This window comes from Brachyhypopomus gauderio, chromosome 2, assembly GCF_052324685.1.
Source record: "Brachyhypopomus gauderio isolate BG-103 chromosome 2, BGAUD_0.2, whole genome shotgun sequence".
NCBI classification, from domain to species: domain Eukaryota; kingdom Metazoa; phylum Chordata; class Actinopteri; order Gymnotiformes; family Hypopomidae; genus Brachyhypopomus; species Brachyhypopomus gauderio.
Window position 1 is genome coordinate 15,967,114 of NC_135212.1, and position 67,274 is coordinate 16,034,387.

The window sequence follows — 67,274 nt, forward strand, 5'->3', positions numbered from 1 at the left end:
CTGAAGGCATTTTATGTGTTGATGTCTTTCTCTAAAAATTTAAAATGTCTTAAGAAGAATGAAGAAACCTCACTCATAAATTATATATATATTTATTTATTTATATTTGTTTTGGATACTTACTTTTGATGAAGAAGGCTTTGGAAGGTGACATGGCTCTTTCATTGGTGTCACGTCCAACTCCGCCCTCCTCCCTGGTCCCGCCTAGTTTCCCCGTTACCTTGGTTTCCCTTTTGTCTGTCATGCCCCTGTCTTTAGTGCCCGCACCTGAGTCTCGTTTCACTCCCCTGGTTCAGTGTATATCATCCCATCTATTTCAGTCCTCCGTGTCGGTCATTGGGTTTTGTGAATACTTACCTGCCCTTCCCTGCTCTGCTTTATTAAGTTCCATCGGCCCCGGTCTAGTTTGGTTTTCGTGTGTTTTCCGTGCCTGTATTATACCTGTCTCTGTTTCTCTGTCTGTGTGTGAGTTCTTCCCGTTTTCCCTGTGCTCCGGTTGACTCGCTTCCCTTAGTTATCCTTAGTTATTCATTGGTTATTTTGAGTTGTTCAGTAATGTTCTAGTCTGTATTTACCCCTGTCTCATACTTCCTAGTCTGAGTGTTTTAGTCCTTTGTGTTGCTTAGGTTTCATGTTCTCCCGTTGTTTAAAGTTAAGGTTTTGTTGATTATTCGTTTCCCGGTTTCCTAGTTCACCGTATTCCTTCGTGTGTTTCATTCCATGTTCTCTGTCTGCTGTTTTAGTGTTCCTGTTTAGTATATCAAGCAGTCCCCGAATTATGTTCCCCGAGTGTTTGTATTCCCTATGCCTGTTCAGTTCCTCCGTAGATTTTACGTTGTTGTTTAGGTTCTGTTCTTGTTGTGGTATGTGTTGTCTGATCGGTAGTAAGTAGTTCTGTTAGCTGTATTCTCATTTGCATGTTTTCCATTTTGTACATTCCCGTTGACTTGGTTGTCTTCCTTTGTTTTGTCCTGTCTTTGCTTTACTTAATAAATTATACAAAAAAAATGTGTATTTGCGTAACACCCGCCCCCTTGATACGTTACATAATGACCAATCCAAATAGCATGACGCAGTAGGTACAGCCAGCTTTCGCTAGCCTCGCAACATCACGTGTTAGCAAGCGTTTATACAAAAAAACTTGCATTTGCGTAACACCCGCCCCCTTGATACGTTACACCATAGGTGTATCTCAATTCAGGGGCTGCAGCCCACGAAGTGCGCATTTGTAGGCCGGTTACGTCACTGTGCCGCGCCGAGGCTGTCCCAATTCATGGACTCCTTCTTATGCGGCCGACGAATGTAGCCTTCAAAACCCCGAAAACGAAGGACGCATCTGAGTATCCTTCGCGTCCCACCATATCCCAGGATTCATTGCTCTATGAACAATAAACAGGCGGAGTCTAGTGTATGGGCTGAAGAATTCGTTTTTAAATGTCAGTATTTTTAAAATATGGACATTTATACTGCAATGAGATGCTAAACATCATGCCAGTTATTAATGATATTGCAGGTAAACCTGTGCTTTGAGTATTTACTAAAAGTAACGTTTATAAAAATACATTGAATTTTGTTATGAAGTTATACTTCCCGCCAAACATGTGAATACATGTTGAACGCATTTTCTTTTAGGCATTTGTGGGTGATGTGATATTTGTCGGACAGCGCGCTAACACGTATGTAACGGGGCAGAGCGTGGTCACGCAAACATACATCTTGCGAAGACTAGACTGTTTCATTTAACAGCCGTGAGATGCAGCCTACCGGGCCTTCGAAGTGTGTGGCCACCGTGGGCTGCGGTCTACGCGGTCTACGTAGGCCGCAGCCCTTGAATTGAGATGCAGCCCCTGTCAGGGTTGGACCAAGGCGCGTTCCTCCGGTCGCCACAAGGAGGAGCCCGCGAGCTAGACCTGGGGGCAATCAGACGCAATAGGCTACAGGTGTGTGCAGCCTACTTAGTGCGAGCAACTTCAGCAGACCATTGCTGAAGTTGTTTGTCATTACACTCACAGCCCAAGCCATTGGTCTCTCGCTGTTTTTTCTCTCTGCGTTTCATTCGCCTGCTCTCTATTTTTTCTCCCTGAGTGTTCTCAGTCTTTCTCTCTTTATCTGTCTTCTTCTCTGCTGTTTCTCTTTTCCTTTATTCTATGTTGGTTTGTCTGCCAGTGTTCTGGTTGACAGACCGACAGGTATCCCAGGTAGAAGTTCTAGGTCTTGTACCTAAGCTTCACGTCCCCTCCCTCGTCTCTTATTTACTTTTAGACACGTTGAGCTGTTCTCCGTGTGTTTTTGGTTCTCCTCCGTACCGACGCGTTGATTATTATGCGTGTGTGTTTTTCTTTTGTTGTTTACTTACCTGGTTTTGTTGTACGTCGAGATTCCTCCGTAGCGTTTAGCTATTTTTCCCTTTGGGGTTTTTGTTTTGGTTTTCCCACAATGGCGGAGGTTTCTGTTTGCCGTTTTTGGCATTTTCCTTTGAGGTCTTTTGGTTTTGGTTTTCCCGCATTCGCGGAGGTTTACGTTTGCCGGTTTTGGCATTTATTAGTTGTGGGTTTTGCACTTGAGTCCTTTTACAGAGTAAAATGTCAATATGCACATTTTAAAGGTTTAATTAATATCAATACAGACCTTTCTTGTGGATCTTTTGCAGTCCTCATATTCCCTAAGCGCTACATGGGCGGTTTGGTAGGTGCTGACAAAGTCATCCAGTCTAGTCAGTCGACGTCTTTGGATTCGAATTTGCTTTGGGTCCCTCTGACTTTTTTTTCCATAATTCCTTGTGTTCTATTGTCAGCAGTGTTGCGAATAACGCCGTTAAAAATAACGGCGTTAGGTAACGGCGTCATTTTGTCAGTAACGGGATAATATAATTAATAACTTTTCATGTCGTTACAACGCCGTTGACGTTACTGGTTATTAAAAGCGGTGCGTTACTATATATTGATATACTAACAGTAATGCGAGCGGACCTCTGCCCAGGCTAGTGAGGAGTAACAGATCTCGATAGGTCACAGTTCTCGGTGTAACACCTGTTTAACTTAACGCTGCCTTAGCCAATCGCTTACTGACTTGTTATGGTAGCCAATCAGAGCCAGTGTTTTTACACGCGCGCCGAAGCACACCAGTGACACACGACACAAACGGTGAAGAGGCAGAAATGGCGAGTCAGGAGCAAGCCGAAGAAAAATTATTTTTTTCAAGGTGGCGATATAAACATTATTTAAGAAAATACTGGGTATTTGATTTATTTAATTAAGAATAGAGGTTTTATTGTTAAGTTTATTGTTATTGTTAAGTTTACTTTTTTACTTTTTTTTATATACAAAGATTTAATATTTTAAAGGATTTTATCCTGCACTGGTCTATGGATGTGCAATAAATATCAAAAGTTAAACACCTTTCTGATTTCTACTCATTTCAACTGACTGTGAAAACTGCTTTTTCAAAAAAATCCTTATTCATTGGCATATAACTTTTTAAAAACTGTAACGCAAATAGTTACTTTCCCTGGTAATGAGTTACTTTTATTATAGAGTAATTCAGTTACTAACTCAGTTACTTTTTTAAACAGGTAGTGAGTAACTATAACTAATTACTTTTTTTAAGTAACGTTCCCAACACTGTTTATAAATAAAACTTTTATTATAACCAGTTAATAAATTATCACAAAATAGCACCACTTCCACAAAAATAACTTAAAATAAATTAAACAGTTATAAACACAATCACCCCCCACAATACGAAAAAGTATTAAAGCAGCTTCATAACAAAAAAGGTGCCACAATACAAATATCAAATACTGTGTTTTTAAATAAAAGTATAAAACTATAAAGGATAAAAAGACCATGTGAACAACACCAGTTTTTGAACTACTAGAGATGGAGGACTCACTGATTACAAATTGGCATTGAGAAACACCAGGTGTCTAAGCTTGGCGGGGCTGATCCTGTTCCTTCTCTCAGTTATGATCTGTCCAGTTTTAGAGAAGATCCTATCTGAGGGGATGGATGTTGCCACTATGCACAGTCTACGTACCATCACGTGGAGATGTGGATAGATCAGTGCCTTTGTCTCCCACCAGCTCAGTGGGTCAGCACTGCGCTGGAAAAGAGGCTCCTCAAGGTAGGACCTCACCTCCAGAATACCATCAGCTGTAGGATTCCTGGTTGCAGTGTCTCCGCTTACCCGCTCCTCAAAAAACTTCCAAACAGCCGATGCTTGAGGCTCCTCCAGCTCACGTGCTGCTGCTCCCTCCTCTCCTCCATGACCCCCTTGCAGGTGAGATGACTGCCCATACCTTGATGCTGCTGTAGTTATTCTTTGGAGAGCTTCGTCGACTGCTCGATTGTCATTAAAGGCCACCTTTTTGAAACGGGGGTCGAGGATGGTGGTTTCGGACAGAATTGTGTTGTACTCCATCCGGTGGAATTTTTTGTCCATGCTAGAACAGAGAGAATTCACCAACTCTTTCACGCTCTCTGTGGTTACTCTGCTCTGATGCTCTGCTGTCACTCTCTGAAGACCCCTGCACAGTATCAGCATTTTGGAGGCGGTAACATACCTGAAAAAAGAAGCATCAAAATACTATATTTTATAATATTTATTTATATAGTCTATTTAGCAATAGTATTTTAAGTTTCATTTCTAAACTGCTTTACATACTAATACTTTTATTTATTTATTAGTATTATTTTCAGCCATTTCTAAACCTGTTTGTCAAATAAATAATTTAACAAATAAAAAAATATTAGAATGGTAATAACATCATAATAAAGTTTAATAGGTATCATAGTAAAGTTCAATGAGATGATGTTTGAACACTGTACCTCTCTGCACTGATCTCCACTGTGACCTGGTCGAAGGGCTCCAGGACACTGCAGGCCTCTTGCAGAGCCTCCCAGTCCTCTTGGCTGAGAGGAACCACAGGTGCATTGATGACTGCCAATGTTGTGATAACCGCATCCTTTGATTCGAGTATTCGCTGGATCATATGGAATGTAGAATTCCAGCAGGTGACACACTCCTGTTTGAGCTTAAGCTCTGCCATAGACATCTGCCGCTGGGTGGATTTAAGCTTTTGGGTGGCTGCTGTGCTTCGGTGGAAAAATTCCACTATTACCTTCACTTTGTCCACAGTGGGCTTCATAGCCCTCAGAGCATTTCTCACAAATAGATTAATGGTGTGTGCCAGGCATGGATGGTGTGTCCATTTCAACAGCTGGATGGCTCTCGTAATGTTGGCTGCATTGTCTAGCAGAGATGACACCATACTGTAGTTTTCAATGAAGTGGCAGGTGACAGACGTAAAAGATGTGGTGGCGCGGGATGTCCAGCAGTCAGTGGTCAAGCATACAGCTGAGGCTCTCTTCACCCTTTCTTGCAAAGATGCCCGTGCTGCATCATATAGGCCTGGGATTATTTTATGTGACAGGTTTTTTTGGCTGGGGACAGCATACATGGGATTGAGGGCATGACTGTAACTCCTAAATCCGACATCCTCTACAATTGAAAAGGGCTGGAAATCACATGCCACCATCTTGGCAAGCTCCTCATCAATTGCATTCTGTCTTGCTGGAGTTAGAGACTTCTGCAGGAATTGCTTCATTGAGCTCTGGGTTGTAGATGCAGGAGGGTAGGATCCAGGCTGGGATGTAGGAATGGGCGCAGACGTTGTGGCAGCTGAAGAAGCAGTTAGAGTTGATGTTATTGCACCTGATTCTTCAGTAGTTGCAGTTGATGCACTTGCACTGTCAGAATGTTCCCTTTCTGGTCTCGACTCCTCCAGCAGTACTGATGAGTGTGATGTCCTCATGTGCCTGTGCAAGTTGTTTGTCGAGCCTGCTCTATATGAAATGCAGACTTTGCACAGTCTGCACTCTGCCCTGGAGCTCAACATTGCATTAAAATGTGTCCAAATCTTGCTACGTTTTCTGCCACTCATTTTCATACCTAGGACTATTGTGTTCTCACACAGACTCCCCTTCTTTTTGCCCTGCGCGCTTCTTGACCGTTGTATGTGAGTGAGTGTCTGTATTACCACCTGCCGACGAACGCAATATAGCTTGGCCAATTGCCTGCCGTTTCCACAAAAAAGTGGAGATAAACTTTTTTTTTTAGTGTTTTCCCACCACATTATTAATTGAAAGCTGCTTGTGATTGGTCAAGATGTGTGGAGCACACGCTTGACACGAGGACAGCAGAGGAAAAAAAAGTGGACAAACTTTTTTCAGTGATCCCCGTCACCTTATTAATTGAAAGCTGCGTGTGATTGGTCAGATGTGTGGAGCACACGCTTTACATGCGTGCAGTGGAGACATTAAGGCACCGACTGAGGAAAAGAAACTCTGCTCTGCAGCACTGGCAGAAGCAGAGCAAGACGCGCAAGGAGGGGGAGGGGAGAGACAGCGAGGCACGAAAAAACGACGTTGGAAAAAAACTGTCGGCTCTGGCACTTGCAGAGCACAAGCGCAACGACAAGGAGACGGAGAGACCTGAAGGAAAAAACGGCTCCCAAATAGGATCCTAACTAAAACGGCTCCCATTGCTCACTACAAAGAGCCGGCTCTTAGAGCCGGATCGTTCACGAACGATACATCACTAAGTGACACGACATGGACACAAACGGAGAAGAGGCAGAAATGGTGAGTCAGGAGCAAGCCAAAGAAAAATTAGCATTTTCAAGGTGGCGATATAAACATTATTCAAGAAAATACAAGTTCCTGAATGTCTACCAGACTGGGTATTTGATTTATTTAATTAAGAATAGAGGTTTTATTGTTAAGTTTACTTGTGTTGGGAACAAACCAGTTGTCTCAGGTTGAGAGAATTTTATTTAATTTGATAGATGTAAATGCACTTTATATAGTGTAACTGTTTACTTTTGCTTCTTTTTTTTTCTTTTTTACAAAGATTTGGGATTTGAAAGGATTTTATCCTGCACTGGTCTGTGGATGTGCAATAAATATCAAAAGTTAAACACCTTTCTGATCTACTCATTTCAACTGACTGTGAAAACTGCTTTTTCAAAAAAATCCTTATTCATTGGAATATAACTTTTTTTTTTTTTTTTTTACTGTAACGCAAATAGTTACTTTCCCTGGTAACGAGTTACTTTTATTATAGAGTAATTCAGTTACTAACTCAGTTACTTTTTTGAACATTTAGTGAATAACTATAACTAATTACTTTTTTAAAGTAACGTTCCCAACACTGATCATACTTGACTATTATAGACAATGACAGACGGTATCAAATGAATTATTTATTATGTTTGGTGTTGGAAAAACGTTTGTCGATGTCTATGACACGACCTAGCCTACCCAATTGGTATCATTGGACCTATCTTAGACCTACCGTTCGACAAGCAATACATTTAAATTAAATTTGTATGAAGTAATGAAATGCAGTTTGGTATCTAACCAAGTGCAACACGTGCAGATTGTATAGAATGCAGTACTTGGAGATAAAATGCAGTTATTTACAGCTAGTGTAAGTAAAGATGGTTAATAGATATGTGCAGAGTAGATAAATTATACCTAGGGAAATGCATGTGTGTGTAATGTATGGCAGTACAATGCACAAGGCAAAGAAAATGGTCTAAATAAATGTGATAAATACAGATGGAATCATACAGATAATATACAGATTATCCTATACCACTGTAGATAGGGCTATACAGATTTGAAGTGAAGAGGAACACTACATATGTTGTGTGGATGGTAAGGTATGGTTAGACGAGAAGGAAAGAATGGTCTTTTGGAAGAGTTCAATAAGGTGACTGCTGTGGGAAAGAAGTGGTTTCTGAACCTGCTTGTGTTAGTCTGCAAACTGTGAAAATGGTAGAGCCTGGGGGAGGAGCAGAAAAGAGTATGGCCTGGTGACAGGAGTCTTGAGAATCTTACATGCCTGGTGCAGGCATCTCTTCTTGTGGACCTCCTGTGATTGCCTTTCAGCAATTCCCTCTCAGCTTAGTACTCTTAAGGTTCACACTCAGTTCTCAAAACTCAGTTCTCTTACTTGAACCTTTCCTTATATTTTTTGCTGTTGTGTGGCATTTTTTAAATATTTTCAGGCAGGCATATTTTATTTAAAATATTTTAGACATTTTGCACAGTGCCTGTCTGACAGTTCGATATGCGCAATGCGCACTGACGGTTAATGTTCTCTAACGTTTCATTAAAAAATAAATAAGTAAATAAATATAAGCTGAATAAAGCCAACCTACCGTGTTTATTCATTTATCTGAGTGTTTTAGGTTTTTACTTTGAAGAGGAAAAAAGTCCTGAATGAGAACGGGATCCCATTTAAGGTGCTCTAGAAAATAAATAAATAAATAAACCCAATTCGACTATTAGTCGACTAAAGGGAAAAGCTGACGAATCAGATTCGACTATGAAAATCCTTAGTTAAATACAACCCTACTACAATTACATTTTAAACAAGGTAACTTGTAACTGTAACGAATTACATTTTTAAAGTAACTTACCCAACACTACCCATCACATATAGTAAATATTTAAATGTTGTTTAAATTGCAGTTGAAAAATGTCTGAGCTAGAGCTTGTAGAAGCACCACTGATCCATCACATACAATCATTTTGGGATGTATGGACTTTCCATATAGTTTTCTGTGATGAGTTAGAAATGAAGCCAGAAAATACTGAACAGATGCTGTAGTGTGGTCACAAGTAAGAAAGGTCCCAACTGGAAATGGATGAGATCCTATTCTGGGGTTCTGCACAACAAGCTCATACACATAAAAAGGAGCTTTCATTGTTTTTCCTCACTTCATTATGCTGCCAGTTGCATCAAGATACACAATGTCTTCTTGGCTTCGACTGTGGTAGATTTCCAGGCTCCGTTCTGACCAAAGCATAACACCCCTGGGAGGAAGAATAATTTTCTGCAGCACATCTATTGGAGAATATGACTTCTCTTCTACCATTATGTTGAGGCTGACAATTTCATCTGTCATGTCTTGCTTTTCTCTGGAAGCTCCATGATGCTGTTTTGAGAACAGAGGGTCTTGGACACGCGTCATGGTTTCCAGAATCAAAAACGTCACTGCTCAGTTTCTCAGGATTTTCCAAATACAAAGCCCTTGGCAGCTTGGTTTCTAAATTTTTACTTAAACGAGTTCTCTCATCTGCTCAAATGTATCGCTGCCTCAGTTCTTCCCTGCAGTGTCTAGCAACACCACCATAAAATTCAACTGTAGAGTTCAAATTTGATCCACTTTGAACAACCACTTTGCAAGTTACTGAACAGTCACTGAATGTACAGTAGCCTTCACACTTGAATAGTGTCTTCTGTTGTGAACCAATCCTTCTGACTGTAACGCAGCATGCGTTGCGGAGCGAGGGGACGGACACAAACGCTGAGAAGAGCGAGATTTATTACAGGGCATTCCATAATCGAAGTCGTAGTCATGGGCAGGGGTCATAACAGGTGAGCAGTCCAGGTTTGACAGGTACAGGGGCATGATCAAGACAGACACGAAACAGAGCAGGGTACACAGAACAAAGAGCTGATCACGGAGAATCAAAAGAACACAACCGAACATTGAACCACCAGATAACATCCACGGGAGAACGAATAACCGACAAGGGGCTTGGGAAACAGGGACTATAAGTACACAGAACCAACAAGACACAGCTGAGGACGATTACGACACGGGCATGGCAGACAGACAGAAACCAGGCAGACAGACAAGCAGGGCGGGGCTAACTGGCAAGGAACAACAGAACCACGAGGAACAGACACACTGGAGTGACAGCGAGGAGAGGGGGGCGTAGCCCTACGTGACACTGACATTGTGACGGATGAAGCCAAAACTGCATTGTGGGTAGACAGAACGTATGCCTTTAGCAATAACGTTGGTCCATTCCATGCCAACAAAGTGTCCTCGTTATTGCTGCCGTTTGTGGATTGGTGTTCTGTCTTCGCTGCCATCTGGTATTTACGTTCTCCGTTGTAAATGTAAATGTGCCATATTTTGTCAATTTTTTTTACACTGCAATCGAAATTTGTTCTCCGCTTTTAACCCATCTGTGCAGTTAGAACACACACACACACACACTAGTGATTACTAGGGGGTTGTGGTGCACACGTGTCCAGAGTGGTGGGCAGCCCTAGCCCGGGGAGCAGTTGGGGTTAGGTGCTTTGCTCAAGGGCACCTCAGTCATGGTCTCAGGTCTGGGAATCGAACCCATGACCCTCCAGTCACAAGACCAGTTCCCTACCACCAGGCCATGACTGCCTGTGTACATCTCATGTTCGGACTGCTTGCCTGATATGACCCCTGCTTGCTATTACGACTCTGCCTATGGAATTCCCATTAATAAATCTCGCTCTCCTCAGCGTTTGAGTCCACCTCCATGTTCTGTCACGCAGTTCGTTACATAATAACCGATCATACAAGAACACAGCGAGGGAGCGAGACTGGTGAGTTCAGTCGCTGTAACGAGTTGTTGGCTACCCCCGTGCAGTTTAACTCTCGTGTGTTACAGCGCGAACGAGCCAGAGACAGGAATTCCCCTGGCGCTGCGGGAACAAGGAAGTCTCGTCACACACAGAAGAAAGCGCAGTCGCTTTCGGTTTCAACTGGCTTTCGCGATGAGACTCCTATTGAGAGCTATGTGTCTGCCCGACTCGGTGAACACTACAGCAAGTAGCAACCTGTAGTACAAGTTGCGAGCAGATGGAATGAGTGCACAGACGAGCGTTGGCTTAACCCTCGGTTGTTTCTCAATGGCAACTGCGAGCTCCCGACACCTCGAGGGTGGCTGAGCCGTCGCAGAAAGAGCAACCGAGAGGCTTTTGTGTCGACCTCGACGCCTGCTCCTGCCTGCTGGCCACGCCTGCTAGCCACACCTGTTCCCGCTGTCCCTCTACCGGCCACGCCAGTTCCCGCTGCCCGTCTGCCAGCTCCGCCTGTTTCCCCGGAGACTGTGCTGCCCTCTAGTAGACATGGACTTAATGTGCTCTCTACTCCGCCCTATGATCCTGTCTCGTTGCCCATGTTCCCCTTGCTCCCCAGTCCTGTCCCTGGTTTTGTATTGGTTCCTGTCCTCGTGGTTGTGTCTACCCGAGTCTGTGTTCCTGTTCCAGTGTCTGTGTCCAGTAGTGTCATCTCGGTTCACTTTGTGCCCGTGCCTGTAGCTGTTGTCCAAAACGTCTTTGCCTCCATGTTTGCCTCTGCCCTGTCCCCTGGCTCCACTCCCGTGTCTGTTCCCGGTCCTGTCCTGTCCCGCCCTGCTCCTGTGCCTCGCCCTGGCCCTGTCCGGTCTCCTTGTGTCCCCAGTCATGCCCAGTCCCAGCCCAGCTCTTGGCCAGTCTCCGTGTCTCCTGTCTCTGCCCTGCCTCAGTCTCCCTGTCCTGCTTTGCCCGGTCCTGTCCCTCCAGTCTGTCCCATGGTGTCCTGTCCCGTGTCCGCTGTCCCTCGCTGTGCCCCGTGGTTCCCTGTCCTGTCCTATTCTGGTTCCCTGTCCTGTCTGCCTTTGCGTGCCCCGGAGTGGCACGCTTAGAGGGGGGTACTGTCACATAGGGCTATGCCCCCCTCTCCTAGCTGTCACTCCTAACATGCCTCATTGTTTCCCCCGCGATCTCCGTGTGTTCCTGCCTGGTCTGTGAGTTCTCCTTGTTCTTGTTCATCATGCCTTACTACCTGTTTAACTCTGACTGCCCTCCCGTTATGACCCTTGCCTGTACTTACGACCATGTCTCTGGAATGCCCTGTAATAAATCTCCCTCTCCTCAGCGTTTGTGTCTGTCTCCTCGCGCCGCAGCACGTGCTGCGTTACAGATATATAAAAATATTCTTCCTGCCAGTACATTAGCCCCTTTAATTTAATTTAATTTCACAGAATGCAGAAGACAGATTTGACTTTTTTATTCATTCTTTCTGGATGGTTTGTCCATTTTTTAAAGAAGTAAATTGGGGTTTTTAATATTTACATCATATTTAAGTAAATTTTGTGCATTGGATGGTAGCCCTCTTCACTCCATAATCTCAGTGCTCTCTGGAATTCCTCATAACTGTCGAAGGAGTCTACTTCACAAATGTTCTTTAGTTTTTCTTCCTTCTTGGGAGAAACACAAATATTAGCTTATATAAAATAGTCATTACATTAGAAGTCTGGCATATTGACTCTGTCATGCAAAAACTTTATTTCAAAAGGACAACTGTACAGAAAAACGGTCTGATTTTTTCTAAAACCAAAAGTTTAAAGCCAAAATGTATCCCCTAGAAAATGATTGCATTTACATCTTTTGCTATACATATTCATGTCCTTTGTGTGTATTGAAACAACACAAAAATAGAGAACAAAAAGACAAGATTATATAATTTTACACAAAACTCAAAAAAATTGACTGGACAAAATTGTTTTTGTAAGATAGCAATGCAACTGTCACGTAGGGCTAGGCCCCCCTCTCTACCTGTCACTTCGGGTTCCTGCTCCTCGTGTCTGTGTTGTTCCCTGCGTGTCTCCATGGTTTCCCCGCCTCCTCTAACCCCCCCCCCCCCTTGTTGTCACAAAGCAGCTTTACAAGTGCCGAGTCCTAGCCCCCAGTGAGCAAGCCAAGGGCGACAGTGGCCAGTGTTGGGAACGTTACTTTAAAAAAGTAATTAGTTATAGTTACTCACTACTTGTTCAAAAAAGTAACTGAGTTAGTAACTGAATTACTCTATAATAAAAGTAACTTGTTACCAGGGAAAGTAACTATTTGCGTTACAGTTTAAAAAAAGGTTATATGCCAATTAATTAAGTTTTTTTAAGCAGTTTTCACAGTCAGTTGAAATGAGTAGATCAGAAAATTGTTTAACTTTTGATATTTATTGCACATCCACAGACCAGTGCAGGATAAAATCCTTTAAAATCCCAAATCTTTGGGGGAAAAAAAGCAAAAGTAAACAGTTACACTATATAAAGTGCATTTACATCTATGAAATTAAATTAAATTCTCTCAACCTGAGACAACTGGTTTGTTTACAACAAAAGTAAATTTAACAATAAAACCTCTATTCTTAATTAAATAAATCAAATACCCATTCTGTTAGACATTCAGGAACTTCAAGTATTTTCTTAAATAATGTTTATATCGCCTTGAAAGTTCTAGTTTTCTTCGACTTGCACCTGACGCCATTTCGGCCTCTTCTCCATTTGTGTCATGTCACTCGCGTGCTTCGGCGCGCGTGTAAAAACACTGGCTCTGATTGGCTATCATAACGCTGCCTTAGCCAATCGCTTACTGACTTGTTAAGTTAAACAGGTGTTACACCGAGAACTGTGACCTATCGGGATCTGCTACTCCACACTATCCTGGGCAGAGGTCCGCTCGCATTACTGTTAGTATATCAATATATAGTAACGCACCGCTTTTAATGACCAGTAACGTAACGGCGTTGTAACAACAGGAAAAGTAACTAATTATATTATCCCGTTACTGACAAAATGACGACGTTACCTAATGCCGTTATTTTTAACGGCGTTATTCACAACACTGACAGTGGCAAGGAAAAACTCCCTAGTTTTTATTTTTTTGCATGAGGAAGAAACCCTGAGAGGAACCAAGACTCCGGGGGGGGACCCATCCTCCTCTGGCCAACACCGGTCACCATGACAACAACAATTTAGACAAAGAAACAAAGAAAAGGAAAATATGTAATAATGTCCATCATGGTGTAGGCTTATCTGGTCAGGCAGTAGGTTGCTGGCACAGGATGGAACGCTTGTCTCTCCTCATCTAATTTTTCCTCGAGCAGGCGGGCAACCATGTGGATAAAATAAAACAGGGAAAATTAGCTCTGTACGGGGACATATATAGGACAGATGAGATTATGAACATTTCTGGAGTGTGGCAGCAACTCCGGGATTAAGTTAAATTATTACAGCCTAGCTAAAAAAGGCAGAACCAGAAGGCAACATAGGCTTGGGGGCATTCTGAGACAATGGCATCCATCCACTGGACTGTCAACAAACTTGAGTGACCATGAGCAGTGACAGGATGACAGCACCAGTGCCCCAGTCTACCATAAAACCCTTCGTCTATGAACCCCTGGATCTGTACCTTTATCTAAGGGGGGATATTAATTATCAAACGCTAAACCAAATAGGTGGGTTTTCAACCTAGACTTAAAGATTGTGACTGTGTCAGAGTCCCGGACGCATTTTGGAAGGTTGTTCCAAAGCTGGGGGGCCTTACAAGAAAAGGCTCTTCCCCCTGCTGTTACCTTATTAATATTTGGAACTAATAAAAGACCAGCACCCTGTGATCTTAGTGGACGTGGGGGTTCATAGTAGGAAATAAGTTCCTGGAGGTATTCAGGAGCAAGCCCGTGTAGTGCTTTATATGTTAATAATAGAATTTTAAAATCAATACGGAATTTAACTGGGAGCCAATGCAGGGCTGATAGGACTGGTCTAATATGCTGAAATTTTCTAGTTCTGGTCAGAACTCTGGCTGCGGCATTTTGAACTATTTGAAGTTTATTTAGATTCCTATTTGAACATCCTGACAGTAGTGAGTTACAGTAGTCTAATCTAGAGCTAACAAAGGCGTGCACCAATTGTTCTGCATCATCCTGTGATAATGCATTTCTTAACTTGGTAATATTGCGGAGATGTAGAAAAGCTATCCTAGTAGTATTATCTATGTATTTATCAAATGATAGGTTGGAGTTGAGTATGATGCCTAGGTTTTTGGCTTTTGGTTTTTGTCTGCAAGATTAAGCATTAGATCTGGAATTTTCTGTCTTGAGGCCTTAGGGCCCAGGAAGAGAACTTCCGTTTTGTCCTCATTAAGTTGGAGGAAGTTTAGAGACATGCAGCATTTAATATCTCTTACACAGGCCTCAATTTTTCCTAAACTGAGTTTGTCATCAGGTTTGGCTGATATGTAAAGTTGGGTCTCATCTGCATAGCAGTGACAATTGACACCATGTTTGTTTATAACTATGCCCAATGGTAGCATATATAATGTAAATAATAGTGGTCCTAAAATGGAGCCTTGCGGGACCCCATATTTAACTTTTGTACGTTTGGATGGAATATTATTGAACTCTACAAACTGATGGTGATTTGTTAAGTAAGAGTAAAACCATGAAAGGGCTGTGTGTGACGGGCAGAGTGAGCGACAATAAATGGAAGCGATCACACCAAGTCTCAGGGAAATAGGATGGTTTAATATGTAAAGTGCGCAAACCAAAACCCGTGAACTGATCCGAATTAAGGATATAATAACCAGCGGTCAACTGGTACAAAGACAAGACATATATAGACGAACAAACGACCCTCAGGTGAGACGGATCGCGGGCTCCGCCCACCTGAGGGACGAACACAACACCACACCCACAGGACAAGCTGCTGCTGTAGACGGGGGGGACCAGTAGGGGGCGTGCCATACCGTGACACTGCCTGAGACTCCATCCCAGCGTTCTAACCGCTTTATGCCAGGTTCACACTACACGACTTTTCAGTCGTCAGGTTTTTGTGCCGTTCGCACTACACGACTGGTTGTGCTGTCTTTCGGTTGTTGTGGCTTTCACACTACGTGACTGATCGGCGACGCGGGCTCACGAATTACACGACTGGGGAATCGCCGACTCATCTGGCTGCCGTCCAAAAACACGAGAACACGAAAACGAAACTCACGCGAGAACCAGTAACACCACGTAGAAGAAAAAAACAATGTACATGTACTCCACATTTTCGTTATTATTATTTTTTTTTAACCGTTTAAACCAGGGGTGCTCATTACGTCGATCGCGATCGACCGGTCGATCGCGAAGGAACTGTCGGTCGATCGCGAAGGAATGTGCGTAGATCGCGTCACATAAAATAGTAGTAGATGAATCGCACATCTGCACTGACGGTTGTATTTTGATTGACATTCACGGCAGCCAATCTGCAATCCACTCAACAAATTACGTTCGCCACACCCCCCCCCCCCCCCCCCCCCCGCTCAACATATTACAGTTTCTGTCGCCGATCAGTCGGCGACTGAAAAAACCAGCCTAAAATCGTGTAGTGTGAACCGGGCATTAGCAAGATCCTATGATCAATTGTGTCAAAAGCTGCACTAAAATCAAGAAGCACTAACAGTGATACATAGCCTTGATCTGAAGCAAGGAGGAGATCATTTGTTACTTTGACTAATGCTGTTTCAGTACTGTGATGGGGCCTAAAGCCAGATTGGAACTTTTCAAATATGTGATTCCTATGCAGATATAGGCATAATTGCTGGGCAACAGCTTTTTCTATGATCGTAGATATAAATGATGTGTTTGAAATGGGTCTATAATTAGATAGCACGTTAGATAGATAGCAATTAGATAGTCAGATCAAGATTTGGTTTCTCGATCAGAGGTTTAATAACTGCTAATTTACATGATTTGGGCATGTGACCTATTGTAATGGATGAGTTAACTATAGTTAGAAGAGGTTCAGTTACAGCTGGTAATACCTCTTTTAATAACTTTGAGGGAACCGAGTCTAGTGTGCAGGTAGTACAATTTAAGGAAGAAATAATTTTCTCTAATCCTGATCATCAAGTTTTTCTCCCAGTATATAATTTAAATCAATATCAACCAAACCAAATGACATACCAGTTGCATTGCTAATAAAAGGTTTTATATTTTGTCTAATATTCTCTATTTTATTATCAAAGAAATCTATAAATACATTACTAGTGAGATTTACTGGAATCTGAGGTTCTGTGCCTGCTTGATTTTTTGTAAGTTTAGAAATAGTATTAAAAAGAAATCTAGGATTGTTTTTATTTTTCTCTATCAGTGAGGCTAAGTGTGCTGAGCGTGCCTTTGTGAGTGCCCGTTTGTACTCAATAATGCTATCCTTCCAGGCACAGTGGAATACTTCCAACTTAGTAGATCGCCATTTCCGCTCTAATTTACGTGCTATTTGTTTTAAGTTTCTAGTTTGGTCAGTGTACCATGGGGCGAGCTTTTTGGATCTAGCCTTTTTATATTTTAGTGGAGCTACGATATCTAGAGCTGATCTGCAGGTATTCTCTAAGTAGTCGGTTAGACTATCTAACTCTCCTGGAACGAGCGGGTATTTATTTTAAGATGAATCTCGAATTGGACTACACTGTAAACCCGGATTTTATATCTACTCAACTCTTTAATTTCGATGTACATAAATATTTAAGTTTTATTGCATTACTATCAAATCTAAGTATATTGTACTCATATTTGCACACACTGAACTTTACTAACAATTTTAAGTTTAATGAACTGAAAATTCAATGTTTTCAACTCATCAACTTAAATACTTTATTGTTGAACACTTTTCCGCCATTTTGTTAGCTTGCTGTTTGTCACGCCAGGCAGACACATATAGGCAAAACACAAGTCCGAGTTGCAGGTTGTTTTAACCAATCCGTCCGATTTTTTAACCTGCTGCATTTTATTCGGTAGCCTAGGCTGTTTACGAGCTGTGTTTTCTTTTAATATTAACCAAGGCCATGGTCATTTCTACCTCAGGCTAATGGTAGTATAACGATTTAGAGCTCGCGCGCAATTTGTGACGTTTTGTTTCAATTTGTGTGAATTTGTGATTTCGCGCTCAGTTGGATAGTAGTTCATCTGAGGTAGGTAGGTATTCCTTTGAGCTCAGCTTTATTTCTATATTAATCTTGAATACCGCTCAATATAGCGTTACATTATCAAAATATATGTATAATAATGTTAGGTAATTGTATTCACAGCATACCTGTCAAGTTTTGTATTTTAAAATACGGGACATTTCCCATATATGACGTCATCGCCTAATTTGCATAATTAGTTATTTGCATATAGCCGCAATCGAGGCTGTAGGAGAAACGAAAACATCTTTGGAGTGGCAAAAGTGAAGAAAAAACACCCCAAATATGTTTTGAACTACAAATGAATAAAAAAATTTAAAATTTCTAGTGGTATTTCTAGCTACAAATGGGGACATCTCCTGGGCATATTTTTGTGCCTTTAGCCCGCGTTTGTGCTTGGCAGATTGTTCGTGCTGACGGACATCGTTCCTTCCCCCATGAGAGACACTAAAATCACAACTACATATCTTACAGAATGAGTAGCTATGCCCCTTCATGCTCCTCTTTAGGAAAATAAATTCCCTGTCGCATTCGTCAAGGTACTTACACGTACGCTTAGCTTTTAGGCCTTCTCTCGTTAAATCCTGATTTGTTGTTCCACGTTTGCTCCCACTGTCGACACTAAACCCGTGAGTTTTAATTAATATATTTTTTAAAGCATTCATGTGCCGCGCCAAACAGAATTCTGTCACTAGCCTCGCGAGAACTGCTACCTGCAGTAGTCTGGGTGGCAGTTCTCGCGAGGCTAGTGACAGAATTCTGTTTGGAGCGGCACATGAATGCTTTAAAAAAATAAAAATTGAAAACTGAAAATACGGGACAAATACGGGAAAATAAAAATACGGGACGTCGCCGGGACAGAGCGGTAAAATACGGGACTGTCCCGGCCAAAACAGGACACTTGACAGGTATGATTCACAGACCTGATTAATATTACAGTTAAGAGCATTTTTATTGTCCTGGGAAAGTGGCTTGAGGTTAGCAGGCTACTAGCTTAACCGTTAATAAGCTAAACAATTTAGCAAGATTTGTCTCATCATTTTCTGTGTTGTTAACATGATTAATATTCTTTTTTTGTATTTATCCTTATTATTGCTATTAATGTTGATAGTTATCCCAGATAGCAAGGAGATATTGATACAATGTAGATTTTTGATCAGGACCATCATTTTAGTTGAGGTTGAAATTTTGACAATACTATGTTGCATCAACGGTAAAATTTCGACGAAAGTTTAAAGTTCCTAACGTCGGCAGCAATGATGTTGATTATACATTGAGATATAATTGACCGCGAGATCAATGATGCGCGAGCTCACGCCGGCAAAATTAACAGACAGCAACGGTCGTTTACGGACAGTTTTTCTCTGAGGTAAGTAAAAATGTTATCTAAATGTTCGAGTAGTTAATGTAGTGGCTATACGTTAATATTATTTATTTTGAAGCGTACATTATCTTTACATTATTGTGACAAAATTTTTTTAAAGGTTTTTATAGCTTATAAATTAGCTAGGTTATCTAGTTTTAATTATGCTGTAAACCAGGGCTATTCAATTAGCGGCCCGCGGGCCAGAACTGGCCCAGTAATGAATTTGGACTGGCCCCCCACATGTTAGTTACAGTGTACAGTACAGAAAAGTAGTTACCAAAACATATACACTATGTGTAGAACAAGGAAACAATTGTGTACAAATTATGGATGATATTACTATTGTCAGAAACATTTTGAAAGTAGATGACGACATATTTGTACTACTCCAGAGGTTTAAGAACCAGATATCGTATGTTTCCTATCCTTTTATGTCATCATATATAGGCTGCTACAAGGTATGGGAGTTGCATGGTCTTGGTTTAGCAAGGCTCATACACATAAGTGTGTCCTCTATCCTGACAACTTTGGCTTTATTGCAATACCTATAATCCACATGAAGAACTTGCTTGGTATATTTTTCAGTTTAAGTAAATATTTTGATGTGTTTTCTTTCACACTCACTTTTTTCTCCTTCCATAGTAGTTCTCAATGCTGTGGTGGATAGCATGTCTAATTGACTATTTTTTATTAAAGGTATTTTTTTTGTTGAAACCATTCAAATAACAACCTGATGAAGCAGTGGTGCATAGTTCAATTTCAAAATGGGGGTACTGAGATTTTTTCTGGAAAAATAATTATTATGGCCACCATATCCTCCCAAAGACATGTCCCAAGTACATGCTGCAGTTAAAAAATGACTTGAACCTAGTGAGGGATGGGTCACATACGAGCCTGTGAGGTAAGTCGTGGTAAGTGTGAATCATATTTCCAGCCTTTTTCACATACTAATCAATTGACCACAAACCAGAGTCTCTGCTATGTCCTGTCATGGCAATCTGGCTCAAACATGTTTGAGGAGTTTCACTTATTTCACTTTGTACAAATATCTATAGTTTTAGTCAGTCTATGTAAAAATATAGAAACAGAGTTCTTAATGACATTCTTTTTTTTTTTTTGCAGAAACATATGAAGATGCAGAAAAAAGCCTGAGAAGATATCTGCAAGAGAACTGTAATACTACTGATATGCAGTCAGACGAGGAGATAGAACAGCATCAAAAACGAAAGTCTTGGTAACACTTGTCAGTTTGTCAATTTCCATTGTCATCTTTTTTTCTAATGGCAGTTTATGCTATTTCTTTGTTTTTAGACCTAATCCAATATATAATTATGAATATAATTCAGACGTTGAGAGCTTTGATGATAAAAAAAAGGAAATTCCCCCAGGAACCTCAGATCTTTTTTTCAGGCAAGTCTTATGCAGGAAGAAAAAGTATTGGGATCGAAAAATGGTACAGTGATCAAAATGCACTGCACATTTGCTTCCTTAAGCTGGTACTTAACATATCAATAAATGTGTTTTGTTTCATACAAGACCATTTTTTATAGGTCCTAGTAAATCTCCCAAGAAGTATTCAATAGATCAGTCTACTGCTCAGTCTCCTGAGGTGCAAGTCAATTACGAACAGTTGCTTTACTATTGAAAAATGTGTTCTATAAATGTTTTCATTTAATAATGACCACTTTTTAGTTATATATTTTACCACTCTTCAGTTTACAGTCCTCTTACCAGAATTATTGATAATTGAAAACATTTATAGCAGCCAAGAATGACCACCATTTATTTATTTAGGTCAAACCGGTCCTATCAGGCTTCATTCTACGGCCCAATCATGCACCAGCTTCCAGTCCTCTACCCAGCTGTGCACCAGCTTCCAGTCCTCTACCCAGCCGTGCACCAGCTTCCAGTCCTCTACCCAGCCGTGCACCAGCTTCCAGTCCTCTACCCAGCTGTGCACCAGCTTCCAGTCCTCTACCCAGCCGTGCACCAGCTTCCAGTCCTCTACCCAGCCGTGCACCAGCTTCCAGTCCTCTACCCAGCCGTGCACCAGCTTCCAGTCCTCTGCCCAGCCATGTCGCTTTGTTGTTATTGGTGGCACATCAGTAGAAGTGTGAGTGCGGAGGATGCTCTCATGTGCTCTGACTAATGAGCTCTCTTCTAAATTGAACTGGGCTGGGAAAAAAGCCAAGCACCCAGGCAAACAAAAATATGCATTTAAAGACACTGTGCTGAAGGCATGCATGTTTGGTAAGTTGTTTTGCAATGTTGAATATTAAAATATTGTTGATTTTTATATGTGGATGTTGATAGATTCTTGGCTGGAATTAATTGAATTAGTATTCATTCATTTTCTAGAATTCTCAGCCCATATTTCTGATGCAACAAACTTTGTTAAATGTATTTGAAATTCTTAAAGAATTAAAAGTTTAAGTTGGGGAAGAAAGCACATCAGAATATGTATTCGCAGTGGCTGTTCAGAAATGGCTGCGCTGTACACCAGATCGTGTTGGTGGAAAAGGTTGTCAGCGAGTGCTGCACCTACAGATTTACAACAGTAATATAAATCAATCTTATTACATAATATGAAACACATTTTATGGGCCATTTTCACACTTTCTATATCAGTTTACATGATTTTCCGGCTGACGACGTGCAAAAAAGTAAATGGGTTTGTGCAATTAGGAGAGATGAAGGGGAAAACTTTGTGATACGGAGCATCTTTGTGTGTAGCCAGCATTTCACTGCTGCAGACTACATAGTAGGAAGCTCGCGACTTAAGGCCCATTCACACCCTACGGTAATTACGGATACGGACCCTTTCGTCCGGTTCCGGAGGTCGTTTCATCCGTCAGTGGGTCCGTTGCCAGAGCGCTTACGAATCCGTAGTAACGGAGCAATATAAACCAGAAATCAGGGGGCAGTAGAGAGTCAGAAGCATCGGAAGTACACCAATTCGGGAAAATCAATGAAGAAGAGTACTGGACTTTAAAAAATGACGCTCGAGTTAGAAGAGAAACTTTGCGAGTTGGTTAGAGGCTACATTCTGCTACGGTGCCAGGTCATCGCGATAAACAGCGATGCAAAAACAGCTGGGAGGAGATTGCTGGTGCGCCGGTGCCGGAAATTTGACTATACTGCCCTCTAGAGGATGTATTTAAAAAAATCATAACAACGTTGGAACCGGAAAGAGGTATAGTGGCCCCCTACGGAGGCTACGTTTGGTACGGACGGACGAAATTCGTCCGTGTCCGGAGGTATAAAGCAGTTCTAAAAGTTGGTGCTGTTCCCAGCTGGTTTCAGTGGAACAGTTGCTGTCCGCGTTTGAAAGAGCAAGCTCTCGGCTGGGAGTACACGTTCGCCCACCAGAGTCGGAGGTTGTGGAAGATTTGAGCATTTGCGGTAGCATCTAGCCCTGATCCGCTAGCAACTAGCCCTGGCCCGCTAGCAACCAGCCCTGGCCCGCTAGAACATAGCGAACAACGGCTAGATTCGGCTCTTTAATGACTTTTTACCGCCCCCCCCAACTAATGTTGACACTTCAACGTTGAGTTAACATCTAATCAATATCTCCTTGCTATCTACTTACATTAAGTACATTTTACAGGAATTGTTGGCTATTCAAAATTCAAACGGGGCCTTTTGAGCGTTATTTTCCGTTTTAAAAAATCTTATTTTTTCTCGAATTGAATATTCAAATCTGATGTCCTTGATGCAGTAAATAGTGTAGTTAATTCCCCTAGCAATCAGGAAATAATTTATGTTGAATGTAGAATTTAATAATGCTGAATCAAATAAGCATACAGTGTGGTTAAACTAACTTTTCTACTAAATGGGGAAAAAAATTGTTTCTTTGTTTAATTACAGTGTGTTTCCAGTCAGAAGGAGATATGGTCTGGAGGCGCAAGTATTGTCTTTTTAACTGTGAAAAGAGAGCACAGTTATTTAAGCATTATAGATTAAAACATGGAAGTTATGCAAGATCAGAGCCATTCCCGTGTTTATACCAGGAATGTGTTTGTACATTTAAATCATTCAATGCACTTAAAGTACATCTGTCTAACCTTCACACCAAAACTCTGGATAACCAGCCAAGTGTAGATGCACCAGTTAGGTTTTGCTGTTTATCTTGTGAGTTTGCTGAGACTTGTTTCGAGACTGACTACTTCACTCACCTGCATACAGTGCACTTTAAAGTAAACCATAAAGTGAAGTGCCCTTTTAAAGAATGTAACTTTGAGAGCAGTGTCTACTCCACTTTCAAAGCACACAAAAGCAAAGTGCACAAGGACCAGAATTGGAAGTGTTTTAAATCAGAAATTACTGGTTGTGATCATGTTGGCCATGGCAGTGATGCAATACAGGAGAACATGTCACATGTTGATGATATAGAGGATTTAGAGGAAGCAAGTGATGAACCCAATGAGCATGGCCTTTGTGATTTAGGAAGACAACTGGAGCACAACGTGGCATCTCTTCTGTTAAAGATGCCAACAATTTTGCATATACCTGAATGTTCTGTTCAAGAGGTAATAGAACAGCTTTATCAAATAAATGAGCTGTCACAGCCACTTTTGCAAAGCAGAGTGAGGGTGGTGTTACAGAAGTATTATACAGACATACATGAGACAGTAGTGAAAGAAGTTATAAGTGCTGTGTCAGAAAGTAGCATGATGGCATTTTGTCCCAAAGATGTTCTCTTGGGAACATCTAAAAGAAGAGCAGCCTATGTACGCAGAGAGTTTCCACTGGTAAGCCCCAAAGAATATGTTGTGGGGAAAGGCTGTAAACCACTTGCATATGTTCCCATTATTCAGATGCTCCAAACAATGCTTAACAAACGTGACATCCTGGACAAAGCTATGTCAAAAAGATTCTGTATCCCACAAGAATACAGGTCATATGTAGATGGACTGAACTTTAAGGAAAACTCTCTTTTTGCAGAGAACAATTTCACAATTGCTCTTGGACTCTACATTGATGACTTTGAAGTTGCCAATCCTCTTGGAACATCAAAGCTGAAACATAAAATGTGTGCAGTATATTGGGTCATTGCCAACATACCTGCAAAATATAGATCAACCCTCAACTTAATCCAGCTTGCCCTACTATGCAATACCTCCACTGTCAAAGAGTGTGGTTATGCAAAAGCGCTTCAGCCACTTCTCTATGATCTCTCTATGATCTTAAGCAAAATGGTGTTTTTCTCGAGCAGCTAGGTGCAAGTGTGAAAGGCACAGTCCTGTATGTTGCTGCTGATAATCTTGGGGCCCACTCACTTGCAGGATTTTTGGAGGGCTTCACAGCTAACAAATTCTGCAGATTCTGCCTGGCAAGCCGGAGTGAGATCCAAGAACAAGACGTACATACTGGTCTCTTTCAACTCCGAGACAGATTCTCTCATGACAGACAAGTACAGGAAGTAAGTGCAGATCCAGAACTTATTCAGACATATGGTGTTAAAAGAGCATGTCCTTTAACTGAAAACCTTGAACACTTCCATGTTGTTACTGGTTACCCTCCTGATATTCTGCATGATATTTTGGAAGGTATTGTTCCAGTGGAGCTATCTCTGTGTCTGACAGACTTAATAGCAAAGGGGTATTTTATTCTAGATATGCTAAATCAGACAATCAGGTGTTTTATCTTCACCTTTACTGACAAAACGGACAGACCTCAGATTATTGGGAAAGGATTTTCCAAAAAAAAAGACAATTGGTGGAAATGCGCACGAGAACTGGTGTCTCATAAGACTCCTTCCACTTCTTATTGGCCACTGTGTCCCAGAAGGTGACAACACATGGGATATTGTCATGCTTCTTAAAGACATTGTTGAGCTAGCTGTGGTACCAAAACATACTGAGGAGACCTTGCATTGCTTGGAATGTAAGATAACAGAACACAGAGAATTGCTGCAATCAACATTTCCAGATTTTCATTTAAAGCCAAAGCATCACTATTTAGAACATTACCCTCAACTTGTAAGAAGATTTGGCCCGCTGTCTGAGGTGTGGACAATGCGCTTTGAGGGGAAGCATAAGTTTTTTAAGAAGGCGATTCGAGATGCTCAGAATTTCAAAAATGTCGCAATGACACTTGCTACCAAACACCAGAAAGCACTTAGTTACCATCTTGACTGTAGCTAATTTTTCAGGCCATCAGTTGAGGTAACAAAGGCTGTACCAGCCTTGCTCACTCAGTGGGGAACCGTCAGGGCCCTCTACGCCCTCTCAGAGGGCCTAAAATATTCTTAAAGCATTATATATATAATTATCCAATTTTATTTTATCTACTTACAGTTTGACATTCGACATCTAAACAATTACAAAAATATAAGCAAATAAAATATTCACCCGTGTCTATTCAATCTGTGTTGGAAGGTGAGGGGTTGAGTGGAAGCCTGTGAGCCTGTGTCTCCCCCTATCAGGACTGTGATGCCCGCTGTTCGTTTACAGAGGGCCTGGCAGTTATAATTCAGCGCAATACCAGTTTCAAATGACAGCAAAATTGACCAATCATATCTTCTCTCTTAGTGGGCGGGCTTAACTGTATGATAATTTCCGCCCACTGTGGCGACGCTAGCTGTCGTTAGCACCATCGCTAGCTAGTTTCGATTCATCCCTTTGACGTCCTCGTGCGCGTTGTTTACATATTCCGCTTCCGAGAACCACGGAGCTGTGAACCTTATTTTGTTTGGAAACTTATTTTGCTTAAGATGTTATCTAGTACAGATATTATTGTTTATTGCGTTTTTAAAGCTGTACTGTCGTCTCAGTTTTTCTTTATTTAGTTTATTAAGAAAGGAAAAAAAAAATTTCGGGGGGGAGGGGGGGGGGGTAGCGGGCCCAGGTTTAAAGGTCACGGTTCGCTACTGTGCTCACTTCTTTGCCTTTGAATATTCAGAGCTTAATCTCTCAAAACATTACAAATGTAGGGTCAGTTCTTGTTGGATCATCTGTCTGTGTAGACCAGGGGTCACCAACGTGGTGCCCGCGGGCACCATGTCGCCCGCGAGGACGTTATGAGTCGCCCGCGGGCTTGTTTTAAAAACAGCTCACTATATTGCCATGCACCAAAGCGCTGCATCGTTTATGTTTTTGCTGCTATTAGCGATTGTCCGCGGTTGCTAGCGGTGTTCCCGCTTAGCAATTGACACGCGCACATGAACCCAATAACCCCCCCCCGCTCAACAACTTTCTTTCTGGTAGCCCTCCGCAATAATTGGTATCCAAGAAGTAGCTCCCAACTTCAAAAAGGTTGGTGACCCCTGGTGTAGACGGAGTAAAGTATCATCGAGGCATGATAATCTCTACTGGCTCCTCTTCATGTCTTCCTGGATTTGCCCAGATAGAAAAAATTCTTGTTGCAAACTCAGAAATTCTGTTTGTCTGCCAAAAAATGACAGCGTGGTACTGTGAGCACTTGAGATCTTGCCAACTACACTACAGTGACAAGCATTCTATGTGTGTGGTAAAGTTGATAGAGCTGAATGATGTCCTCCCATTGTCAGCATACTGGGTACAAGGAGAACTTACAGTAACACTGAAACGATACATCATTTGCTAATCACCTTTGTGTATATATATTCTAGATGGCTGTGCAACATGCATTAACTATGAGGGTTATTCACTGTGAGGGAGATATAAGAAAGATGACAATGCCAACACGACCTGAAACACTGGAAGATTTGATCGACTGGCTCAAAGGCACTCTACAAATAAACTACAGCTTCACCTTACAGTACCAAGACCCAACGAACTATGTAACCTTACAGAAATATCTGCACTTCCAGAAAAGCCAAGCATCAAAATTGTTCCTATTATTGATCTTGTACAAATAACTGCAGCAACTGAATCATTTAGTGACACAAGCAGCCATGTAGACAGCAATATCCCATCTGTGTCCTCTCTGGATAGAAGTCATCATTGGCCAGAGTTGTTTGACATCCCCAAATTTTCTGTTGATGTGGAGTACAGACTTCGACAGGGTAACTTGGCAAATCTTAAGGACGGAACCTCTCTTAAAATGACAAAAGAACTGAAGCATGATGTCTTGGAGAAACTGGCTGCAACAATTTATGCTTTCAAAGCATACCCAGAAAAACAGGATTATGAGACTGTTGCAAAAGCCTTGGTACAAGCACATCCATGTCTCACAGAATCAGGATCAACCTCAGGCTGGGATGGCTGTAAGAACAGCCTGAAATTTAAAATGGGGAATTATAGGACCAAAATGCGCCATCTGGGACGGCTTGATGTCTCCGTCAACACTGGTAAGCGTGGAAAGCAAACCTTAAGTGGTGACCTTCCCAAGAATTCACCTCAAGAAACCAAGGAAGGGGGAAATAAATTTCTTACCTGAATATCCAGAGGGGATGGATGACCATAGCCTGGAAGAGGCTTGTCAGATTCTGCACCAGGAAATTATGAAGACAAAGCCAAATGCATCCCTTGTTAGGAAAGAAATGGATGTGACATTTGCTCTTCGGAGAAAAGAAATTATCAGAGACAAGCCTGCCATCAGCCAAGTGGTACATCGCTGGCCAGCACTTTTCACAGAAAGTCAGGTTTGTATGACTGTTTATGTATTTAATTACTATTAAAACAAATGATTATAATTTTTTTGTGTTCTAAACATGCTGTATTGTATTGTGAGTAATTTTTGGAGTTCATGTTCAGTTTCAGTTAATTTTTTATGGCTTTGTGTTTGTTAATATTGTGCAACACATCATTTAATGGGTCATAGATTGGACACATTTAACCCTATTTATGCATAGTTTGCTTTGTTTTATTTTCCAGGTATATTGCGAGTTCACCAGAGTAGTAGGGAAAAATCTGAGAGAACAGTTCTTCAATACACTTGATGATTTCTCACCAAGGCTGATGGACCTCTTCAGGAAAAAAAAAGGACTTGCAGGTCAGCTTTTGGCTGACCTTTTACGAAAGACAAAGGTGAGTGATATAATATATTCCTGTTTTTCCCAATTTAATCTTTTGTTACTTTTTTCTCATTTCATATTTTCTCTATATTCTGTTTTAATATATTCTCCTGATATTTCCCATTATCTTTCTCCTGGTGTGAGGGTTGATACATGACACAAGTGCAGATGAAACTAAGCTTTAATGCAAAGACTCGTAACAGGCACAATCCAAAACATAATCCAAAAGATAAAGTCAAGGCGATCCGGGGAAAAATACACTAGAAATACAAATCATACACTAGAAAATACTAATAAATGCTTGTTATGCTTACTACAAAAATGATTCGACAATATTTCGCAAAGATCTAATTGCAAGTAGGGGTTTAAGAATAGACCTCAATGAGACACAGGTGAAAACTAATAATGAGGATATGAACGATGAAGCTGTCGCAGGGAATTCTGGGTAGTGTGGTCCTCCTGGGTATGTGACATGACACCTGGACTATAAATCATCAATAAATGCTCAGAAATATTTTTACAGTTTGCTGTATTCCACACTTTGCAGACCACCGAGCCGACAGATATAAGGAGTCTTTGTCTTCAGGGGCTACCAGTCATCTTGGGGGATGATCCATCTACATTCTTCAAGACATCCTCTGTAAGTAATTGAACTTATTGCAAATGTTTATTGTTTAAATGTTGTTTTTTGTTGTTTACTTTTTTTTACTTAATTTTCTATTTTGTAGCAAAAACAACTGTTTTTAGTTGATTTCCCTCAGTTATTTATATTCACTTCAAAATTTAAAATAACTTGAATGGAAGAGTGAAAACATGCTTGCACAGATTTGTTATATATCAAACTATGTACACTTATTTCAACATGTGTAATTAAAAACTTTACACATTTAAGCTAAAAGGGGGTATTTATTGTTATATTTGTTTATTCTTGCTGCTGTTGCTCATTAACTAGTATTGTTTCTAATTGTACATTTTATTCTGTTAGGATGTAAACGACAGTCATATAGTGAAACATCCGTGGGAATCCTCTGTGTCAATCAGCAAGATCCTCATCTAAGTTCATGTAAAGTGAGCATCATATTGGAAGGCATTGACGTGATGGACAACTTGGCCAATCTACCCCAGGCCGTCTGTCTTCTATTTGGCCTCATCTATGCCCTTCATCTGGACTACCCTAAGAGCATGAAAAACACTTTCTGCTTCATGCAGCAAGTAATGCTCAACCTTGGTAGTCGTGAACTGCCACCCAAACTTCAGACTTTAAAAAATCAGCTTGTGTGAAACTGATTTCAAGAAGGTGTAACGTCTGCTCCGCCCCAACCTATGTGAGATCTTCATGTTTCCCTTAGTTTTGTCTTTTAGTTGAATCTTTAGTAGTGTTCTCCTGTCACGCCCCTTGATACCGCCCATTATTAGTCTTGATCAGCTGTTTACGTTTAATTCCTTGATGTGTTTGGTTTATATTCCCGTGTGCCCAGTCCTTCCTGGTGAGTCAATTTGGAGTTTGCTGTTGCTAGTGTTTGTATGTTCTGTTCCCCGTGTTTTGATATCGGATCTGCCCTTGGTGTTTAACTTTGATCGTTGTGTGTTCAGCGTTTGGTTTAAATTATCAGGTTTGTTTTCGAGTCGCTTCATAGATCGTCCTATGTTTGGTTTTATGCTCTTTATATTGAGTCTGCTCGTTATTGTCCCCTGATTGTTCGTTAGTAAGGTTAGTTTCTTTCGCCTGGTCTGTTTGGCGTTATTCCGGTTTATTGTATTTTTCCATTTTGAGTGTGTTTGTTTACTGTTTGTGCGATAACCCGTTCGTCTTTTGTGTATTCTCTGTTGTGTCTGAGAGGTGTTATCTAAGTAGTCTGTGTACTAGTATACACTCTAAGAGTTTTACTGTTGCATTCGCAGTGTTTCGTTGTCTGGAAGCTCCGAGTGTTTATGTAAATGTAATGCCTCGCCGTTCAAGAGCGATTCGAGCCGATCTGGTTAGGAGACGGGAGGAAACTCCTACTCCTACCAATAAATCTGACTCTCAGCATCATTTGTGTCCTTCAACTAGTTCTTATGTTACAGAAGGTTTGGTTCCACCTACCAAATTCTGTGTTTTTGTTTTTGCTCCTGTGTGCTATTTATAACATGTGTGAGCATGTTCTCTTTTACTTACAAGTCAGAATGTTTGCAGCAGAGAAGTCATTTTCATTATTATTATTTTTTAGTACATTGTCTAAGTAGTGGTAAATGTAAATTACTGTATAAGTAATTTCAAGTAAATACTACTGAACAGAAGAGTATTTTGTCACTTTCACTATTTGTAATCAAAGAAAAGAAAATATAAATCAATATTTTATTTCTTGAACTCAAGATACTAAGTAGAATTAATGGGTAAAGCGATTAGGATAATACTACAGAAGAGTTAAATCATTGTACCCTTGATGCAAAACAACTTTATATTTTAAGTAATACTGACTTACATTTTCATTGCACATTACTTAAATTTTTTAGTAAACTCAACTTATTCCTTTAGGCAAAACAACTTTATATTTTAAGTAATACTGACTTACATTTTCATTGTACATTACTTAAATTTTTAAGGCAACCGGTTTACTAATATTTTTAAGTAAACTCAACTTATCCGGGCTTACAGTGTAAATAGTGATCAGAGATTGCTATGGTTTGCGGAAGTATATTTATATTATCTACGTCGATACCCAGCGTTAAGATTAAATCTAGGGTATGATTTCGATAATGTGTCGGTCCTACTACATTTTGTATTATGCCGACAGAGTTCAATATAGAAGTAAAAGCCCTTGTCAGTGGATCCTCCACATTATCAAAATGTATGTTAAAGTCTCCTACCATTATTATTTTGTCACTACATACTGCTAAATTTGCTGCAAAATCTGTGAAATCATTTAAGAAATCTGAATAAGGCCCTGGTGGTCTGTATACATTTGTTAAGGAAAATGCACTTTTATTTACGGATGGACTAATTACATTAATAGACAGCATCTCAAATGAATTTGAGATATCTAGTTATTTCTGATGAATTTCTAAACAATCTCGATAGATTATGCTCTTAGTTTGTGCTCTTGTTATTAATGCTCTTTGGTCTTTGTTCAGTGTTCTACGCTTCCTGGTCTGTGAGTTCTACTCATTTCGTTGCTTAGTCGGGGAAAAGTAACAGGTCTTTTCAGCTGTCCTGGTATGACAAAGTGAGCTAGCTGACTGGAAGTGCAGTAAAAAAATAAAATGTACTTTTGGCCATGCCTCTTGATGAAACCATCTCAGGGATGTGTTGTCTGGTCAAAAATGGGTTTTGGGGATCTGTCCAACTTTGACAGGGCATAGAAAAGGCATGAAAAAAGCAATAACGTGAATGCATGTGCAAGGTTAAGTTGCCTGGGGAGAGTCAGGCATGCAATCAATGAAGGTGCTCGCAATCAAATGGCAAAACATAAGGAAACAGTTAAACGAAACAGAATTTTCCTAAACTGCCTTACTGATGTGACTTCTTTGCTTGGCCGTCAGGACCAGCATCCGCCACTGAGTTGTACATATAGGAAAATGATAATTCAGGGCTCAAAGTGAAGTAGACAGTTGGGCCAACATATTGATTCACCTCCAGGCTTATATTTCCACAATTTTGGTTGTATTTGAGAGCCTCTAATACAGAAGAAAACAAACAACAAAAAAAGCAGTTTTGACTTTGGGGATGTACAGTGTTTATAGTTACACTGGTGATGTAAAAACGTTCTGTTATAACATCTCTGATTCAATAGGGTCTTGTCTGACAAAATAAAAATCGGAGTGTCTATTTGCACTTGGTACTTGGTAGAAGTAGCATTTGCCACACAGCGAGGCTATTTTCTATGGGAGGTAAATCCTGTCAATAATAAAACTGAAAGGAAAACACTAAAATGAAAATGAAAATGCCATTTTGCCATTTCTTTTTCCATACATGTGAGAAAATATTATGACAAAATTAAAAATAAAATGAAATCACTTAATTTGAAATTTAATGTTTCACTCGAGCACGGGTCATATGTGACAAAAATTAAATTAAATTTAAAAAAGGAGGATTGGCTGATTTTCTTTTTCATTTTCCACTTTTCATTTTCCACTTTTCTTTTTCGTTTTCAACTTCACCAGCATGCAAATACATGTAAATTAACAGTAGGCGGGGCTACAACTACAGAACCTCCCGTGAAATCCAGAGAGGGCAGCACACAGCAACATGGCTGACGTTTTACTAGAAACGGCAAATGAGATTATGAGGTTGGCAAATTCCCAGGACGGAGATTATATATATTATATATATATATATATATATATATATATATATATATATAATATATTATTTATACAAGATATATAATATATTGCTTAGATGTGAAGTAATCTTAGACAGGCTTGGCGATATCCAAGCTTTCACCAACATGCAAGGTTAATACTGTGTTATGTCGGAATATATGTGAAGTGGTAGAACGGTTAAGGTCTGGATCGGGGACCATGGAAAACCGCCCAGTGCAAGGTCGGTCTAGGTTGGACGTTGCCGAAGAGACGATGCTGAAGTTGGTTACTTATTCTCAGTTTGATATTTGTTTGGTTACTTATTCGCAGCTCCTTATTCGGCAGCTGAAGTTGGTTCCTTATTCAAAAAGGATGTGTTCATGATGCGTGTTTGCTGCGCACTTTGTTTAAAAGAGATAGATTTTAGATAAATAGGAGCATACGTTAAGAGGATATTGTTTCCCATAGTGATTTTGTGAATGTAGAAAAATATATTAAAATATAATGAAAGCATTCCTTTTGTAAAATGGTTTCTATTTCAAGTCATTACAATTGTATGCAATTTGTACATGATGATTGAATTCGTCAGCATTTCTAACGTAAGGAAACATTCTTAGTTTTAAAAACTAAAAACACAAAAATGCTGTTCTAGAACACAAATCAATCAGAAGAAGAAATACCAGCACACAACATGGCATATTGAGCAGTGGGCATATAGGTGAACAGATTTAAAGGGGCAGTTTCAGAGGCTTATTGAAGGCCTTATTGATGGTGGACCAGAGAAATAACAAATGAATCATAAAGAACAGGTCGCTTCCTAAGAGAGGAACCTGATTTTAGCCTGACCCAACATAATTTTATACCTCAAATCTAACTGGAAACATGGCATATTGAGTAGTTAAGCGCACAGGTGAAATGGTTCAGAGGGGCAAATTCAGAGGCTTGCTGCATGCCTATACGGTGTCGGGCCAGACAAATAACACATGCATCATACATACCACGTTACTATCTGTAAGAGAAACCTGATTTTGGCCTGGCTCTACATCATTTTAGCCTTCAAATCTAACTGGAAACATGACACATGCAGTTGTGCGCACAGGTGAAATGTTCTTCCTGTATAACTTTAGGGTGCCGGGCCAGGCAAATAACATATGCATCATACATAACAGGTTCCTATGTGTAAGAGAAACCTGGTTTGAGCCTGGGCCGACATCACTGTAGCCCTCAGATCTAACTGGCAATATGGCATATTGTATATTGTTGCGCCCAGGTTACATGATTCAGGAGGTGAAATTGAGAGGCTTGCTGTATGATGTCGGGCCAGGCAAAACTCATATGAATCATACATAACAGGTGCCTGTCTGTACGACAAACCTGATTTTAGCCTGGCCCAAAAGATCTAAATGGCAATATGTAAGTGCACACTGATGGCAGGCCAGATAAACCTGTATTGTGCAATTTGCATGAAAGTTCCAGTGATTTTTGTATCAAAAGTTTAATAATTTATTATATATATATATATATATATATATATATATATATATATATATATATATATATATTAGTGGTGGGCCGTTAACGGTGTTAACGGCGTTCGTTAATTTGATACTCTTATCGGGCGATATAAAAATTATCGCCGTTAATTTATTCTTAAAGTTGGGTTGGGAACTGGGTCAAAATGGGTAAACAAACTATGATGACTTTCAACTTGATAGTTTAGCTCGGCTGTATTCCTAACCAAATTGCACAGTAGGGGCGAGAACGAGTTTTCAAACCTGTGAATTACAAATCGTACGTGTGCTTACATGGATGCCGCCACGAAGTCGCCCGGTTTGCTTCATGGAAAATTCATTTTTAGGAACGTAAAGTGTTACCGGAGCGGAGCTCGGAGCGGTCGTTTTCTGCATGGTCCTAGCGCTAGATTCGTCGCTATTTAAATATTTCTTTTTAACAGTTAAAACTGCAGAGGACCAAAACCGGCTTTTGAAAAAGTCCCCCCCAAATTACGTCCGTGAGGTTAAATGTACTAAATGTTGGCTTACATTTCAAATATCATGTTTAGCTGAATAAACATGTTATCAACCCCTTTTAATGTACAGTATGTAGGCTTACAAATGCATGTTTAACTGAAGAATAAACCGTTGAACATGAGTAGCCTACATTTTATTGAGCATGTTTTTTTTCTTCAAGTATCAAAGTAGAACAGCTTTCTCAAGCAGTGATGCATTTTGGAAACAGGAGATGAGCCCCTGGTCTAATCCTCTGTATTAAGAAACCCTATCTCAAAAACTGAATTTTAGTCATTACTTGGGTAGCACGCATATGAGCCATTTTAATATAGATTAATCTAGATTAATTTCAAGATTTCAGTGAGATTAATCTAGATTAAAAAAATTAATCTATGCCCACCCCTAATATATATATATATATATATATATATATATATATATATATATATATATATATATATATATATACGATGTTCGGCTGATTTTCGCGTTTAAGTCCATGATAAATCCTATTTATCTGCATTCCATTAAGAATGCCTTTCATAGTTACGCGTGAACGCGCTTCTGTCTGGGTCAACCTACTCAGAGTTGAGCGACCCTGATGACTTTAACTCCGATCCGCCGTTTTGGAACCGAAAACTCTGAGTATGTCAGATCGGGGTAAGACAACTCCGAGTTCAGGGTTAAGTTTAGAGTTTGTTAACCCCGCTTCTTGGAATACCCCCCTGGTGTCATGTAGGGCTACGCCCCCCTCTCCTAGCTGTCAATCCGGAGTGTCTGTCCCTCGTGTCTGTGTTGTTCCCTGCTCTTTGGTCCCGCCCAGCTTGTCTGTTGCCCGGGTTTCCCTCTGTCTGCCACGCCCATGTCGTTATCGTCCTCAGCTGTGTCTTGTTAGTTCCATGTTCTTATAGTCCCTGTGTTTCCCCAGTCTGGTATCGGTGATTTTGTGTCTTTGACCTGTTTACAGTTCCAGTGCTCCTTGTATCGTGTTCATTCGTGCCCTTGTGAGTTTTGTATTCCGTCGTTCGGTGAGTTTGCTCTGTCTGTTCCTGCCATTCTGTTTCCCTGCCCGTTTTGTTTATTATGCCTGTGTACCTATCTAGTTCGGACAGCCTACCTGATATGACCCATGCCTGCCCATGGAATTCCCTGTAATAAATCTCGCTCTCCTCAGCGTTTGTGTCTGTCTCCTCGCTCCGCAGTGCGTGCTGCATTACACCTGGTCTCTGTGTCTGAGTATTCATTTGTGTGACTCTACATGAATAAGGCCTACAAGTATGTAGTTGAAATTTCTCTACACACTATTAACATTATATAATATTTTAATTGCATTAGTAATACTATTATACAAACTGGTCTAGTTTATCCAAGATAGGCACATGTTAAGTATGATGCATATGACTTGCCTGGCCTGAGACATTAGAGGCATATAGCAGCATTTCACTTGTGCAAAATTACACAATATTCCATATTGCCAGTTAGATCTGAGGGTTAGAGTGATGTCGGGCCATACTGTTATGTATGATGCATATGTTATTTGCCTGGCCCGGCACCTTATAGGCATGCAGCAAGCCATGTTTCCAGTTAGATTTGAGGTATTAAATGATGTTGGATCAGGCTAAAATCAGGTTCCTCTCTTAGGGAGCAACCTGTTCTTTATGATTCATTTGATATTTCTCTGGTCCACCATCAATAAGGCCTTCAATAAGTCTCTGAAACTACCCCTTTAAATCCGTTCACCTATATGCCCACTGCTCAATATGCCATGTTGTGTGCTGGTATTTCTTCTTCTGATTGATTTGTGTTCTAGAACAGCATTTCTGTGTTTTTAGTTTTCAAATCTAAGAATATGTTTCCTTACGTTAGAAATGCTGACGAATTCAATCATCATGTACATACAAATTGCATACAATTGTAACAACTTGAAATAGAAACCATTTTACAAAAGGAATGCTTTCATTATATTTTATAATTTTTTTTCACATTCACAAAATCAGTATGGGAAACAATAACCTCTTAATGTATGCTCCTATCTATCTAAAATCTATCTCTTTTAAACAAAGTGCACAGCAAACGCATCGTGAACACAACCTTTTTGAATAAGGAACCAACTTCAGCCGCCGAATAAGGAGCTGCAAATAAGTAACCAAACGAATCTGAAAGTGCGAATAAGTAACCAGCTTTAGTGTCGTCTCTTCTGCAACGTCCAACCTAGGCCGACCTCGCACTGGGCGGTTTTCCATGGTCCCCGATCGACCTTAAGCGTTCTACCACTTCACATATATTCCGACATACAACAGTATTAACCTGCATGTTGGTGAAAGCTTGGATATCGCCAAGCCTGTCTAAGATTACTTCACATCTAAGCAATATATAATCTTTGTCCTGGCAATTCGCCAACCTCACAATCTCATTTGCCGTTTCTAGTAAAACGTCAGCCATGTTGCTGTGTGCTGCCCTCTCTGGATTTCACGGGAGGTTCTGTAGTTGTAGCTCCACCTACTGCTAATTTACATGTATTTGCACGTTGGTGAAGTTGAAAACGAAAAAGAAAAGTGGAAAATGAAAATGAAAAGTGGAAAATGAAAAAGAAAATCACCAGCAGGTAGCGCCAACCCTCCTTTTTTATTTTAATTTTATTTTTGTCACATATGACCCGTGCTCGAGTGAAACATTAAATTGCAAATTAAGTGATTTCATTTTATTTTTAATTTTGTCATATTTTCACACATGTATGGAAAAAGAAATGGCAAAACGGTATTTTCATTTTAGTGTTTTCATTTCAGTTTTATTATTGGCAGGAATTACCTCCCATACACGTGTTTTCATCAACTTCAAAGTCGGATTTCTCGTGATCAGCTGCAAGCCAGTCCCACCAGGATTTCGCAGGCCTTTTTTGTGATTGTTGGGGCTAAAATGTTTGATGTTGTGTGTTTTTCAAAAAAATTACGATGCATGTTGCGCTGTTTTTGTTTTTTGTTGTGATTACATTGCAATAGGGAGTAAATGTTGTATGTTTTCCTCTATTTAGTAATCCATTTTAATTATCTATTTACCTATTTATTTACCCATGTATTTATTGCCCATTTATTTATTTATTTATTTGGATCTCCCTATGGGTATTATGCTTCTTATCCTGTCTTTTACCCCTGGTTTTAACACTTCAAGCTATGATTTTATTTCTTTTTCTGTGTGGTATGAAATAGTTTGGGCAGGAATGATAAAGTTTTGTATGCCCCGCCCCCTGAAACACAGGTCTTGGGAGAGAATGCACAATGATCCCTCTCACTTTCTTGAAATGATCCCTCGAAGTGCAACAGCTCGGTGGCAGAAATGAACTTTCCATCTCTTAAAAGACTATGAAAAATCACTTGGAGTGGATGGGCTGGTGCTAGAAATGTTAAACTTGTTGGAAATACATGTATACACTGAGAAATTGTGTTGGAAATGTATGAACTCATCGTTGTGAAACAAAACACTAAAAACCAAAAAAAAAAAAAAAAAACAGTTTACCCCCACTTTCATGTAGTGTACCGGGATACTGCCTTTCCCAAGCTTTTGTCGTTATTTTCGTTGGCCAGTGTGAAACTTTCGCCTCGCTCATCAAGTAAGGCGGAAGTTTGTCGACGTCATATCAAGACGACATCGGTGATTGGTCAAATTTGCAGGAAAGTTGCAGTGATTGGCTGCAACACCATCCCTGAATTCATGGGGTTTGCTTGAATTTGCGTTGAAGTTGCAAATCGCAAAATTCTGGAGGATCTGGCATGTAGATGGCTGAAAATCAGTATGCATATAGATGGGATAGGATTTTTATTTATTTATCTGGTTTGTTTTGAATTCCGTCAAAGTTTAATATGTGATTTGACGTCAAATTAATTTTGGGCCCACCACCTTATTTATGCTTAGAAACAATGGAAATCGCAGATATCATCTGTAGCGTCTTTATGTGTGTTCAAACGAGGGATTCTGATGAGAAGTCAGAATTCAGAACAGCACCATTCACCGTAATGAGATACTGTATGTAAGTAAATGTATGATTCCCTGTTCATGACGCTCAATCAGAGCACTGACACATCTCTCTTATTAAACTTTGGAACTCTTTCCTGACACTCATGTTGTGAATCTTAACACACTGCTGACTGAACAAATATATAATGCTGTTTATGAACCCTGGTAGCTATGTCTGAAAACAATATCAAAACTGTATAACAACTCTTGTGAATAATACAAGAGTTGTTATACAGACAATCAAAATCCTTACAAGAGAACAGAGGCAGTCCATTTATCAGATATTTAATGTGGTTTATTAGACTGAAATCTCTAAAACCTTTAAAAAACAACAAAAAACATTAGCAAACGCTTTGATCCAAGAGATTCAGCACAGCAACACTTAAAAATTAAAAAGTTTATTTTGTTTTGATTCCAATAAACTGGTAATCCACAAATTAAAAAGGGTTTACAAAAAAGAAGGAAAAATGTCATATTACTTAAACACTATACATATCTACTAGTGGAGTCTGCTGATATTCAAATTCACACTCTGCGTTTGGGGGTGTGTGTACGACAGTCCAAAAGTTCAGAAAAGTGTTTTTAAAACAAAACAAAGGTCTGAAAGGGTACAGTTAGGGATGATTGAGTAGAGGGTGGCCTTATGACATCAATGTGTGTATTTAAGCATGTGTTTTTTGTTACGCGTTACGGTCAACACGCACATCCACCTCCCTGCCATTGATTTTGGTGCCATTCATAAGCCTGCAGGCCTGCTCAGCACTCTCCGGAGAGTCAAACCGGACTGTCCCGCAGCCTTTAGATTTCCCATTCTCCATCTTGATCTCTGCGAACATTACCTGACCTGGAAACATACAGGATTTATTTATTTAATACACAATACACTTTTGAATTCCAAATATAAAAAAAAAAATCCAAGCAGTACCATTACAAAATGAACCAAACACACAACCCAATATATAGAAATTGTTTGCAGTAGTTTTGCTTGAAGCAAACTCCAGACCACAGGGGTGATAGTGGGGAAAAATTCCCGAGCCTGAAATTTTTCTGAGCGGGGTGTGTGTGTGTGTGTGTTTGTATGTATGTGTGTGTAAGTGTACCATATTTTGAATATTTAATCATTAATAATTAATTAATAATATACAAGTCAGGTAATCATGGTGAAAAAAAAAAACATTTCTATTAATATTCTGAGAAAATGCTGTAACCTAAAGATTCTTTTAACACAATTAGACACAATGTTAAAAAAAGGCAAGGATTAATTAATTTATTCATTACTGTTAGTAAATTATAGGATACCAGACAACTCAAAGAAATTATGCAAATAAAGTTTAAAAGAATTACAAGTATTATGATTATAGTTAGTTTTAATATATAAAATATTTAATAAATATTTTGTGTTTGATTATTAGGACATACATTTTGTGCTTTTGTTCATGTATTACACCTTACGCTGTAAGGCGGCCATGATGAACCAGATCGTCTGACCACCTGTACCGGCTCAAAAAAAAACCACTTTCTTATATTTCTTATAATACTGAATTTATCTTGTATCTCCCTCTGAAGCTCTTACTATGTGTGAAATACAGGCGGTCCCCGGGTTATGACGTCAATCCGTCGTGAATCGATTTTCGGTGTAAATCAGAACATATGTACTATACGCAGTTATCCTATCCTAAAGCTAGCCTTTTGGCAAATACCTTTATCCATAGCTGTGTTTAACTAAGGCTAAAGGCCTATCCTGACGCCGCGCACACCAAACACCAAATTCCGTTTACTACGCAGAACCACTTAGGTCCAAACAAGGCTTATACAGTAAATGGGAGATGTGTACTAACCACGGAAAATCGTAACTCAGGAAACTCGTAACCCGGGGACCGCCTGTATGATGTTTATGTCGACTGAATCGGAGCATTGATGTCTTCGGCACGACCAATCAAGTTAAAAACATAAACTGACCAAAACAAACTGGACTTAAGGCAGGAGGGAGGTAACTTCTCTACGTAATGTCCGAAAATCAGAAGGCGGGATGACCCACAAGTCAATCAAGTGACACCACCATCATCCATCCAGCGCTGATGATCCAGTGAGAGGATCATATTTCAGCCTCAAAACAGATAGCACGCACGCGTGTGGTTTATTATTATGATTTGATGGATTTCCCCCCCCCAAAAAATTCTAATGACGGAAATCCATCTTGGTGACGGAGAACTTTAACCCATGGACTAGGCGAACCTTTTTTCCCCCTCGCGGACATGTCGGTATGCCGGCATGGCGCCTGAAAACTATCAGGCCTGAGACCAACAATTTCAAGAGGACCAGACATAATAAGGATATGTAATGGCCAAGGGCAAATAGTAAAAATGGATGTCAGGCCAGTTGCTGGTGTTCAAGTCATTGACAACTTTCCTGGCAGTTGCAGTTACGAGTGCTAACCTGCAGAAAAAATTAGTTTTGCAAAAAGTCCACCAACATGTATGTTGCAAAAGTTGAGGCGGGCAGATCTAAAGCTGTCCTGAATTCATGTACATTTTCTGCAAGTGAATTTTTTACATTCACAGTCAGATTTTTATTTTATGTTCTCACATCAAAAATACAATTGCAAATTTAATTTTACACGTTCTCACATCAAAAATACAACAAGTTCTCTAATCAGGTCTTTCAACCAAGTTTTGAAACATTTTACTTCCATACCAAAGTCACCAAGCAAGCAATCCTGGGTCTGGAAAATCCTCGCATATGAAAATGTCCTAAAATATCATCTATAATAGATATCCACTGCACAGACGAACATGTTTACTGTTTAGAAGATTTAGTATTTAAGAAAAGAATGGCATGGTATTAGCTTCAATTACTTGCAGATGATACTCAGCTGTATACATCTTCTAACCCAGGTATCAGTACTACTCCCAACATTGAGAACAGAGTCCAAGAAATAAAACTGGACAGGGTTTAATTTTCTTCTTCTAAATTCCTATAAGACACTTGTTGGCAATTTTTAATCTTAAATGGTTATTTAGCAACATCTAAATCTAAAGTAAAAAGCTTGGGTGTCACTATTGATTCCGAACATTCATGTGACATTCACACAAACTGCATTTTTTTCTATTTACATAATATTGCTAAGATGAGACATTTCCTTATTAGATGCAGACAAACTGGTCCACGTTTTTCTCATCAAGATTGGACTATTATAACAGCCTTTTAGACCCATGTAATCTCCCATTCCTCTCCAATGTTCTTGAATGTGTGGTGGCTTCCCAGCTACAACAGTACATGTCTTCCAATAATCTTTTTGACATCCTCCAGTCTGGTTTCCATGCTCAGCACAGCACAGACTGCTCTCACTTATGTTTTAAATGACCTCCTCTTTTCCTCTAATAATGGCCTTGCTTCTGTCCTTTTACTCCTTGATCTTACTTCCGGTTTCAACACAGTTAATCATACTACTCTGTTGGGCTGCCACTAAACCCTTTTTTTCTATCGATTTAACTATCGACTCAATTGGTCAACTAGTCTAAATGATTAATTTTCTGCAGAACAACAAACAAAGAAACTGTTGCATGTTGCGTACCGACAGTCACGCTGTCTACATTCTGATTAAGAACAGGGCTGCCCTCACTTTAGCCTAAATTCCAGCACTTTTCAAACCTGAAACACAATGCAACATTAAAATTTGTCAGGTAAATGTTCTTCCGCTGTTTTTGAGGGGTGTTTCTTTATACTACCACATGTCGTTTCAGAGAACACTGCAAAGATTGTGACGCGGCGAGTTTAAACGCCTCCGCCTTTCGTGCAGGTTCGCGCAAGGTGTGTGGTGTTGCGCGCCATGGTCACTCGCGAAAGTATAATCCATAATAAATAATCCAGCCTTGACGCGGCTCAGGGATTACATCACAAGCAGCGTCGTGCAGCTGTAGTGCCTGTAAATTAAAAAATTTAATGGTCCAATGAAAGTTATTTAAAAACCAGGACATTTCCTCACTTAAATCCGGGACAGGACGTGAAATACGGACATGTCCCGGGACATTCGGACGTTTAGTCGCCCTACTTTAAGACTTTGAGAGCTGGACTGTTTGCCATACCTAGCCACGGCACGTTTGATGGCTTCGGTTCTTTCTCTTGTAACGTTATCAGGTAGGCGAACTGATTTGTATTAGGCTAAATTTAAACATGGGTCTGTGGCGGGTGTTGAGTGCAGAGCGTTGAGGAGCGATTTCGATTGGAGGATCGAGCTCTCTGTCTGAGATTTTTTATTATTATATTTTTTTGCTGATGCACTGGTCCAAAGTGGCGTGTACCAGTAAGTATGCTTCGGTGTGCCATACGTTTGCCGACCCCTGCTGTAGACTTTTGCGAGGCTCCGCTGCAACCGGCATTTTATTTTGAGTGGCGCTGACCAATGACTGGAGACTCTCTGATGTCATGCGTTGAGGAAAAACATTTCTTTGAACGGACACATTTTAGAAATTAAAATGGAACATTAATAAACATAAAAACAAAAAAGTAAATATAAAAAAACAAAAACAAAACCGATGCGTCGACTTAAAATATTGAAGTCGACGTATTTTCAGCGTCGACGTCGTCGACTGTATCGACTAATCGCGGCAGCCCTACTACTCTGCTTTCACGACTTGGTAATCTGGGCCTTTCGGGGACAGTTATTTCCTGGTTCACGTCCTACTTATCAGATAGATGGCAGTTCATATGGTTGGGTAACTGCAAATCAGATCTGGCTCGTGATCCCCAGGGTGTTCCTCAGGGCTCTGTCCTAGGAGCACTGCTTTTTACTATTTATATTCTGCCCCTTGGGGACTTGATACGTCAGCATGGTTTGAACTTTCACCTCAATGGTGACGACACCCAGTGTTATTTTAGCTTCAAACCTGACCCCTTCCCACCTCATTTATCACTATATGTACTGGGGAACTCAACCGGTGGCTGCGTACCAACTAGTGGTGGGCCGTTAACGGCGTTCGTTAATTTGATACTCTTATCAGGCGATATAAAAATTATCGCCGTTAATCTATTCTTAAAGTTGGGTTGGGAACTGGGTCAAAATGGGTAAACAAACTAGGATGACTTTCAACTTGACAGTTTAGCTCGGCTGTATTCCTAACCAAATTGCACAGTATGGGTGAGAACGAGTTTTTAAACCTGTGAATTACAAATCGTACGTGTTTTTACATGGATGCAGCCACAAAGTCGCCAGGTTTGCTTCACGGAAAATTTATTTTTAGGAATGTAAAGTGTTACCGGAGCGGAGCTCGGAGCGGTCGTTTTCTGCATGGTCCTAGCGCTAGATTCGTCGCTATTTAAATATTTCTTTTTAACCATTAAAACTACAGAGGACCAAAACTGACTTTTGAAAATGACGTCCGTGAGGTTAAATGTACTAAATGTTGGCTTACATTTCAAATATCATGTTTAGCTGAAAACATGTTATTTAATGTACAGTATGTAGGCTTACACATTCATGTTTAACCGAATAAACCGTTGAACACGAGTAGCCTACATTTTATTGAGCATGTTTTTTTTTTCTTCAAGTATCAAAGTAAAACAGCTTCCTCAAGCAGTCATTGATGCATTTTGGAAACAGGAGATGAGCCCCTGGTCTAATGCACCCTCTGTATTAAGAAACCCTATCTCAAAAACGGACTTTTAGTCATTACTTGGGTAGCACGCATATGAGCCATTTTAATATAGATTAATTTCAAGATTTCAGTGAGATTAATCTAGATTAAAAAAATTAATCTATGCCCACCCCTAATACCAACATCCTCCAGTTAAATGCCCGTAAGACTGAGTATCCCATTGTTGGCACTAAATCTGTGGTACATTGCCTTACTAGTACTTCCCTCGCTATTGCTGACACTCTTGTTAATTCTTCCCTTAGAGCATGTAATCATGGAGTTTTGTTTGACCCATTTCTGTCATTTGAGTTACACATATGTTCACTCACAAAAACTGCCTTTTTCCAATTTCGCAATATCTCGTGTCTTCGTCCATTTCTATCCCTCAAATCCGCAGAGATCCTAGTTCATGCCCTTATTACAACAAAGCTTGATTACTGTAACTCCCTCTTTTATGGTCTTCCCTCAAAATCACTTTGGCCTCTCCAGACTGTCCAAAATGCTGCTGCTCATGTTCTGACCAAATCCAGAAAACACAAGCATATAACAACTGCTTTGGAACGTCTCCACTGGCTTCCAATAAACCTACGCATTCATTACAAAATCCTAGTTCTTACATTTAAAGCACTCACTGGCTTGGCACCTTCGTACCTGTCTAACCTCCTTCACTGCTATGTCCCCACTCATAGGCTTCAATCCTCTGTTAGTGGTCTTCTAGTCATTCCGAGATTTAAGTTAAGCACTATGGGTGGTCAATCATTCAGTATGGGTGGTCAATCATTCAGTGTGGCTGCCCCAACACTCTGGAACTCTCTTCCCCTTCTCTCTGTCTCTCGTTATCATACCACTTTCAAGGCTCAGTTAAAAACTCACATATTCATTAATTATTTCCACCCAAATTCTCCACTTTCGGTCTCTGCATGATTTTGATCGGTGTGTACTTTCTGATTGCTGTGACTTGTGTTGTTGATTGTGTATTGCTTGTAAAGTGTCCTTGAGTTTTTTGAAAGGCACTCTTTGCCACTTACCACAATGGCTGAATTTTTCCTTCAGTTTCTGCCAAGTGAGATCATAGGACAGCTGTGTACAAAGAGCAGTGTCGAGAAATTAGTGGCGTGTATCATTGACCACTGTAATGTGAGAACTCTTACACATCATCCATACTTACATTTCTCACAAAGATCTGGCAGCCTGCTTTTGATCCTGCCCCTCTGTCTGACATGCCACTGCCCATGTGACCAGAGCCAGTGCCATACTGGGCAAAACCTCTGTTTATTTCCATGTTGCTGCCCATTCGATCAAAACCACCACCCATGCGATCCATGCCCATATTGCCTATACCACCTCCTACACACACACACACACACACACACACACACACACACACACACACACACACACACACGAGACCATACAAAAGAACACAACAGCCACAGACAGAAACGATCAGTCACTATGAAACAGACAAGGTATAAAGACTTAGTATTATATACCTTTAGTTTCATAATTGAATACAGTGCAACAATGACTACACATCTGCAGTAAGAAGTCAAGCACATTCTATTTTGTTTTATTCAATTGTTGGGGTAAACTACACAGCATTATAGACTAGTTGCAAAACCATAAATGAATGAATATGGTCTAAACATCAATTATAATCCAGGTTTAGTGTTAGTCTAGGTGTCAGGGATAAGAGGACTAAGTGTTCAAGACAACAAGCAAAACCATCATCAGCTGGTTAACATAGTAAATGAATAACAAATTCAGTTTAGGAAAAATTGAGCCCTATGTAAGAGATGTTAAATGCTGGATGTCACTAAACTTCCTCCCACTTAATGATGACAAAACGGAGGTTCTCCGTCTGGGCCCAAAGGCTGCAAGACAGAAAACACCAGATCTAATGCTAAATCTCACAAACTACCCAATTACACCTGGAACAGTAGCCAACAATCTTTGCATCATACTCGACTCGGACCTATCATTTGATAAATACATAGAATACATAGATAATACTACTAGGATAGCTTTTCTACATCTCCGTAACAATGCCAAGTTAAGAAATGCATTATCACAGCATGATGCAGAAAAATTGGTACATGCCTTTGTTCACTCCAGATTAGACTACTGTAACGCATCAGGATGCTCATAGGAATCTAAATAAACTTCAAATAGTTCAAAATGCCGCAGCCAGAGTTCTGACTAGAACTAGAAAATTTTACATCAATCCAGTCCTATCAGCCCTGCATTGGCTGCCAGTTAAATTCTGTATTGATTCTACTGACTTATAAAGCATTGCACGGGCTTGCTCCTGATTACCTCCAGGAACTTATTTCCTATTATGAACCCCCACGTCCACTAAGATCACAGGGTGCAAGCCTCTGCCTCTTATTAGTTCCAACAATTAATAAGGTAACAACAGGGGGAAGAGCCTTTTCTTATAAAGCCCCCCACTATGGAATAACCTTCCAGAATGTGTCGGGGACTCCATCTTAAGTCTAGGTTGAAAACTTACTTATTTAGTTTAGCATTTGGTACAGATCCAGGGGTTCATGGACTAAGGGTTTTATGGTAAACTGGGGCGCTGGTGCTGTCGTATTGTCACCGGACATGGTCACTCAAGTTTGTTGACGGTGTAGTGGATGGATGCCAATGTCTCAGAATGCTCCCAAGTCTGTACCTTCTGGTTCTGACTTTTAAGCTAGGCTGTAATAATTAAATTCTATGCCAGAGTTACTGCCACACTCCAGAAATGTTTACATTTCCTCTGTCCCACATATGATTTCCTGAGATCCATCCTGTGCCAGCCACCTCCTGCCTAACCAGTTGTGGATGAAAGATCAACCCACTGCCCTGGACCCTCACATTGTCCTGAATTCTCCCCTGCTATGACTACTATTACCAACTATCAATTACATAGAGAACTTGTGTATATAAATACACACATTCACATTTTGTAAGTCAGTCTCTACCCCATGTATGAATGCATCATGCACAGCAGTGTTGAAGGTTTTATTTTTCTTTCTTTTTTTTCCCCAAACTGAATAGGGTTAGAGGCAATACTGGATGAAACTCAGGAGATGCAAATGTCTCAGTGATTAGCATGTATAATTAGCATGTGTTGTGTATTTTGCAGGCCTGCAACTACTCTTTGTGCTCCCCCATTTGGTGTATGTGTTTAAGAATAACATGTATGTACCTAATCCTGCCCCCATGGGCCCCATGCCAGCGATTCCCATGCCTCCCCCATAGCTTCCCATTCCACCACCTAATAGGGAAAAACATGCACATGACAGAAGACATGTTTGTACATATACACTAAGGGGCACACACACTCCCAACATATTTTCAATGGCATGTACACACTGTGTTTGCTGTACAAATGTAAGGTTTGAGTTTGTATGTTTATCCAAACTCTACTTACCCAGTCCTCCAAACGAGTCTCCAAAGGGCCGATTCATCCCCATATCACTCCGGGTAAAGTCCCGATCCATACCACCTATACCTGATCGATACATGTCTGACAAACACAGAACTCCTTAAATCACAGCTACAATTGCAAAACAGCCAAGATTGACAAAACACAGGGATGGTTTTACCTCCCATCCTGCCCATGGGCGCCATATCTCTGGCTCCAAATCCACCCATCCCACCCACTCCATCCATGCCCCCAAATCCACCACCCATTCCTGCAAAACACACACACAGAGTTGATGATGCATCATTGTAAGACTGGATCTAAAATAAAAACTTTTACAGAAGTTGTAGTCATCTTATACCTCCTATTCTGTTCATGCCTCCATAGCCACCTCCGTCCATACCTAAACAGACGAGATCACAACTTGCATCTTGCAAAATAAAATTGATAGTTCATGAATATTTGACTTATGAAGTTCTGTACCAGTATATTCATGGAGATTTTCTTTCAAAGCTAATGTCCCTTTCTTTGCTTTCAAAATACTACATATTTGATTAGGTAATAAAACTGATCTGGCATTGCTTCAACAGTACAAGGAATAAAATGTTAACCTAGAATCTTACATTTACAGCTTACAGCACTTTTTACAGGTGCTCTTACCCAACTTGCACATTTACTATTGTGCATATTCCCTGGCATACAACAAACGACGATTTTTGTGTTTTCTGTACTTAATGGCAAGGAAAGTGCTCTATAGCCCTGTTCAAATATTTCAAGGAACATCCACATTAAACATCAACAATAATGTAAACTGAAACTTAAAAAAGTAAAGTTTAATTATGAAAATTATATACCTGACCAAACATAGTATTCTATATTATTGTCATGGAAAACATTTATTCTTCATTAATGGCAATTTACATGAAGGCTGTCTATGTAGAACATTCATAAGTGCTTCTTGCATTCAGGATCATTTCAAGTTACTAAAACATGTTTTATTTAGGGTTCACACACATAGTGTGGGAATCCTATTGTAATTGCTCAGATTTTTTATTTTTTCCCCGGATACAACGCATACTGCAGCCTAGACCGTAAGGCCCAGGGAGACCAAACTTGGCAGAATGGTGTAGTCTGTTTGCAGGACCATGCTAAAATACAGACACCCACATTGGCCTGATGGTGGCACTATAGCGCAGCATTTTGCGTTTTGGTCCATATCTCCCACCCCGTAGGTCCTAGAAACAAAATTCAGGTGCACTTCAGGTGCATTCCTTGGCTCCAGACAAACAAAAAAGTCTCAAGAACCATTAAGCTCCGCCCACTTAGATGAAAAGTTACTAAAAAATATTTAAGTTGTCTGCTTCATTCTTAAAACAGATGAACAGATGAAATCCACAATCTTCTCTCATCAAATAATCTCCTCTTGCATCTATGACTTTCCTTAAGACTGAACTTTGTTCCAACTGTGAGATTTGCCAAAATGTGTTGGACAACTGAACTCTGATTCATTAACAAGACTTTATCTGAGACGATACTGATATTTAAAACAACTTTAAGAAATTAAGGCCAGACGCCAAAAAAGTGTAGAATTAGGATAGAACCTACTCTTTAATTCAGTGCAGAGATCCAGTTAAAAAAATAAATAAAAAAACTACTCTCAAATGGACTCTGGTTTTTCATCCAATCTTAGTGTTTCTCGCATTATCAATGATTGCAGAATACGTCAAGGAAAACTGTGTGCCTGCACAAATAAGTGTACTAACCTCCCGGACCCATTGAGCCCATCCCTCCACCACTGAGACGATTGGTGTTGATTGGCTGTCCTCCTGGACCCAACCCCATTCCAACTCCACCTAGACCTCCTGAAAACACACAACCATAAACAAACCATCAATGCAATACACACCATGCAATAGTTTCACCAATACTAGTCTTTCAATACAAGTCTGAGATCAATGAAGATCATTCTAAGGATTTGTTGGAATTCTCCAGTTTTATGATCCTAAGCCAGTGACCCAGTCACCACTGGAACATTCCCTTAACTTTCCACATCATGTGATAAAGGATTCATGATTCAGTTCTCTCATGCTTTTGTGAAAAATCTCTTGTGTACAAACAATGCCAACAAAATACAAATTTCATTTATCAATTTAAACAAACAAACAAAAAAGTATCTTTAGTATCCTGCAATTAAAAAAACCTGGAGCAGACATTTATTAATGCAAAAAAATTAATAAATGTAATATAAACAAAATGTACTTTCATTGCATATTAGTGAAAGCATTCTTTTTTATTTCTGGAGCAAAACAAGGCAAAAAATTGTGCAAATATTAAACAAGAATTTTATTTAGAAAAAAAAAAAGAACACTTAAGGTACATTTTAAAACCATTTGCCTGTATACAAATGTAGTTTTGCCATGAATCACCTATGACCTCTGGTGCTCACAACCGTTGGTCATGGTTTTTCAAATCTTTGATATCTGTTGTCTGGTTGCTGTTGGTCTTTATTTAGAAGGCAACATATCGAATACACACCTTGACATTGCTGTATTCATGGGGTCTGGTATTTAACAAAAGTATAAAAGGAGAAATTGCTGGCATTGTTATTATTTCATTGAACATGGAGGAGTGCCTCTGATTTATGAGGTGTTTTTCTGTCACTATGAATTAAGGCTTTCTCCTTACCCAGTTTCCTCAAGTGCTTCATACAGCCTATTTCATTGGGCTTGGTGATGGAATAGCATTCTGTAGTATAGTATTCAAACAACAGGTATTTCTGTTGTTGTACCATTCCATTAACTTCTAAGTATTTGTTAAATTACCTCCATAGTTTCTAGTCTGTGATTTCCTCCAATTACCCTCAACATTGATTCATTGATAGATTGGTTCAATTCAACACAAACCTTGCTAATCTGAGTGATGTCTGACCCTGGATGATGCTTGTTCTTGCTATCATGTTTTAGTGACAGGTGACCTATATTTCCATCTCCCTTTGATGATCTTCTACCGGGTTGTGTTAAGAGCACAGTATTTGTATCTATATTGCTGAGACAGCAAAATTACATGAAATTGTACTAAAAAAGTGGAAATAAGCCAATCAACCCAGTATTTGTTAAATTTCTCATTCCGAGATATTTCTCATATCTCAAGATATTAAGTAATTGAAACAATACAAGTAGGTCCATCATGCAGCTACTCCTCCGTTTTCATGTTGGAAATGGGGTTAGGGTTGGAGGACTGCAAATGAGTCCAGCGTGGATGTTTTACTCCTTACTCCTGTATTTTGCCCCCACCAAAACCATGCTTTCTGATTGTGGGGAGTTTGAGAGTGTGGCCAGTATTTTGGGATTTTGTAGAATTTAATTCTTCTGAACAGAGGTTATCATTCCTGTGATCTATATGAGCATCAGAGGCGATTGCTTTAAGACAGCAAGTAATCAAATATATACTGTTGTGTGTATGTCATTGACTAAATAGTACAGTACAACAGTGCAGTACAACGCACTCAACTTTTGTTCAGAATCAGCTTCTCATCACTGGTAACGACGCAGCTTTCCTCTCACTCGTTCCCGCAGCTTCACAATGCTTTAAACAGAGTTCAATACCGAAGCAACGAGTGTAGCGAAACGAGTCATTGGATAAATGCTGGGCTTTGTCCCGTCCATCGGACGCTCTGCGTCTCTGGGGGTCTATGGGGCAGTGGGCTGGCCCGGACAATCAGCTTCTGCATGATGATTGGATGATCTGTTTGAGGCTAAATACCTATTTGATTGATAGTGAAATGAGCAAATCGGCAATCTTTTGGTGTAAACATCTGTGGGAGCATTTTTTAATTTTCATTCTGTTCCGAGTTGAACCAGAGACTTTCCTAATCCTCTTAGCGGCATTTTCTTTGTTAAAAACAACTATCGACCAGAGCTATTTCTGGTGGGGTTTTTTTTTTGTAGCTGCTTGTGTTTGGAGACTTCTACCATTCTCATACAAAAGGCATGAAAAAAGCAATGAACATGTGAGTGCATGTGCAAGGTAAAGTTGCCTGGGCAGAGTCAGGATTGAGCAATCAATGAAGGCGCTCGCATTCAAGTGGCAAAACATAACGAAGCAGTAAAAACAAAACAGAATTTTCTCTCTCTGGGTTCGCCACATTTTTCTCAAAATCCACAAAGATGTGTTTTCTTGAGTCTGCAGGCTGTTCAAGGTTGCCCAGAAATGGTCCTACTCAATGGAATTTCACATCACGGATATTGAGCACTGTGGCAAACAATTATGATGTCCTCCTACAAACTTTTGAGACTATCATTGCAGATAATTCATGGACGATGACACATTAGACTGTGCCAAAGGCCTTCTGATGAAACTGGAGGATTTTGAGTTTGTGTTCATGTTGTACACATATGAACAAATCTTCTCTGAGACTAATGTGGTGTTTGACATTGTCCAGCAGAGAGCTATGGATGATCTGTACTGCAAGAAAATAATCGAGTCTCTTTTTGCTTTTGTCAAAGAGAAGAGGTCAGAGGGGGCTTTCCAAGCTGTTTATGCCAAAGGAGCAGATCTCACATCAGACCCATAAACTGAGCCCATGAGAAAACTCTGTCTGTCACAACAACAGGATCCCAAGGAGCACTACAGAAATCTGTACATGGTCATCCTAGACAATCTCACAGAGCAGCTACCTCAGCGTTTTGCAAATTTGGAAAGTCTGCGCTTCTTGGAATTGGTCAATCCAGGGAAATTTGATGAGGCAAGTGTTTCCAGAGGCATTTCAGAGTGTCCTGAAAAGTTTTTGCCAGTTCTATGATTCAGGGAGACTGAGGTCTGAACTTCAAGTCCTATATTCAAACAAGGACTTGCAGGGCAACAGGGGAAAGCTATGTGATTTCTTGCTGTTTCTGAAAGACTTGGAGTTGCCTCAGGTGTACAAACTATTGTCATTAGTGGCAACGATTGGAGCTACATCTGCAGGTGTAGAGAGGAGATTCTCCTGTTTAAAGCGACTCAAGTCTTACACCCGCAAAACCATGGGCCAAGGCCGTGTAAGCAGCCTAGCTCTGCTGGCAATTGAGAGGACACTAGTCAAGTCCCTGGAAAAGATGCCTTGTTGGTACGACAGGGTCATAGATCACTGTCTTGAAAAGGAACAAAGGGAAGAATGTAGGTATAAATAAACCGACACATTTTATGATGTAGGCCGAAATTGAGCTTCCCCTCCTTCAAAGACCAGCATCCGCCACTGATGAGCATGGTATTAAAGTATTAAAAGTATTTCTTCTTTGGCTTTTCTTTTTCATTTATTACTTTAAATATAATGAAATGTAATAAAAATGAAATGAAATAATGTAATAAAAAGGTTTCACAAGCTCTTACTGGGCAACTGAGGTGGCTTCTCGACAGCCCGGAAATCATCTGGTGGAAGAGACTTATCATCCTAAAAGAAATGTATAATAAATATATACAAACACACATACAAATCAGCACAATTCATTGGGGTTAAAGTTAAATCCTTCAACAGACTTTATCTAGCATACACTACAAGATGCAGGGAAGCCTACTTCAACTCACCATTTTCACATGCATCTGTCTGTCAAACAGCATCTGACCATTGAACATGGCTGGTTGGTAAAGTTAAGAAATGTAAAAACTCAGCATTCTGATACACACGCTGACAGACAGACACACATACTGCAGAAGTGTAAAAGAATACAGATGGCCTGCACAGCCTCGAGTGATTGTTCGAAGGTAACCGTGCCCATGCCTCTGCTCTTCCCATCCTTATCCTCCTTCACATCTGCCCTCTTCACCACTCCAGCCATGCTGAACACCTCCTTCAGCTTTTTCCAGCCCACCTTAAAATCCAGCTACATAAATAAAGCAAACATCATCAAAGAGTGTGAAATGTGGACTGAATGGACTGCTGAATTATTAATTTAACTGGTGACTTTAAAAGTTTTCAGTTTGCAATTGCCTCAGGAATTTACAGAGCAGACAGTATGCTCCAGCACAGAGTAAATATTTAACACACAGGAAAACTAATTATAAAAACACAAGCTACAGGTAATTTACAGTGCAGTTGCACTCAAACCCACAAAAGCCTTCCATTACATTGCAGACTAGGCACATTTCAAGATACATATACTTTTGTCAGGTTAAAATAGATTAAAATTAGTTGACCATTCAAGCCTCATATATGGGCAGAATGTTAAAGTTTCAAGATAAGCAGAACAGCATTTCCACTAATATTAAATGCCAAGCCAACCATTACAGAAGGTGCTCAAGGTAATATTATGGTCTTACAAGGCATGGGGCAAACATTTAGGCCTAGTTACCACTCTCTTGGACAGCCATGGTCAGGTGTGCAGCTTGCTTGGACCAAGCACACATACGAAAGACAGAGAGAAATCTTACGTTGGCCACAAAAACCGTGGACCCAAGTCGCCCCGCCTGTAGTGCGCTGATGATCTCAGGGGGGATGTTGGGATTGTTAACAATGGAGGGCGGCAGACTCATTCCCCCTGGACCACCATCCTGTCCCCTGCCCCCAGGGTACATCCCCCCCGCACGCTGCAGCACACGTCGTGCATGCTCTCCATCAGGATCCTGAACCAAAAAACATGCTTAGAGCACACATAACATACACCAAAACTCCAAAGCTGATGCATTAAGTAAGTTGCAGTACATGCAGAATTGAAAATCTTTATACACATATATACTAATGTCTAAGGAAGAGTATCAAGAACTGGTACTAAATTGATCCTGGTTTCTGATTGGTCAATACAGAAATAATGATCGTTTCATATACAAATGGCACTGCTATTAGTATTTTTAATTAAATATAACAATTGAAACCAATTTATTCTAACAGCTGGCATTTTCAAATGGTTAACACTAGGGCTGGACAATAACTAAAAATCAATATATATATATATATATATATATATATATATATATATATATAGGTGTCAATAACAGTGATCTGATTTTTAAACACGTGCATGCCACAAGTGCTCAGCAACATCAGACTATGCAAGTTTTGGTTAGGCTCCAACGTGACATGTACTAGCTGCAAAATGAATACCACTGACCGCAATACAAATGTGATTGACCGAGCTTCGACGAGCAATAATAAAGCAGACAAAGTAGTAAAAATAGTAATAAAAGAGGAAAGACTTTTGGTGTGGGTGGAAGTGGTTTGACTTTCAAAGATATTAACATTGGCAAAGTCGGCAAGTTTGTTTGACGGTGATGTCTAGCTTCATGTTCATATAAAATGTAAATATAGTTTCATAGGAGGATGTTTCATATACCTGACATTAGTGCTGGGTGGTATACCGGTTCGCACCAAAAACCGGTGTTTATTTTTGTTATCATAAGAATTTTCATATACAGGCCACACCAGTTTAAATAGCCTCCACGTGTCCAGAATGCAGCACGGTCGTTTATTGTTTCTCAAGGGACGCTTTTTATTGCTGCGCCGCCAAGCACACATGCAACAGAGCGCAAATCTAGCTTGCTGAGAACGAGGGACGTTCTGAACCACAACTTCTACCAAACATTGTAGTAAAAGATGATGCCCCAAAGGAACTTTTGCCAAAGAAAGGAACAGTGTTTGTTGTCGGGAAGTACACAGGGTTTTAAAGGTCGGACGTGGACCAAACAGTCACTTACTGCAAATGCTGTCGAGCAAAAGTTGTCACGGCTGGTGATAAGAGCAATCTGTCGACTTTGTCTAAATACCTATTTGTTAATAACAAACTGGTGTGGAATTTATAATATTATGTGTAGCTGGTAATAATAAAAAGTTTTGCATTTTTACTGCAACTGTCATGCTATATGATTCATTCACTACTTTAGTGCTACCATTTGAAAACTGATCAAGTGAGGCCATGCAAATCTGTATTACATGTAATACTTAGGTGACATTTTTCTAACAGTGGAATAGGGTACTCAACCACTCTACTGCAGTAATTATTTTCATAATCAATGCAGTTAACACATCATGAATGGGGGAAAAAACGTCAAATACCATGAAACTGATATAATTTAAAAAATACCATGATGTAGAATTACCACCCAGCACTACATTTGTATGTACAGACATCTGTTGTGAGCATTCGTGGCAGTTTTCTGTGGAGTTTATATTGTTCATATCGATATCGGAATATTGAATTATAAATATATAAATAGATATAAATTGTGCCCATATTCTCCAGCCCTAGTTAACACTAGACTGGATCAGCAGGAGGAATGCTCTACTCCAAAAGCTTCTGGATGAATGATTGGCTAACCATGTCTTTAACCATTTAGAATGCCAAGCATCATTCTTAGCTCTCTGTCCATAGCTGAATAAATCAATTCAAGTAATAATTGGAATAAATAACTGCTTAGCCTTGTAGCTGGTCAAGGACAGTACTGAGCCAGGTTCTGACAATGCCTGATTGTGATTGGTTCATGGAATTTATTGGAACCGTTTAGATTACTACACCATGTGTGTTTTGCATGACGTTGAAGCTCTATTTTTACAACCAGGACTTGGTGTAAGCTGACAACCAGGATAACTCATTTTGTATTGCCTATGGTTGTTAATATTTTCAGCAAGTGAGTTGACCCTAGTTCCCAGGGACATTCCAGAGGCACATTATCAAAAATCCTCATGCCTGGTAGGTGGAAAATTAAGATCTCGATTTTATTGACACCCTCAGAATAATTGTTGAATCTTTGTTTTTATGTCATATCTATTTGTTGCACCAAATTATCGACAAAAGTATCAATAAGAGTATTGACAAGTACTGATAATTACTGCCATTAGTATCAGGGTCTGTATCAATAAATTCCTAACTATACCCATCCCTACTAATTTCTTAGACTTGTACAGCAGAAAACTACTTTGACTATAATATCAATGATCAGGACCACAGCTAAATTATAAAACTAATTATTAAAGAAAAAAGTGGAGAAAAAACCAAACAAAAAAACCCCTTGATGTTTATAAATGCATCACGCAAAAATAACAATAGCCTATCTATGTATCTATAAATTTTTTCAATGACAAAAACACTTAATTAGCCAAGAACTATACTTTCTAAATGTATGTTAAAGTAAAAGAAATGCTCCATACCTCTTTGATGTTCAGAGGTCTGCCATTGAGATCATGCTTATTCATGACCTCCAAAGCCTTCTTTACAAACTGCTCATCTTTGAATTCAACCACCCTACAAAAATAAATTAAAATGATCACTTCCACTGATGCAAATTGGAGAAGCAAGTTTTAAATAAGTATATTTACAGCTATTCTCCATAAGGCTTGTTCTTACCCACAGCCCTGGTAGCAGTATAGGAGGATTCCAGACAGGCCACAGAGGAGGAGAATAAATGGACCACTCAAATTAATACAGTAAAACATCATAAGTACAAAGTGCATACTAACAAATAGTACAACCCCTGGCAAAAATTATGGAATCACTAGTGTCTGAGGATGTTCCTTCAGTTGTTTAATTTTGTAGAAAAAAGCAGATCAAGCAATATGACTTGAAAACAGAAAATGTACAACAAAACAAATGAGGAACAAATGGGAGGAAACTGAAGTGAACGTCTGTGACCAAACTAAGAAACCGCCTAAAGGAAACGGGATTTACATACAGAAAAGCTAAAAGAAACCATCACTAACACCTAAGCAGAAAAGAACAAGGTTACAATGGGCTAAGGAAAGGCAGTCGTGGACGACTGGATGAAAGTCATTCAGTGATGAATTTCGAATCTGCATTGGGCAAGGTGATGATGCTGGAACTTGTTTGGTGCCGTTCCAATGAGATTTATGCAGATGACCGTCTGAAGAAAACATGCAAATTTCCACAGTCATTGATGCTATGGGACTGCATGTCACATAAAGGCACTGGGGAGATGGCTGTCATTACATCTTCAATAAATGCACAGGTGTACATTGACATTTTGGACACTTTTCTTATCCCATCTATCGAAAGGATGTTTGGGGATGATGAAATCATTTTTCAAGATGATAATGCATCTTGCCATAGAGCAAAATCTATGAAAACATTCCTTGAAGAAAGACACATAAGGTCAATGTCATGGCCTGCAAACAGTCCGGATCTCAATCCAATTGAAAATCTGTGGTGGAAGTTAAAGAAAATGGTCCATGACAAGACTCCAACCTGCAAAGCTGATCTGGCAACAGCAATCAGAGAAAGCTGGAGCCAGATTGAATGAATTGATGAGTACTGTTTGTCACTCATTAAGTCAATGCCTCAAAGTGTTGGCGTGTTTTGTCATGATTCCATAATTTTTTCCTCAGAATTGAGTGATTCCATAATTTATTCCTGTGCTTGTTCTAAAAATCTAACTGTTACTGGATACCACAATTATTTTTCTTGATTTCTTTTAGTGTTTCTTAAAGCCAGAAAGTTGCCATTTGAAATGCCTTTAGTTTTTTGTCATGTCTGTGATCTGCTTTTTTTCTACAAAATTAAACAACTGAAGGAACTTCCTCAGACTGGTGATACCATAATTTTTGACAGGGGTTATACATTGTGTAGTTGGAAAGAATCAAAGAGTTTAGTATTCTTCCAGTTCCACGACATGGTTTTACTAACTCAAATGCTATTGTATTTTCAATTAATGAACACATACAAACAACCAAAGAGTTTATAAAGCAATGTCATGTGAAATATATGAAGCAATCATTTTGCTATATGAAGAGAGTGGAAAAAAAAAACAATTTGCTTGTCACAACAAAAGGTAACAGACTTTAAAAAGTGCAAAATAATCTGAGTAACATTTTTAATGCATATGTTCTTAAAACTGCACTTTATAAATGCTGTAAAAGACATTTATGAGCACTGGCAAGTTAAACACATATGAATGTGATTTTTAAGTAGGAAAGCTGGAAGATGAAGCGTTATAAAATAAAAAAGACAAATCTTAACATTTAACATGCCATTTTCTGTCTACAACATTATCAAAATTCTTAAAAATGACCAATAAAACACCTGGCCAATCATCAAATAAATCATGTTTCCTAGAGGATATAGCTCCAGCCAACTTGAAACCACCAATTAAAAGTACAGCCAAATAAACTGGAGTTTTCTTTGCTCAAATAAAATAAACATTTTAATTTTCACTCTAAAATCACTTTAGCATCAACAAACCATCCCAAGTTCAAAGGTCAACAGTCATCAACAGTATCTAACTAGGCTACCCACAAATAAAACCATTTCCAGTGGAGTACCAGTCACGGGTGTGTATTCCCTTGTTCAACACATTAAAGAATGAAGCTATGGAGAGCATTTAAAGCCTCGCACAGCCTAGCAGAGTTGCCATCACTTACCCTTGACTTTCCTTCAGCATCCTTAAAGAGCTCCACGTATGTAACCTCACCGACTACATGAGACATACAAAAGGGAAAATACCAAAGAAAACAACACATTTAAAACACCGGTGGTGTCTTCACAGCAGGCCTGGGTACGACACTACAAGTAGAAAAGCCCAGTTAATCACCTTCAACCAACTTCACCCACAACACCACCATCCCATAATGTAAATTTACACATCTGAGACCCGACAGCTATTCAACAACATTCAACTAAGTAGGTGCACAAAGTTCAAAACGGTTAGTTTTCAAGCAAGCACAGTACTGTTTTAAGGTTACAACCAACCTTTACCATCCTTCTAAAGCATTTTAGGAACCAAATTCAAGTAGAGCACAAGCAAATAAAATTGTCAGCATCGTTGTCACCTTACAAAGGATTCAACTGTAAAATTGCTACTACTGATTATCTGAGGTTACATGTTGGAGCTGTTCACAAATACAAGGCCAAAAATATCCGAAGGTATCTTTATCTGGAAAAATTCAAACCAAAGCTGTATTTAACTCCTCCCAAGAGGAAAAAGAAACCCTGTCCACATTTATCACATTCAACTTGCTCTCTGTACACTGATCAACTGCCTCTACATTTCACACATGATAAGGATGAAGCCCCACACTAGGGTGACAGAGGGAGCAGAGCATGTGTGCATGGTGCAATATTTGCATAGGTTACCTTTCTCTCGCATTAGATCTTTAATTGCCTGCCATTTCATATCATATGGGATATTGCTAATAAACACGCGATTTCGGTGGGCAGCCTTCTTGTCTCCAGGACCACCATGTCTGTCCTTATAGGGGTGATAGCGATTTGACTTTCGACCACCAGTGGATTTCTCTTTTTCTTTTGCCTCGGATTTCTCCCTTGGAGTCTCTTCTGCATCACTGAACAAAGAGGAGAAAAAAGTGTTTACTACATGGTATTGCTTTGAAATCTGTGCTAACCCTAACATAATCCAGTTTAACTCAGCATACAGTACAAGTCAATCGAGAACGATAAAGGCATCGCACATCCATATTTATGCTGATTCCAGAACAGCATTAGATAATGCTAACTCTCATGTAAATGTGTGCATGATGTGATTTTTACACTGTAACGTTAACTAAAATTGCTAAAATTTCTCGTTTCACTAAAGTAGCTATCGTAACTAGTTGTATAAGCAAAGGCCTAATTAACATAGCTAGTTAGCTAATGAATTATGGTATGCATACACTATCAAGACACTACTAACGACTTGCACCTAGCTAGCTACTTAGCTGGATTTTCAAGGCGAAAGTGGCGGATAACATTTAGCTAGCCAACATCCCAGACACGTACTAGTAATATAACCTATTCAACCAGCGAGCCACGCTAGCTAATTTAGCCACTACGAAACAAATATCTTAGCCAGCGACTAAGCGCGAGTTCTGTAGATTTTCTAAACCAAGCGAACACACTTCATATATAACGATAGTGCTAAATCAAGACCAAACATCTTCATCTCAATCAAAACATGAGATCGCTAGAAATATTAACCTTTATTATGAACCGTTAAAGATATCCGTTAGCTAACTAGCTAGCCAGCTTGCAAAAATGGAGACTGTCTTTGAACAGTGAGCTAGCTAGCTAGCTAGCTAGCTACCGCCAGTTACTAACGAGCGTAAAAACAGGAGTTACGTTTTAACGCCATTTGTGTTTTCTTGTAGTTCCTCTACATCTACACCGATGGTCGGAGAAGCATCTAACGATTCCTCTTGTTTAATATTATCTCCAAGATCCGGATTAGTTTCAGCCATGATTGCAGATTTTCGGTTCTACAGAAAATGCTTTTCTTTTAACTGACGGTCCGTAGTTCAAATGCTGCGACGCTTTTCTCTCTGACTTCTCGAGCTCCGCCTCGTATCGCGCGAATTTGGTATTGGGGACGGGAAAAAGAATCAATGGACTTGTTCGAGGTGTACCGCGTGTCGCGTGTCCTCTATAACATCAAAAATGCTTCAGAACAATTTTGATGTAGCCACTGTAGCTATTTACATTTAATTGTAGTACAGCATGCATGTATAAAGAAAATTATTAAATTAAAATAAAATAACTTTACAAATACGTATTCAAATGAATATATAAATAGATTTTAAATCAGCATATTTCGTAAATCAGTAATTCTGTACAAAAGATTTCCAATTGGCAAGTGTGTAAAAATATATAAAAATGTTTGCAAGAGTGACAGTACCATTCCCAGTACCAGCTTGTGGTATAAAGTGCAGTGCGATTGTTTGTTGCAAAAGAAAAACATACCAGAATTCAGTCTTTTAACCTTGAAACATTTATTAAAGCTTACAAAGATCTTTGGAAAGCAGCAAAAGCGCACACAAACTATCTAACTATCTGTAGCACACCCAGCCCCCACCCTTGTTACTCACACCTGCTACCTTATCAGAAAGAGAGTGTGGGCTCTGCCAGAGTAACACTATGTCCTAGCTAAACTGTTTTCTAGTAATCTTCCATTCACCCCACAGTCTAGTTTTTTGCAGAACAATATTACAGTTAACCCTTTTACTTTATTAATGCATAGTTTGTTAAGCTTATAATCAACATCATGATGGTCTTTCATTAAATTTATAATCCGACAATTCCCCCTTTTGGTCTCTGAAAGAGATCACCACATTATGTCTTCTTCTTGTCCGGGCTGTGACTAAGGGCCACCTGCTTCCCACAAAGACATCATAACAGCACAATCATTGTTATCTTTTTTCCTCAATCATGGCACTAATAAATCTCTCAAACAAAGCACAAATACATGGTATTCAACAACATCCACAAGTGATCATTAAAATACACTAAATAATATTAAAATAACCAAATAATATTAAAATAACCAAACACTTCCATTTCCCCAGGGTCCTCTCCAACCAGCCAATTAATTTATTATCTGCTCCTGAAGCTTCCTGCATTTCTTTAGATAACTCTCTCAGTCACCCAACGATCTGGCGCGGTGATATTTGGTATAAACATGCAACAAACTTCGCCTTTTTCAGCTAGTAGCATATCTAACACCATCGTATTTTGTATGGCCATTAATGATGTTGGAGCTAATTGGTCCCTCAAACCTACTGCATTTTGCGTTAGGGTGGCTAGACGCACCCATTATAATATCACATAAGTTGTCAAGTTTTGTATTTAAAAATACGGGACGTTTCCCGTATATGACGTCATCGCCTAATTTGCATAATCGGTTATTTGCATATAGCTGCAATCGAGGCTGTAGGAGAGACGAAAACATCTTTGGAGTGGCAAAAAGTGAAGAAAAAACACCCCAAATATGTTTTGAACTACAAATGTGACTAAACCCGCGAATTTTCAATTTGTATTTTTTTTAAAGCATTCATGTGCCGCGCCAAATAGAATTCTGTCACTAGCCTCGCAAGAACTACCACCTGCAGTAGTCTGGGTAGCAGTTCTCGCGAGGCTAGTGACAGAATTCTGTTTGGAGCGGCACATGAATCAGGGTTGCCAACTCTCAGGTATTGAGCGTGAGACACACGCATTTGACCGTTTTCACACGCTCTCACGCCACACTTGCGATAACTCACGCAGAAAAAAAAAATCTAGTTTATTTACCTCAGATCCACATCTATGATTCAATGAGTTACTAGTTCGCTCTGGTGCCAACCACCGGCGATCGATAGATCGCGATATAATACTTTTGCCATTACTAATAGAACAACTCCATTTCTTGAAAGGCTTTAATACAAATTTAAGTCAAAGCTGACAAATGTACCTACACACAGACTGAGAATATTCAAACATGGAAATAGGAATGAGTGAGAATATTTATATTACTGGGAATTTAAAATATAAAGAAAACAAAAGAATACAAATTCTGTAAAAAAAAGGGGGGGGGGGTATTCGTCACATTTCTATTTCGAAACATAAAAAAATATTAAAGTACATAAAAAAAAAATTTCCTATCTACTGCACATTAATGGTAAAAAATCTGGTAAAATATTGAAGTTTTTACTGATGTTATGAAACGTACTGGTACAATGCAGTATATATGCACAGTATAACAATACTGGCTGTGATGGCGAGGAATCGTATAAACCATGAGCCACGACGGCTTGCGTGGGGGAAAGAGCATATTCAGCTAAAGTTAGGTTTAAGTCTGGTTTCTACTTGACGTAGCGCAAGGGTCCTGTCGATTCGCGAGGACGTGCACCTCTCGAATTTTGTAACTTTGCGCACCGCGCCTTAGCGCAATGAACAAAGTCATGTTTGCAGGGTTCATACAACTTTACAAGGTGGAATTCAAGCACTTGTACGTCACTTTCAAGGTCCATTTCAATAATTCCCAGCACGTTAAACTTAATTAAGTTAAATATTTATACATGTACTTGAAATGATTCAAAATAGTTAGCTTTTTTATCACATTATTTAATGGTTGTTTATTTTCAAAATGCCCAATCTTAACACCTTTGCGTTCTCTCATGTTTCGTCCTGGAATTACAAGAGGCTCGTATTTGTTAACGTAATACAATAGAACTGTTCAGTCAGACAGCTATTTGTTGTGAAATGAAGTAGTTACAATATCAAGCATTTTCAAGTACTTTAGCCTAAATTCCAGTACTTTTCAAATCTGAAACACAAATCAACATTAAAATTTGTCAGATAAATGTTCCTTTCCCTGTTTTTGAGCTGTGTTTCTTTATACTACCACATATCGTTTCGGACAACACTGCAAACAATGTGGCGCAGCAAGTATAAACGTTTCCGCCGTTCGCGCAGGTTTATGAGAACCAAGTTAGCTTAACCGCTAATTTAAGCAACATCTATGTAAGAGGTAAGTAACATTAAAGCAACGAAAAACCACAGTTAAGCAAATATTACCATGTGGAAGTCAGTTTAAACTCAGAAGAGTGTTTACCAGTATACCTGCCTTTCAGTCACACTAACTGAACATATACTACGGAATTGAACTGTTTGGGGCAGTCTGCCAATTTTTATATGACTCAAAGAGCCAATCAGGAATAAGCAAGGAAATATCTTCACACTGTAAAGCAAAATGCATTTTTGTGATTGGTTCAGAGATAATTAAAAAAATAGCCGCTGCTTGCATTGTGTTTGGGGGGCAAAGACACAATTTGGGGGGGCAATGCCCCCCTCAGCCCCCCCCCTCCAGCGCCGGCCCTGGTCGCCAGTCAACACTCGACCACATGTCGGGGTTCAAATTAAGAAACAAAATGTCCACGTCAGACAAATTGACCAATTCACTGGGGAGATGGATTGCTGTGGACTGTAGACCGCTCTCTGTGGTCTAAGGCTTAAAAGACGCAGCAAGTATGAACGCCTCAAAGCCATATATAGCCATATCTCTCTATATGGCTCTGGAACGCCTCCGCTGTTCGCGGAGGTTCACACGAGGTGGACAGAGTCGAACGCTACGGTCACTCACAAAAGTATAATACAGGCTTTACAAGAAGTGCTGCAAATTGCGTCAGCTGATGCAAGTTACGAACTGCCGTCCAGAAAGACCAGAGGTGGGGACTCGAGTCACATGACTTGGACTCGAGTCAGACTCGAGTCATTAATATTAAGACTTTTGACTTGACTTGAAAAAATATTCAGAGACTTAGACTTGACTTGGACTTTTACACCAATAACTTGGGACTTGAATTGGACTTGAACCTGTTTACTTGCAAAGACTTGATTTTTTTTTACCCCAAATCTAAATTTTAAAACGCATATTAATATTTATAAAGTGCGCCCCATTCATTTCATTTCCGTCCTTCTGACGCAGACCAGTCCTCTGCTTTTCCACACTCTGTACGTGTGTGTGTGCATGAGCTGCAGGACAACCAATCAAATGGGGGGTTGGCGAACGTAAATTTTTACCGGGCGGGGTGTAAAATGGACACAAATTATTATATCGCGATCGATCGATCGCCAGTGGTTGGTGCCAGAGCGAACTAGTAACTCATTGAATCATAGATGTGGATCAGAGGTAAATAAACTAGATTTTTTTCCGGCGTGAGAAATCGGATGTGTGGCGTGAGAGCGTGTGAAGACGGTCAAATGCGTGTGTCTCACGCTCAATGCGTGAGAGTTGGCAACCCTGGTTCTGTATCTGAACTCGGGGAAGAGAGCCTCTCTCTGTCACCATCATAATATCCAGTTCTATCTCAGCATGGATTGTGTATTTGAAGATATCTACGTCGAGAAAAAAATATATTGACAAAAGTGGAGCGAGTTTTCAGCTATGGGGACATCATTCAGCACAAATGACAAACAGACTTTTGGCCAGCAAATGCAATGCAGAATAGTTTACTGAAATGTCTAAAGTTGCAGATTCCTGTTAATTGTTCAGTTCTTATATTTGTTTGTCTTGTGTCACTCACACATGTTCTCCAAGAAACCAGATAAGAGAAGAGAGGGAAAATGCTGTTATGGTTCTTTGTATTGTACTGTGAAAATATCAGCACTTTTTATTTGAACATGGAGTTCTACTTATGACTTTTTCACAGAATATGTATTTCTGGAAAATTGTAGTTTAAAGTATGAATATTTTTGCAGCTAAGTTTAACAAATTGAACTGTGCAATTAAGAGGTGTAATTTTAATTTTTTTTTATACTTCGTGTTTTCAGTTACACATGTTTTATCAAGATTTGAGGAGAATACAGATTTAAAAAAGAACGCATGTCTATTATTTACATTTAAAATATACCTGCAACATTGGTAAAAAAAAAAAAAAAAGACTCGAAAGGACTTGAAATTCCAAGTTTCAGACTTGGGACTTGACTATTGCCTGTCTTGACTCGAGACTTGACTTGACTTGAGTGTCTTTGCTTGAGACTTGACTCGGGACTTGAGGTATAAAGACTTGGACTTACTTGAGACTTGCAAAACACTGACTTGGTCCCACCTCTGAGAAAGACAATGTCGAAGAAAATCCAGCAGCTGTATGATGAGGAAAGGGAAGTAAAACAGGTTATTGTGAAGAGTGCCACAAATGTGGCTCTGACTGGGGATCACTGGACCTGTGTTAGCAACAAGAATTATCTTGGTGTGACAGCACATATAGATGATGAATGGAAGATCCAGTCATTTGCTTTGAGCATGCAGAAGACCACTTATAGGCACTATGGAGGTGCCTGTGGCAGAGGCCTGAGAAATAAAAAAAATACTACCATCTAAAATGGTATTAAAAACATCTTCTGATTTACTTCAGTTCTTCTTATTCTTCCAATATCCTGAGCAAAACTCCCAAAATTAAACAACATTTTTGGTCAGAATTCTGACCAGTGTTCTGAAAATTGTTTGCTCTGTTTTCGGCATTCCTCTATTGGTCTGTGTAGTAGACTGGTGGAAAAATAAACAAGATGTTGAAGTTTATCATTATGTTCATTGATTCATTAATCATTCAAACTTAAATTAATATTTCTCATGTTAAATACTGAAATGCGATTAAAATGCGATTAATTTAGATTAATTAATTACAAAGTTTCTAATTAATTCGATAATTTTTTTTTTATGGCATCCAACCCCTAATATATATATATGAGGAGGGGGGACCCATCCTCCTCTGGCTGACACTGGTCACCATGACAACAACAACAATTTAGACAGAAAGAAATAAAGAAAGGAAAAGATATAATAATGTCCATCTTGGTGTAGGCATATCCGGTTATGCAGGAGGTGGTCGGCCCAGGATGGAACGCTTGTCTCTCCTCATCTCATTGTTCCACGAGCAGGCGGGCAGCCATGTGGAGAAAATAAAACAGGGAAAATTAGCTCTGTATGAGGACATATACAGGACAGATTAAATTAAACACATTTCTGGAGTGTGGCAGCAACTCCGGCATTAAGTTAAATTATTACAGCCTAGCTAAAAAAAAGGCAGAACCAGAAGGTAACATAGGCTTGGGGGCATGCTGAGACAATGGCATCCATCCACTGCACTGTCAACAAACTTGAGTGACCACGAGCAGTGACAGGATGACGGCACCAGCGCCCCAGTCTACCACAAAACCCTTCGTCTATGAACCCCTGGATCTGTACCTTTATCTAAGGGGGGATATTAATTATCAAACGCTAAACTAAATAAGTGGGTTTTCAACCTAGACTTAAAGATTGTGACTGTGTCAGAGTCCCAGACGCCTTACAAGAAAAGGCTCTTCCCCCTGCTGTTACCTTATTTATTTTTGGAACTAATAAGAGACCAGCACCCTGTGATCTTAGTGGACGTGGGGGTTCATAATAGGAAATAAGTTCCTGGAGGTATTCAGGACCAAGCTCGTGCAGTGCTTTATAAGTTAACAAAATAATTATAAAATCAAGACAGAATTTAACTGGAAGCCAATGAAGGGCTGATAGAACTGGTCTAATATGCTGAAATTTTCTAGTTCTGGTCAGAACTCTGGCTGCGGCATTTTTAAGTATTTGAAGTTTATTTAGATTCCTATTTGAACATCCTGACAGTAGTGAGTTACAGTAGTCTAATCTGGAGCGAACAAAGGCGCGCACCAATTTTTCTGCATCATCCTGTGATAATGCATTTCTTAATTTGGCAATGTTGCGGTGATGTAGACAAGCTATCCTAGTAGTATTATTTATGTATTTATCAAATGATAGGTCGGAGTCAAGTATGACGCATAGGTTTTTGGCT

At 39.7% G+C, this 67,274-nt stretch overlaps 1 protein-coding gene and 2 long non-coding RNA genes across 4 annotated transcripts; 2 read left to right on the plus strand and 1 right to left on the minus strand.

Moving 5' to 3' along the window:
* The first annotated feature begins 20,991 nt into the window (after nt 1-20,991).
* LOC143508790 (uncharacterized) lies at nt 20,992-27,199 on the plus strand. Of its 2 annotated transcripts, none has more exons than XR_013129469.1 (3): nt 20,992-21,220; nt 24,256-24,392; nt 26,887-27,199. It is a non-coding gene; the product is annotated as an uncharacterized LOC143508790 (long non-coding RNA). The 2 variants fall into 2 exon arrangements; XR_013129470.1 differs by having other exon boundaries at nt 26,947-27,199.
* Nucleotides 27,200-27,239: 40 nt separating this feature from the next.
* LOC143508791 (uncharacterized) lies at nt 27,240-28,549 on the plus strand. Its single transcript, XR_013129471.1, has 3 exons — nt 27,240-27,536; nt 27,769-27,921; nt 28,456-28,549. It is a non-coding gene; the product is annotated as an uncharacterized LOC143508791 (long non-coding RNA).
* A 10,045-nt stretch (nt 28,550-38,594) lies between these two features.
* myef2 (myelin expression factor 2) lies at nt 38,595-60,540 on the minus strand. The gene is made up of 17 exons (XM_076988783.1): nt 60,292-60,540; nt 59,311-59,519; nt 58,599-58,651; nt 56,572-56,579; nt 56,376-56,469; nt 53,666-53,857; nt 52,965-53,118; nt 52,823-52,872; nt 52,628-52,688; nt 49,024-49,122; nt 47,622-47,663; nt 47,442-47,531; nt 47,267-47,362; nt 47,042-47,110; nt 45,014-45,192; nt 44,874-44,925; nt 38,595-39,056 (listed from the first exon to the last, which is right to left on the minus strand). The coding sequence occupies exons 1-17, from the start codon at nt 60,408-60,410 to the stop codon at nt 38,893-38,895; spliced, it is 1,731 nt and encodes a 576-aa protein (XP_076844898.1). The 5' UTR covers nt 60,411-60,540; the 3' UTR covers nt 38,595-38,892.
* Nucleotides 60,541-67,274: the final 6,734 nt, after the last annotated feature.

Excerpts from the sequence above, each read along its gene's own strand:
- myef2 (XM_076988783.1), bottom strand. The coding sequence starts at position 60,410 with ATGGCTGAAACTAATCCGGATCTTGGAGATAATATTAAACAAGAGGAA. Across the intron at positions 53,119-53,665 it reads CCACGGTTTTTGTGGCCAAC|CTGGATTTTAAGGTGGGCTG; the intron begins GTAAGATTTCTC and ends TTATTTATGTAG. Across the intron at positions 52,873-52,964 it reads CGAGGCTGTGCAGGCCATCT|CCATGTTCAATGGTCAGATG; the intron begins GTATTCTTTTAC and ends TTTACCAACCAG.